Here is a 71059-nt window from a genome sequence, read left to right on the forward strand (position 1 = left end):
CATGGCCTACTCCTCCACTTTACCTAATTGTTCAAGTGTACATTTATACAAATATGCAAATTGTTAACCTTTATCCTTGTCAATATCAATTTTTTTTATCATCTTCTTAAGTCCAGTGCAGGAGTGCAATGGCACAATCTCGGCTCACCCTGCAAACTCCACCTCCAGGGTTCAAGCAATTCTCCTGCCTCAGCCTCCCGAGTAGCTGGGATTACAGGCATGCACCATCACCCCCAGCTAATTTTGTATTTTTAGTAGAGACGGGGTTTCTCCATGTTGGTCAGGCTGGTCTCGAACTCCCGACCACAGGTGATCCGCCCGCCTCGGCTTCCCAAAGTGCTGGGATTACAAGTGTGAGCCACCGTGCCTGGCCCATCCTCCACTCTTTTCAGTGAGGTTGTTTCATACCTGTATCATACCAGATAGGTTATGTTGTCACAATATGCATTCCATCTGGGATTTCCCCCAATCTCTGTTTTAATCACTTGCTATTCTCCCTGTTGGTGAGGGAGGGATTTGTACCCTAGGGTAATGAGGATGACCGAACACATAACACCCAACACAGAACAGATGATGTGAACAGCAGTCTATTAGTTACATATACTCACGGCCTGGAAAAGAACACTGCATACCACTCAGGGCCACACTCTGCATTCAGGAGTAGAATGAACAATCAAGCTGTGGGAGGCAGGCTCTGTGGTATCAAGAGGATGTGGTGCTCCTGGTTCCTGTGGAGGATGTAATTGGTTGTTTGAGTAATTCCAAGAGCTGGCAGGAAACTGAAACCCGCTCCTCAGGGATTGGCAGGAACTTTGCCTGGTCCATTTGACAAAGAGGGTTGTTTGGCTGGGGGAGCTTACACATGGGAGCAGAGTGGGGAGGAGAACTTAACACTAGGCATTTCAAGGCCCTCCCAGTTTTACCAGATGTCAAGACAACGCGTAATATTGAGCCTTAATTTTAGGCCTTACATCACAACCACAACCTCCAAAATGTTTTATGGGGTGTTTTGTTTTGTTTTTTAGACAGGGTCTCACTGTGTAGCCCTGACTAGAGTGTAGTGACATGATCACGGCTCACTACAGTCTCAATCTCTCGGGCTCATCTGATCCTCCCAGTTCAGCCTCCTGAGTAGCTGGGACTACAGGAACACACCACCATGCCCGGCTCATTTGTTGTATGTTTTGTAGAGACAGGGTTTCGCCATTTTGCCCAGGCTGGTCTTGAACTCCTGGGCTCAAGCGATTTGCCCACTTCAGTCTCCCAAAGTGCTGAGATTACAGGCATGAGCCACCACGCCCAGCCCAAAATGATTTTTTTTAAGGATGTGCATACTTTAAGGTTCACTTTGTGCTATAAAGTTCTGTAGGTTTTGACAACCGTATAATGTCATATATCCACTATTACAGTATCATATAGAATAGCTTCATCACCCTAAAATAATAATCCCCTGTGCTTCACCTATTTAACCCTTCACCTCTTTTTACTATCTCTATAGTTTGCCTTTTTCAGAATGTCATATAATTGGACTCATACAGTATATAGTCTTTTCAGACTGGCTTATTTCCCTTAGCAATGTGCATTTAAGGATCATCCATATCTTTTCTGACAGCCTCAGATGCTTTTGCAATAATCAAATATAAGATATAAAAACATTTAAGCAAGATTGGTCTCCACTTGAATATATTTTTTCAAACACTTGAAAATAGTTTATACTTTTTAAAGGAATCTTACAATAGTGTAGTTTTGTCAAATATTACATTAAATGTATATTTCTCTTTTTTGAGACGGAGTCTCACTCTGTAGTCAGGCTGGAGTGCAGTGGCATGATTTCGGCTCATTGCAACTTCTACTTCCCAGGTTCAAGTGATTCTCATGCCTCAGCCTCCCGAGTAGCTGGGACTACAGGCAAGAGCCACCACACCTGGCTAATGTTTTTGTATCTTTAGCAGAGATAGGGTTTCACCATCTTGGCCAGGATGGTCTTGATCTCTTGACGTCGTGATCTGCCTGCCTCGGCCTTCCAAAGTACTGGGATTATAGGTGTGAGCCACAGCACCCAGCCCATTAACTGTATATTTCAAGATAAAATACTCCAAAGAACTAAGCAATTATATAGCTTTGGTGGTTTCAGTAATTAATAATGTAAGAAAGAAAAGATAAAGACCTAATTATTTTTCTTTTTCTGTAAAGAACATTATTCCTTATGTAATGCTATGGTGTGAATGTTTGCATCCTGCCAAAATTCAGATGTTGAAACCTAACCCTCAATGATATTAACAGGTGGGACCTTTGGGAGGTGATTAGATCATGAGAACTTTGCTCTTGTGAATGGGATTTAATGGCCTTATTAAAATGGTCCCAGAGAGCTGCTTTTCCCTTCTGTTACATGAGGATAGCAAGAAGAAGGCACCATCTTTGAAGTAGAGAGCCCTTACCAGACACCAAGCCTGTCTGTGCCTTGATATTGATTCACAGCCTCTAGAACTGTGAGCTATACATTTCTATTGTTTATACATTATCCAGCCTAAGACCTTTTGTTATAGCAGCCCAAACAAATTAAGATGCATACATAATCAGTACATGGAATTACTAATTTAATTCTCTCAGTCTTTGTATCTGTTATTTCTCTTACACAGAGTAAAACAATTAAATTCAAATATATTATGAAATGTGTTGAGCTTTTAATTTCAGAAATTAAGTTGGTTTTGCAAGGGAATTTCGCTTTCTTTCTGTTAGGAATTTGTTCAGATATACTTTATTTTTTCTGAAATGGGTCTCGATTGCTTAACTAAGAAATTTTAACACAGAGGATCTTCTAGGTGCTTCATTGGATTACATACACTATAATTGGCCTTTACTAAAAACTTATTTTTTGGTCTGGAATTAAGACTTTATCATGTTTTTTACTTGCTTAGACTTCTATGTTCTTATTATTAATTCAACACAAACTCTCTACCAATTGTCTAAAATATTTCAAGACATTGAAATGCATACAGTGTATTATCAGTTTCATCTTGAACACAGCTATCCTGGAGCTTTCTTACCTGCTTCAGTTGTTTGCCTCCTACTCTCATCTCACAGTTATCATCCAACATTCTTCCTTCAACACCATCCTGGATGTGCCCTTTCTCCTTCTCTTGTGTTGGATTTATTGTTTTCTGTATGCCAAAGTTTTCTTTTTGTGTGTTTTTCTTTTTCTTTGTTTTTCCTCCCTAGTTTTAGGAGAAATGTGTCCCACAAGTAGTTTCATGAGAAAGGCTCAGGGAAGCACATTTTTCTGAGACTATATTTGTTGGAAATCTTTATTCTATTCTTACACTTTATAGTTTGGCTGGATATGTACAGGGTTTTAAGTTGGAAAACATTTCCGTCAGAATTTTGAAGGTATTGCCCCATCGTCTTCTAATTTCTCTTATTCTTTCTTTTCAAAGACAAGTTTACTAAAGTATAGTTTACATACAGTAAAATTCACCCAGCCGGGCGTGGTGGCTCATGCCTGTAATCCCAGCACTTTGGGAGGCCAAGGTGGGCAGATCACGAGGTCAGGAGTTCAAGACCAGCCTGGCCAACACAGTGAAATCTCGTCTCTACTAAAAATAGAAAAACTTAGCCCGGCATGGTGGCAGCCTCCCAGCTACTTGGGAGGCTGAGGCAGCAGAACTGCTTGAACCCAGGAGGCAGAGGTTGCAGTGAGCTGATATTGCGCATTGCACAGCCTGGGCGAGACTCTATCTCCAAAAAAAATGCGAGACTCCATCTCCAAAAAAAAAAAAAAAAATTAGTAAAATTCACCCTTTCTAGGTGTAGAGTTTTATATATAGATATATGTATGTATACATATGTGTGCATATATATGTGTGTGTATATATGTGTATATATGTGTGTGTGTATATATATATATTTTTTTCTTTAAGTAAAGACAGAGTCTCACCATGTTGCTCAGGCTTGTCTCGAACTCCTGAGCACAAGTAATCCTCCTGCCTTGGCCTCCCTGCTAGGATTACAGATGCAAGCCACCCTGCCTGGCCTAAGTATAGAGTTCTACAAGTTTTGAAAAATGTATATAGTTGTGGCCAGGTGCAGTGGCTCATGCCTGTAATCCCAGCACTTTTGGAGGCCAAGGCGGGCAGATCACCTGAGGTCAGGAGTTCGAGACCAGCCTGACCAACATGGAGAAACCCCCCTCTTCTACTAAAAATACAAAATTAGCCAGATGTGGTGGCACATGCCTGCAATCCCAGCTACTAGGGAGGCTGAGGCAGGAGAATCACTTGAACTCGGGAGGTGGAGGTTACAGTGAGCCAAGATTGCGCCATTGCACTCCAGCCTGGGCAACAAGAGCGAAACTCTATCTCCAAAAAAAAAAAGAAAAAGAAAGAAAAAAAAGAAAAGAAACTGTATATAGTTGTGTAAATACCACGATAAAGATATAAAATACCTCCATCACCCAAAAATATTCCCTTATGCCTTTTAACTTCTGTCCCTATAGTTTTGCCTTCTTCAGAATGTCATATAAAGCGAATTGTGGCCAGGTACAGTGGCTCATGCCTGTAATCCCAGCATTTTGGGAGGCCAAGGCAGGTGGTCCATTAGATGTCAAGAATGCAAGACCAGGCTGGGCGTGGTGGCTCGCACCTGTAATCCCAGCACTTTGGGAGGCCAAGGCAGGCAGATCAACGAAGGTCAGGAGTTGGAGACCAGCCTGGCCAACATGGCGAAATACTGTTTCTACTAAAAATACAAAAATTAGCCGGACCTGGTCGTGGGTGCCTGTAATCCTAGCTACTAGGGAGGCTGAGGCAGGAGAATTGCTTGAACCCAGGAGGCAGAAGTTGCAATGAGCGAGATCATACCATTGCACTCAAGCCTGGGCAACAGAGCGAGACTCCATCTCAAAAAAAAAAAAAAAAGAGTTCAAGACCAGCCTGGCCAATATGGTGAAATCCTGTCTCTACTAAAAATACAAAAATTAGGTGGGCGTGGAGCTGAGCACCTATAATCCTAGATGCTCCAGAGGCTGAGACAGGAGAATTGCTTGAACCCAGAAGGCAGAGGCTTCAGTGAGTCAAGACCTCGCCACTGCACTCTAGTCTGGGAGACAGAGCAAGACTCTGTCTGAAAAAGAAAAAAAGGACCTGTATAGTGTGTAGCCCTTTGTATCCAACTCCTTTCAGTTAGTATAATCCTTTTGTTTTGAGACTCATCCATATTGTGTTGCATGTATCAGTAGTTCATTTATCTTTATTGATGAATAGTATTCCATTGTATGCATATACCAAAACTTATTTGTCCATTCTCTACTTATAATGTTTAAGTTGTTTCCAGTTCTTGGAGCAGGAATAGTCTGCTATAAACATTCACACACAAAACTCTGTGTTTTCATTTTTCTTGAGTAAATATAGTTAAGACTGGGATTGCTGGGGTTGTATAGTAAATGTATTGTTCACTTTATAAGAAACAGCCACATTTAAATAATTTCTATTTCAATAGTTTTTGGGGTCTAGGTGGTTTCTGGTTACATGGATACGTTCTTTAGTGGTGATTTCTGAAACTTTAGCACACCCATCACCCAATCAGTGTACAGCGTACCCAATGTGTAGTCTTTTATACCTAATTTTCCTCCTGAACTTCCCTAATAAGTCCCCAAAGTCCATCACATCATTCTTATGCGTTTGCATCCTCATAGATTAGCTCCCACTTATAAGTGAGAACATATATTTGGTTTTTCCTTCCTGAGTTACTTCACTTAGAATAATGGCCACTAGCTCCATCCAAGTTGCTGCAAAAGACATTATTTCATTCCTTTTTATGACTGAGTAGTATTCCACTGTGTATATATAACACATTTTCTTTATCCATTCGTTCGTTGATGGGCACTTAGGTTGGTTGTCTTTGCAATTGAGAATTGTGAGAAACAGCCAAATTTTTTTTCAAAATGGCCGTATCATTTTTCATTTCTACCAGCAAAGAATTTCTCATTGGCACTTGATATTGTCATTGTTTATTTTTTATTTTAGCCATTCTAGGAGATGTGCAGTACTATTCCATTGTATTTCAATTTGCATTTCCCTAAGGATTAATGATGTTGAGCATCTTTGCATCTGTTTATTTGCCATGCATATTTATTATTTGATGAACTATCTTTTCAAATCTTTTGCCCATTTAAAAAAATTGGTTTTGGCCGGGCGCGGTGGCTCAAGCCTGTAATCCCAGAACTTTGGGAGGCCAAGACAGGCAGATCACGAGGTCAGGAGATCAAGACCATCCTGGCTAACACGATGAAACACCATCTCTACTAAAAATACAAAAAAAAAAAAATTAGCCGGGCGTGGTGATGGGTGCCTATAGTTCCAACTACTCAGGAGGCTGAGGCAGGAGAATGGCATGAACCTGGGAGGCAGAGCTTGCAGTGAGCCAAGATCAAGATCATGCCACTGCACTCCAACCTGGGCCACAGAGCGAGACTCTGTCTCAAAAAAAAAAAAAAAAAGTTTTTTGTTTGTTTTTTGTTTCCTTCCTTCTCTCTCTCTCTCTCTTTCTTTCTTTTGATAGAGTCTCGCTCTGTGCAGGGGCATGATCTCCGCTCACTGCAACCTCTGGCTCCCAGGTTCAAGCGATTCTTCAGCCTCAGTCTCCTGAGTAGCTGGGACTACAGGTGCATGCCACCACGCCCGGCTAATTTTTGTGTTTTTAGTAGAGGCGGGGCTTCACCATATCGGCCAGGCTGGTCTCGAACTTCTGACCTCATTATCCGCCTGCCTTGGCCTCCCAAAGTGTTGGGATTACAGGCGTGAGCCACCACGCCCGGCCAAAAAATTTGTGTTTTTTGTTTTTTGTGTTTTTTTGAGACAGAGTCTCGCTCTGTCGCCCAGGCTGGAGTGCAGTGGCCGGATCTCAGCTCACTGCAAGCTCCACCTCCTGGGTTCACGCCATTCTCCTGCCTCAGCCTCCCGAGTAGCTGGGACTACAGGCGCCCACCAACACGCCCGGCTAGTTTTTTGTATTTTTTTAATAGAGACGGGGTTTCACCGTGTTAGCCAGGATGGTCTTGATCTCCTGACCTCGTGATCCGCCCGTCTCAGCCTCCCAAAGTGCTGGGATTACAGGCTTGAGCCACCGCGCTCGGCCTAAAAATTGTTTTGTTTTAAAAAAAAATCTAGTTCTTTGGAATACAAGTCGCTTGTCATATATTTATATAAATACACATCATCTATGTTCAATACATATATGTATATAAATATATGTATTTATATATTTTCTCCAAACCTGTCTTTTATTTTCTTGTGTCTTTTGAAAAACAGAGGGTTTAGTTTTCATAAAGCCCAATGTATCACTTAAAAAAATAGATAATGCTTTTTATGTCATATCTAAGAAATCTTTGGCTAACCCAAAGTCACAAAGATTTTCTCCTGTTTTTCTCATAAGTTTTTAGAATTTTAGATTTTACATTTATATCATTGATCCATCCTGACTTAGTGGTACAAGTCAAGGTTTGAGAGTCTTTTAATTTTATTAAAAGCGTTCTTCCTGTTCACCTGCAGTTCCATTCAGAGATTCTACTTATTTATTTATTTAACTCTGCTAAGTCTCAGAACAGAGACTCTATTTTTATTTTATCTTTGCATATGGATGTCTAGTTGTTCCAGCACCATTTGTTGAAAAAATTATTCTTTCTTGATTGAATTACCTTGGCATCTTTGTCAAAAATCAATGACCATATATGTGTGAGCCTATATTTGGACTCTATTATGTTTCACTGATCTATTTATTTATTATTATACCAATACTCACTATCTTGACTACTGAAGCTTTATAGTAAAGCCTTGGTTGTTTTTATTTGTTTGTTTGTTTGAAGAGCTGTTTTACTACTTTCATTAATATGTGCCATAATTTATTTAACTCAACCTCAACCTCTAGTTAGGGGATTTAGTTGTTTCTGCTTTTCTTTTTGTTTTTTTCTTTTTTCTTTTTTTTTGAGATGGAGTTTTGCTCTTGTTGCCCAGGCTGGAGTGCAATGGTATGATCTTGGCTCACTGCAACCTCCACCTCCTGGGTTCAAGCAATTCTCCTGTCTCAGCCTCCTAAGTAGCTGGGATTACAGGTGCCCACCACTACGGCCAGCTAATTTTGGGTGTTTTTAGTAGAGAGGGAGTTTCACCACATTGGCCAGCCTGGACTCCTGACCTCAGGTTATCCACCCACCTCAGCCTCCCAAAGTGCTAGGATTACAAGTGTGAGCCACCATGCCTGGCCTTCAGTTTTCACTTTTGTTGCCCAGGCTGGAGTGCAATGGAGGTGTGATCTCAGCTCACTGCAGCTCTGCCTCCTGGGTTCAAGCAATTGTCCTGCTTCAGCCTCCCAAGTAGCTGGGATTACAGGTGCCTGCTAACATGCCCGGCTAATTTGTTGTATTTTTAGTAGAGATGTGGGTTTTCACCATGTTGGGTAGGCTGGTCTTCTAGTGATCTACCCACCTCAGCCTCCCAAAGTTCTGGGATTACAGGCATGAGCTATACCCTGGAATCTCACTCTGTCACCCAGGTTGGAGTGCAGTGGCATGCTCACGGCTGCAGCCTCAACCTCCTGGGCTCAAGCGATCCTCTCACCTCAGCCTCCCTGGTAGCTGGGGCTGCAGGTATGTGCTATGATGCCTGGCTAAATTTTGTATTTTTTGTGGAGATGGGGTTTCGTCATGTTCAGGCTGGTCTTGAACTTCTGGGTTCAAGCAATCTGTCCACCTTGGCCTCCCATAGTGCTGGGATTACAGGCATGAGCCACCACATCCTGTAATCCCAGCACAGTTGCTCTACTTTCTTGTATTATAAATAATACAGCAACACATTTCCATGGGTAAAACATCGTGTCTTTGTGATAGTGCACATGTTTAGAGTTGGGAATGCTGGTCCAATGTTTCCCAAAATTTCCTCCTAGTTATTAGGGCTAATTTCAGGTCCAGACCCACTTGCATCACCTGAATCATGTAATCAACCAAGTTGTGGGTGGCTGTGTTCTAAGGCACTATGTCTGATCTTAAATAGTATGCCTTAGCTGCTAGCTCTATGTTAAAGATTCCCTACTTTCTTGCCTCTTTGGTCAGTTCATGCAAGCTATAGAAGGGTACTTCCTTAATGAAACAAATATAAGATGCCCTTTTAGAGTTGAGAAAGTGTGTGTCACGTCATCAGGGATAGTCTGCCTGTTTGACAATTATTTTTGATCATTAGCAAACCAATGTTCAAACAAGTTTTGATTGGGAGTGAATTAATCACTTTGCTGATTAACCACTGAGGCAAGTTGTAAAACTATTCTCAGTCTGTTTGGGCTGCTGTAACAAAATACCATAAACTGGGTAGACTGTTCTGTTAGGCTATGCTTGCATTTCTATAAATAAATACCTGAGATTGGGTAATTTATAAAGAAAAGAGGCTTCATTAGCTCATAGTTCTGCAGGCTGTACAGGAAACATGGCAACGACATTTGCTTGGCTTCTGGGGAGGCCTCAAGGAGCTTTTACTCATGGTGGAAACCAAAGCGGGAGCAGGCATCTTTCATGGTAGGACAGGAGCACGTGAGAGTGGTGGAGGTGCCACATGCTTTCAAACGACCAGATCTCATGAGAATTCACTATCTAGAGGATGGTACCAAGCCATGAGGGGTCCACCCCTCATGACCCAAATACCTCCCATCCGGGTCCACTTCCACCATTGGGGATTACTGTTGAACATGAAATTTGGTGGAGACATATATTCAAATGATACTATATATTCATATATATATTCAAGCTATTTCAATTATATACAAAAGAAATGTATTTCTCACAGTTCTGGAGGCTGGGAAGTCCAAGTTCAAGGCATAGGCAGATTCAGTGTCTAGAGAGGGCCATTTCTGCTTCCAGGATGGTGCCTTGAATACTGCATCATTACAAATGCTGTGTCTTCACATGGTGGAAGCGATAGAAAGACAAAAGCGGACAAATGCTATTTCCTTATGTGATGGAAGGCTTAGGGCAAACAGGGCCACACTGGGTGTGAAGCCTGTTTTATAAAGTCCTTGTTTACATTCATGGGGACAGCCCTCATGACCTCACTACCTCCTAAAGGCCCCACCCCTCAATGCTAGAATAATGGGACATTAAGTTTCCACTTGAATTTTGGAGTGAGCTATTGTTAGAATATTTATCCCCATCAAAATGTAAGTTGAAATTTAATTGTCATTATAATGGTGTTAAGTGGGACCTTTAAGAGGTGATCCTGGCTGGGCAAGGTGGCTCACACTTGGAATCCCAGCACTTTGGGAGACTAAGGTGGGTGGATCACTTGAGGTCAGGAGTTCGAGACTAGCCTGACCAACATGGTGAAACCCCATCTCTGCAAAAAAAAAAAAAAAAAAAAATTGCTGGGTGTGGTGGCATGTGCTGTAGTACCAACTACTTGGGAGGCTGAGCCAGGAGAATTGCTTGAACTAGGCAGGTGGAGATTGCAGTGAGCCAAGATGACACCACTGCACTCCAGCCTCGGTGACAGAGCGAGACTCCATCTCAAAAACAAACAAAAAAGAAGGGGTGATCCTACCCTCATGAGTGGAATTAATAAGGGTGAATTCAGCCTCCTTTTGTCTCTCTTGCCCTTCTTTCTTCTGCCATATGAAGATGCAGTAAGAAGGTCCACACCAGCTGCCTGCACCTTGATCTTAGACTTCCAGTCTCTAAAACTGTAACAGTATAAATTCCTGTTCTTTGTAAAGTACCCAGTCTCAGGTATTCTGTTATAGCAGCAAAAAACAGACTAAGACAAAGGAACACAAACATACAAACCATAGCAAGCTCTAAGCTGTATTCAAATGATATTTGGGACCAGGCACAATGACTCACACCTGTAATCCCAGCACTTTGGGAGGCCGAGGCGGGCGGATCACCTGAAGTCGGGAGTTCGAGACCAGCCTGATCAACATGGAGAAACCCCATCTCTACTAAAAATACAAAATTAGCCGGGCGTGATGGTGTATGCCTGTAATTCTAGCTACTCGGGAGGCTGAGGCAGGAGAATCGCTTGAACCTGGGAGGCAGAGGTTGCAGGGTGAGCCGAGATCATGCCATTGCACTCTTGCCTGGGCAACAAGAGCAAAACTCCATCTCAAAACAAAACAAAACAAAAAAGATAATTGGTAAACGTCAGAAAGGGGCCTGCCATTCCTCTCATTCCTCCAGGGCTAGGCTTCTACAATGTGGGTGGCTTCTCCGGCATTAGGCTCCTGCCATGTGCACTGACCAGAGGCACCTCGTGACTACAAGCTTCCCAGAGAACCTTTTTGAGCAGCTTCACAGCAGAATGCTGTTGACAAGGCAGCTCCTTGGTGCCACTGGTGCTCCTTCTGGTGGTTTTCCAGGATGTCCCAGGGGCAAGACACATCATCTAGTGAGCTATGTTGCACTTTTCCTGACATCTAGATCTCAGCTCTGGGGATGAGGAAGACTCTTCTTTGGGTGCTCTATCTCAGCTCCAGGGGCAGTGGCTACTCCATTTCTGCTTTCTCTTTATTCTATAGAGTTCTCTTTAACTTTTAATACCCAGTCTCTCATTACCTGAATCCCTTAAACTTTTCATGTTCAAGTTACTCTGTTGTTTTTTTCTTGTCACTGAACTCTGATACGCTGTTTTTATTAGATGTTTAAATGTTTTTTATTTTACATTCTGCTGCTGACCAGAGAAATGTTTAAATTTTTATACACTACATGTTATTTATATGTATGTAGTGAATTACCGTGTTTTAGTCCAATAACTAAGGTGTTTTTTGTTGTTGGTTTTTTGTTTGTTTTTTGAGACAGAGTTTTGCTCTGTTACCCAGGCTGGAGTGCAGTGGCGCGATCTCATTTCACTACAACCTCTGCCTCCTGAGTTCAAGCAATTCTCATGCCTCAGTCTCCCGAGTAGCTGGGATTACAGCTGCTTGCCTTCACACCCAGCTAATTTTTGTATTTTTAGTAGAGATGGGGTTTCAGCATGTTGTCCTGGCTGGTCTCAAACTCCTGAGCTCAGGCAATCTGTCTGCCTTGGCCTCTCAAAGTGCTGGGACTACAGGCGTGAGCTACCATGGCTGGCCCAAGGTTTACCTATTGCAAAGAAATAAGAAAATCTTGGTTATTGGACTAACGCATGGTCGTTCACTACATACATCTAGTGCCTGTCTATGCTTGCATCGACAGATTTTCAACATTGGTCTGCACTCAAGACATTGAAAAATGCCAGAAGGCAGAATGTGATACTATCCTTAAAACTCCAGGTAGTTCATCTATTCGGACCCCAAGAGTTGTCTCTCTGACAAATATGAAATCTATTCAAATTTTAACTGTTCAAAAATGTTAAAACTTGAGGATTTTACTCCACAATATGTGCTCTTCTAGAACCTTTCCTGTGGTAGTGGGGGGATCAGAAAAGGGCAGATTTGATCTAATCACAGTTATTAGAAAATGGCTTGCTATTACCTTTTAGATGAGCTAACCCAATGCTAAAATTATTATTATTGAGACAGAATCTCACTCTGTCGCACAGGCTGGAGTGCAGTGGCAAGATCTCGGCTCACTGCAACCTCCGCCTCCCAGGTTCAAGCAGTTCTTCTGCCTCAGCCTCCTGAATAGATGGGACTATGGGGCGCGCCACCAAGCCCAGCTAATTTTTGTATTTTTTAGTAGAGATGGGGTTTCAACATATTGACCAGGGTGGTCTCGAACTCCTGACCTCATGATCTGCCTGCCTCAGCCTCCCAAAGTGCTGGGATTACAGGCGTGAGCCACCGCGCCTGGCCCAATGCTAAAATTATTATATGTATTAATGGTGTCTTAGATCTCTGTACTTTATGGCTTATAATTAGCATTGTGATTCCACATCTAGGCCATATCCTAGTATGGATTCTATTTAAGACAAATTTGCTGCAAAATAATATTTCATTGTACAATATCTTTATTAAAGGAATGCATTCCAGCAACACTGTCACCATCTTTATTACTAAAGAAATACATCCCTTTAACAAATAATCTGTATCTTAGTTTTTTCCTTTCCAAAATAAATGGTGTATATCAACTCTCGTACGATTCTAAAAGCATTGTGCTGTGCTGCCTCACAGGGGTATGTTCCCAGAGGTTTCTCTCTAGAGCAATCCTAATAGGACAATTGTTCTCTCTGAGGCTTCTTGCTTCCCATCTCTCCTCCCTTGGGGAACTGCTGCTTCTCTGTAGTTTGCTTCCCTGTGACACAGGGACCATAGTTTCTGCTCTAATTACACCTTTTCCACTCTGAGGTAGCTGAACCATATACTACATTGCCTCAGTCCTGTTCACCCATGGTGATTCTTTTCCATTTGCCACCTGGCCTCTTCTCTTCCTCCTCAGTCACTTTGTTTTTTTGGGTTTTTTTTTTCGGTTTTTTTTTTTTTTTTTTTTTTGAGAGACAGAGTCTTGCTCTGTCGCCCAGGCTGGAGTACAGTGACAGAATCTCAGCTCACTGCAACCTCTGCCTCCTGGGCTCAAGCAATTCTCCTGCCTCAGCCTCCCAAGTAGCTGAGATTACAGATGTGTGCCACTGCACCTGGCTAATTTTTATATTTTTAGTAGAGACGGGGTTTCGCATGTTGTCCAGGCTGGTCTCAAACTCCTGACCTCAGGTGATCCACCCACCTCAGACTCCCACAGTGTGTGGGATTACAGGTGTGAGCCACTGCGCCCAAAACGCTCCTCAGTCACTTCTAACAATTGTCCTCACTTGAGGAAGCTGGCCTTTCTCCTGTACCCTGTTTTACCAGTTGTCTTTTTAAAAAGTAACTTTCCTCCAAATAACTTACTAATTTTATTCATATAGCACTCCTCAGGAGCTCAAATAATTTTAATCATTTTTTAAGGCAAAGAAAATACTTTTTACATTTGCTAGGTGTTTATTTGCAGAGCTACATAAATGTAACACCATTAGAATGGGATTCTTCCTACTTTGGGAAACTACCAAAATAGTCACATACACTCTCACACACATATACGCCAAAGAAAATATATCCAAGAACGTGGTCACAGTTTTCAGCTTTTATCATTTAAAAAAAAATTTTTATATCCCAGCCCTCACATGTAAGACTGGTCAGTTTTTAGAATCCTCAGCCATATCAAGGATATAGAAGGGGTCCAGGATAGAGACCAATGAAGAAATTTCTTTGAAGAGAATTGTAAGTGCTCAATTCAGCCTTCTTGGACAAAGGAATTACTCCCTTCTACTTTGAAACCCAGTGAACGTCAAGGAAACCCTTCAGAGAACTTTGAAATGTGTTTTCTACAACCATTTAGTTGGGGAGCCCAGAGAGGGCTGCTGCCATGCGATCTCCCTGAACTTGTTTATTTTTTCAGGCCAGGGATGTGGGAATGTTTCCTGAGGACCAGATGTGTGACACTCAGGACACAGTCAGCATTAAATAGCCTCCAGAAGTAAAGAAAACCTCAGGACAGAGGCTGGATACTAGGGGCTAGGAAATAATTACAGACTTTTTTTTTTTTTTTTTTTTTTTTTGAGACAGGGACTCTCTTTGTCACCCAGGCTGGAGTGCAGTGGCACAATCAAGGCTCACTGTCGCCTTGACCTCCCAGACTCATGTGATCCTTCCACCTCAGCCCCCTGAGTAGCTGGGACTACAGGCACACACCACCATGCCCGGCTAACTTTTCTGTATTTTTAATAGAGAAGAGGTTTCACCAGGTTGCCCAGGCTGGTCTCAAACTCTTGGGCTCAAGCGAATGGCACCTCTGAGCCTCCCCAAGTGCTGAGACGACAGGTAGGAGCCTCCGAACCTGGCAGAAGACTATTTTAAATTGAGATGGGTCCATCAGATACCAGGGAACTACAGGAGAGGTAACCCAGCAGAGAACCTCCAAAGAGGTCATACAAATGCCTGAGAGAGAAAAAGTCGGTTTAATTATCTGCAGTGTCCAGGGATTATGAAGCCAGCCAGCCAAGGAAGAACCACCCCATCTCCTCACTCCTCACCTTTCATACCTCCAGTCTACACTTTAATCCCACTGAGGAGTTAACTTGCAGTTCACAGTTCCAGAAAAGTATAAGGAGAAAGCTGAAATCAGAGGCATCATGCCCTCTCCACTGCCAGCTTGCGGTTTAAAGCAGGCCCGAGCTGGAAGAAGTGAGTTAAGATTATGTTCTGATGATTACATAGGACTGCACATATTACTTATTGAAATAAAACTGTTTTCGCAACCAATCATGATGAAGATATTTTCTGTTATCTGTGAGTAATCTAAAAATGTATGGGTCAGGTCAAGTCTTCATCCTAGGGCACCAGGGTATACTCCCACCATATAAAGACACAAAAGTAAAAGCAATATTTTAATCTCAATCCAATCCACACATGATGCTTATTCTACATACTCATGTACATGAGAACCATTTTTTCACTGCAAATTTTCTTGTCAAAACATCCTTCTGCTTACAAGGAAGATTTTGCTTAAGTCCTTCCTTTTTTTTTTTTTTTTTTGAGATGGAGTCTCGCTCTGTCACCCAGGCTGGAGTGCAATGGCATTATCTCAGCTCACTGCAACCTCTGCCCCTCTAGGCTCAAGCGATTCTCTTGCCTCAGCCTCCTGAGTAGCTGGGATTATAGGCATGCACCACCACGCCTGGCCAGTCCTTCCATTCTTAGTTCCTGAGGTTATTCATAGTCTTCGCCCTGTGCTTCTCTTGTATTATGATCCAACTCCTTCGTTAAAAAACAAAACAAAAAAACACCTAAATATAATCCAAATGTGAAATAGCCTCTTTCTCCGAAACAAATTCTTCAGTAAAATAATTCTATAACATATTAGTTTGCTTTTGTTACATGAAGTTATGCCATTATAAAGGAAAGTTTCAATTACAGGCAAGGTTAAACTCTGCAAGCAACCCAAAACTCAAAAAGGGCTGAATAAGTCAATCAGGTAAAGACAAAAGAATGGCTCCTTATCATTCAGCTTTCTTAACCACCTTTCTAAAGGTTCCTCCATCCCCACTGTCTATTATGCTCATGGTATCCTTGTCTTTACACACTTATCACTATCTGTAACTGCCTATTATGTCACCTTCCACATACATACATATAGTACATGCATACATGATTGAAATGTCAGAGCAGGGTCTTTGTCTTGTTTTCCACTTAAAAGTTTCTGGGCATAGAATAGCTTTTGACACATAGTGGTCACTAAATAGGTATTTGCTTCATGAATGAAGGGCACCATTTAGTCAGTAAAAATAAAAGCGAACCACAGAATAGGTAAACTTCTGAGTGTCTAGTGTTGTCTTTAAACTAAGCTCCCCATTCCTCACTGCCCAGTCTCCCGACCTCTTGGCAAACTGGTTTTTCTTTGATGCTCTAACATGCGAGAGGTTTATGAAAAGTAAACACTAGCCTAAATTTTGCCAAATCCAGAATTTTAAAATATATCTTCATTCTCTTTGGCCTCAGCCACATGTGACCGATTGCCCCTCTCAAACAATCTCCTTTCTTGGTTTGTGTGACTACGTCCAATTCTAGTTCCCTGAGCTAATTCTGCAACCACTTAAGTCAACTGTCAACTTTAAGAGGGCAGGAACCACATCTGGTTTTGCTCCCACTGTATCTCTAACATGGCTTGGCACACAGTAGGTGCACCACACATACATATGTGAACAAATGAACTTCTCCCTCTCTCTACTTCTGTCTCCAATGGACAACTCCCCACATCTTACTTTGAGCCTCTAAATTATCTTTTGTTTTTGGAGTCTGTAAATTTACAAATGATTTCCATCAATACTAAATCAAGGATAGTTACTGAAGTTCATTGATGAACTCAAGTTCTCTTGCTTACTCTTGACTTCTAAATGCCTATCAAATCTCATTATTACCTCATTTCCATGCTTATATTTTTACCATTCTAACTCTTAAAATCAGTTTCCATTCACAATTGTTACTTCCAAATGTAGATATCCAGTCCTGACTTTCCAACTCAACTGCTTCCTAAACACTTCCCTCCCTCCTGGTGTCCCCACAGGCATGTCAATAAAACCCAACTTTACTATTTTCCCCTTATTACCTCTTTTGTATATTCCTTATCATTCTATATCTCAATGGAGCAACCACCTCCTCCCTTGCTTTTGTCCAGAAACCTAAGGCATCCCAAAACACCTGTCTCCCTGTTATTTTTGAGGCTAGCTGTATTAGACACAATGCTATTGTTACATATATGATCTCATGTAATCCTCACACACCTTATGAGATGTAGAAAATCATACAGAAAGAGGAGCTTGGAAGTTAGCTACTCACTTGCACATTCAAGTTTTAGCTGAGAGAACTCCCCAACAGCCCCACAGCCACTGCCTTAGTCTGAGTCATGATTTTCACATGAACTATTTAAGAATCTGTTACCTAGTTTGCAGCTTCAAGACTCATCACATGCACACTAACACTTTCCACATTCATCTTGCTAAACAACTATTCCTAACATGCTGCTTTAAATCCTCCATAATTTGTCAAGACAAATTCTTCATAATCTGATCGCTGCTTTTCCCTCAATTCTTTTCTTACCAACCCTACATCCACCTTCTTCTAATCTGACAACCAGGGTGTCTGCAGTTTCATAGCTATGCCCTCCTCTGACTGGTTACCCTTATGTCAGCTGTTTCATTGCTGGCAAAGCCACTTACCTCCTCTCTCATCACGATTTCTTCAAGTCTTCCCTGGTTCAGCTTAAATCTTAGCCTGGCTTCACCTATTAAGTGACAAACTCCTTTCCAATGCTCTCACAGCAACTGGTGCATTTATCCATCATTGTGTGTGTGTGTGTATATATATATATGAACAATATGTAATTATCTGTGTCTCAATTAGAGGTGAGGCCTCTGAAGAAATTGTACTTTCAACTTTGGCTCAATAGTTTACTGAATGAATCTGCCCGTTATTACTTTTTATTAAGTGCAGGGCAGTTACTGTGGGAGTTACAATTAAGGTATGGTTCCCAAAGGTTTTCAATGCCATAGACTCAACCTTTCTATTTATTTATTTATTTATTTTTTTGAGGCAGAGTTTCGCTTTTGTTGCCCAGGCTTAAGTGCAATGGCGTGATCTTGGCTCACCGCAAACTCCACGTCCCAGGTTCAAGCCATTCTCCTGCCTCAGCCTCCCGAGCAGCTGGGATTACGGCATGCACTACCACGCCCGGCTAATTTTTTGTATTTTTAGTAGAGACAGGTTTCTCCATGTTGGTCAGGCTGGTCTTGAACTCCTGACCTCAGGTGATCCACCCACCTTGGCCTCCCAAAGTGCTGGGATTACAGGCGTGAACTACCGCACACCACAGATTCAACCTATTAGCCTTTCTAATTTTGTAACTTTACAGAACATAACCAGTTACATGTGTAAACAGGTAGTCTGCTTTATTTGACAGTCGGGGGCAAATCAACCTGACTTTGTGAACTGAGATGGGAGGGAAGCAGGGGCTGGAGGGAGGCTTTTCAGGCAGAGGACAGAGTTGAAAAGCACATGGGGTACTTAGGAAAAATAAATTTAACATTTATTTAACATTAAATTTAATTTTTGCACACCGAAACGCAACACTGCAGAAAAAAGCATAATTTCTGCTGAAAAATTTGAAGTATAATGGGTATTTATACATAACTATAACTTAAGGCAGGACTAAGTGCTGTTAAAGACAAATATTGACAACAGGTGGGGTGTGGTGGCTCGTCCCAGTAATCCCAGCACTTTGAGAGGCGAAGATGAAAGGATCACTTGAACCCAGGAGTCCAAGACCAGCCTGGGCAACAGTTTAACTCCATCTCCAATGCAAAATCCACTGCTTATTTTGTTTCATTTGAAAATTTGGCAGCGATTCTCCTGCCTCAGCCTCCCAAGTAGCTGAGACTAAGGCACATACCACACCCAGCTAAGTTTTGTATTTTTGGTAGAGATGGGGTCTCACCATGTGGGCCAGGGTGGTCTCGATCTCTTGACCTCGTGACCCGCCCACCTCGGCCTCCCAAAGTGCCAGGATTACAGCTGTGAGCCACCACACCTGGCCTCAAGTGTTGTTTACATTGGGGTCAGGGTACTTTCACAGCTTGGGCAACAAGAGTGAAGGTACTTTCACCAGACTGAAAGTCTAGTCTATCTTCAATAGACTATCTTCACTTTAAAGTTTGGTGACGACAGCCAGGCGCAGTGGCTCACGCCTGTAATCCCAGGACTTCGGGAGGCCGAGGCCGGCGGATCACAAAGTCAAGTTTGAGACCAGCCTGGTCAACATGTTGAAACCCAGTCTCAACTAAGAACACAAAAAGAGGCCGGGCGCGGTGGCTCAAGCCTGTAATCCCAGCACTTTGGGAGGCCGAGACGGGCGGATCACGAGGTCAGGAGATCGAGACCATCCTGGCGAACACGGTGAAACCCCGTCTCTACTAAAAAATACAAAAAAACTAGCCGGGCGAGGCGGCGGGCGCCTGTAGTCCCAGCTACTCGGGAGGCTGAGGCAGGAGAATGGCGTAAACCCGGGGGGCGGAGCTTGCAGTGAGCTGAGATCCGGCCACTGCACTCCAGCCTGGGCGACAGAGCCAGACTCCGTCTCAAAAAAAAAAAAAAAAAAAAAAGAACACAAAAAGAATTAGCCGAGTGAAACTCCATCTCTACAAAAAACACAAAAATTAGCCAGGTATGGTGGTGTGCATCTGTAGTCCCAGCTACTCAGAAGGCTGAGGCAGGAGAACCACTTGACTTGAGCCCAGGAATTAAGAGGCTGCAGTGAGCTGGGATTGTGCCATTGCACTGTCTCTAAATAACAAAGGCAATGGCAACTGGACTCTAACCATACATGTTTTTTTTTTTTTCCCTCGAGAGAGTCTCGCTCTGTTGCCCAGGCTGGAGTGCAGTGGCACAATCACGGCTCACCGCAAGCTCCGCCTCCCGGGTTCACGCCATTCTCCTGCCTCAGCCTCCCGAGTAGCTGGGACTACAAGCACCTGCCACCACACCCAGCTAATTTTTTGTATTTTTAGTAGAGACGGGGTTTCACCGTGTTAGCCAGGATGGTCTCGATCTCCTGACCTCGTGATCCACCGGCCTCGGCCTCCCAAAGTGCTGGGATTACAGGTGTGAGCCATTGTGCCCAGCCCTAACCGTGCATCTTTAAAGTATAGTCTCACATCACGGGAAGAAGCCCAAGAGAGATTTAATCAGCAGGGTTTCTTTACCAGTGAATGTTCAGAAGCTGAGACCTGAAGGGTAAATTAGGAGTTAAAATACAGGATGAGAGTAGCAATTAGGTAGCACATTATAAAGCCATTCCAGGTTACACGTAAAACGGATACCCTTCCAAGGCCAGGTTAAGAATCTCAGATGTTCTAGTATTCATGTTCCCTTCAATTGCCCCTGCCCTCTCACTCAGCAGTTGGTTGACTTTGTCCCTTCATTTCTTAAAAAAACCCCAACCCTGTCAATAATCCACCAAAACTGTGAAGGCATGACAGCAAGTTTCAGCGCTTGCTTCAGCACAGAAATACCCAAGTTAATTTAGTTGAGGGCTAAAAAAATTCGACCAAGTAGTCCCACATCATTGCTTTTAGTCTACAAATCTCAGGGTTTTTACCTGATTTTCCTTTATTTCCTGCTCAATCTTTACTTGTACCCAGCCCTACCTTTTCTCAAACCTACTTATTCCTGAGTCACACCTAGCAGGCTTTTTTCACTTAGCTAGTCACCTTACACAGCCCACAAGCCAGGTGTGCCAAGTGAGCATTACAGATACTAGGATTAGATTATCTTTTGAAAAACAGAAGCCACCTAAACTCCTACCCGTATGTTTCCAGTGGTACTCCGAGGCTCTATGTGACTAATCATCATCCCCCTCAAGTCATGACAGTATAGCAAACAAACATGCTACTAAGGGTAATTTAAACAACATGCTCTTTCCAATTTACTCGAACGCCTTAAATACCCATCTATGCCACATGAGCTGTGCTATTTTAATCTGCTGTATTGTCTTCCAGTGCCCCCTGCTTCAAGGACTCCTGGAATTCTGCTCGTTAGTCATTGACTTAAACCGCGTTACAACCCCAGTCCAAAGGAAACATTCCAAAACAGTCACTTAACAAGTAAATCTGATATTAAGCTAGCCCAGTCCTTAAACCTACATTATTTCACTGATGCTACAAGTCTAACTGATTAAAAATTCCTCAGCACACACCAGATATGTATTTTTTAAAACCAGAACATTTATTGCATGACTAATCGTTGACATTCTTAAGATGAACTAGATGCTGCAACAGCTGCCCTCTTGGGTTTAGGTGTTGTTCCTTCACGGAATCCATGCCTGCACGATGTCAAAAACAAGAACAAGTTACTTCAGCAACATCGATGAATCGATTTTAATTTTTGTTAAACAGATTTCAATGCGCTTATCTCAGTTAAATGCTGAAATCAGTACTGCATTCATATGTTCAGACATTTATTTTTACAACATCACTGATAAGCTGCAATTCTTCACTTTGCTTAAAGATACCCATTTTCAGATATAGTTAATCACAATTGCAATTAAGGCTGAAAAACTTATTTGGCTATACTAGTCAAGGGCCAGTATGTTTGTTCTTACTTGGCAAGAGATCAAAGATTATTTGTGAAAATGGTTCCCTATGCTGAGAATAGATCACAACCGCTTTGACTAAGCAAGGAAAAAACAATGAGCATGTTTAATGGCAGACATTTTCTAAACCAAGAGCTTTGCATTTTAACTTACTAAACATCCATTATCTACTCTAAGAGAGGTCAACTATCCTACTTTTAAAAGCCTGGCTTCAGTTCAAGCTCCTAACTCCTATATCGTACTAACAGCCCATTCAACATTAAGCCCACAAAAACGTATGACTCTAAGTGCAAAGAAAGTTGCTTCAGCACATGAACACATCTATGGCTGTCCTTAAGGCAACAGCAGCAATCAGGGCTGTTTTCTATAGCACTCTTGCCCACAGCCACTATACTGAAGATTGAACAAAGCCTGACCCCCAGATCTTATTCACTAGTGTCTTGACAAATTTTGACACCAATTAAAGATAAACCTAATAAATATCAACTCTTTGGGACCCTGGCTCAAAAAATGCTCCTGACATTTAACTTATACTATTGTTTAGTGAAAAAACTAATAAAATCCAAAGTAACTGATCTCAAGGTTACAGTGGCAGAAGATAAAAGTTTTCAACATCTGGCCTGCGGCGGTAGCTCACACCTGTAATCCCAGCACTTTGGGTAGGCCCATGGCTTCAGCCCAGGAGTTCTGAGATCAGCCTAGGTCATGGCAAAATCCCATTCTCTACAATAAATACTAATTAAAAATTAGCTGGGCATGTGGCGGCGCACAGGCGGCTGAGGTGAGATCACCTGAGGCTGGGGAGACTGAGGCTGCAGTGAGCCGTGATCGTGCCACTGCACTCAAGCTTGGGCAACATAGTGAAGCCCTGTCTCAACAACCACCAAAAATAAAAATGCTTCCAACAACTCATCCCCAGTAACCATCAGGGTAGTGTTCTTTTTACAAGTAAACACGAGGGTTTCATTCAAGCCCATAGGACCAATTATGATCGAACATACAAACTGTACCTGAATCTGCGGTATACAATTTTTAGGTGCCTCATTCGACCAGTTCCGGTGGTATTTCGTCTTTTAGCCTTGGCACTCCAGTTATCTAAAACAAAGTTCAGAAAAGATTTCAAACGATTTTCCCCCACACACCTTGTAGGTATTGTTAACACACGAGTTTTATGCCACCTCATCCGCATACAGATGTACAAGTTTTAAGATAAGCACCAAATAAAGTTCAAACCTATGCCCCCACTTAAGTGCAATACAAACAAAAGCTAACACAGTTGGTCTGAAAAATGTTACTTACACTTTCTCTTGCGCTTGGCAGGGTAGCCACATTTGCCACAGGTCGACTTCTGAAGGTGGTAGGCCTTAGAGCCACAGCGGCGGCACAATGTGTGCGTCTTATTGCGACGCTTTCCAAATGATGACGTTCCCTTCGTCTGCACATTAAAGGAATAGATAACTATGAAACGGGGCAATTTCTAGATTTACTCGAGTTCTCCGGGAAACCAAGTACTGATAAAATCTAAAGACAATCATAAAGGTCGAACTGTGGGAGAAGACTCCACGAATTCCAAGTCAGAGACCACTACCAGCATTTCACGTTACCTAAAGCCCTCCACAAGAGTTGCAACGTTCTGAAATATACCTTATCTTTATAGACTCCGGCCAGATAGCATCACCAATGAATTATTTGTTACACACAGCCAAACATTCCCAAACTCCTTCCTTCAGCTCCCAAACAAAGCTAGAGCTATGAAAGGTCTCCAAAGGTTGTACCGAAGCAAGGGACACAATGCGGCTCTAGCTCCACAATTACGGCGGGATCGGTCCCCCAAGCACCAATTAGCAGCCATTCTTCTGGCTCTTGAGGGCCACTGCATGCCTCTTTTCTGCCCACCAGTTCCCCTTATCCGGAATCTTGCCCGCCCCCCAAGGACAGCAGGCAGGGAGGCACAAAGAACGAGGATGGAACGCGATTCACACAGACCCTGGTCACAACTCACCATCTCGCTTCTGCAGCCGAGACCAGAGAGACCGGAAGAGAAGGCACTTCCGCTATATCACGCTCAGAAGCTTCCGCCCAGGGAAGTACTTCCTGCGGAGCGCTGTGCAGCGTTCCCAAGCGTCCGTCGCCGTAGTGTCGGTGGGGTCAAGAGGAGGATGCGGTACCAGGCGCGGCCAATCGCGTCTTCAGTGCCGGAAAGGTGGGCGGGACTCCCAGTTGGCTGGCGACCGGTTGGCCGAGTCTTCGCCTGCCCCGCTTGGACCATGAGCGGCTTTTTGTGCCGCCGTTCCTGGTGCTACTGTTACTGCTGATCGGTTTCGCGCGTTAGCAGGCAGATCTGTTGCCATATCGTGGATTACTGTCGTCTGGGCACATGGAGAACCTGGAATGCGTGGCTAGCCCTGCCTGGGGGTACACGCACCGACTGAGCGTCCCCGGCGTGTAATGACCGTGTGCGTCTGGCATCAGCCCTATTCAGGAGAAAGCAACTTCTCCAGCCGCCTCCTCGTTCCGATCCCGGAAGCTCTTGGCCGAAGCTGACTCTCCCTTTGAGAGGTCGCGAGGAGTAGGGAGGCCTGGAGTTGGAGCTTAGGGTGTAAAGGGAAAGGCAAATAGTGATTTTTGTTATTGTTGTCGTTACTGTAGTAAATCAGAGGCAAATTATCTGATCCCATATTTCATTGTGCCGAGGAATCACACATGGAACTTGTTCAATGGTTTCCAGGGGCCTGGTCCCGTGGCTTAACGCCTGTAATCCCAGCACTTTGGGAGGCTGAGGCGGGCGGATCTCTTCAGCCCAGGCGTTGGAGACCAGCCTGGGCGACATAGGGAGACCCTGTCTCTACAAAAAATTAGCCAGGCGTGGTGGCGCGCGCCTGCCATCCCAGCTACTCAGAGGGTGGAGGTGGAGGTCGCAGTGAGCTGAGATGACGCCATTGCACTCCAGCTTAGGTGACTGAGTGAGACTGCCTCAAAAAAAAAAAAAGAAAGAAAGAAAAGAAAAGAAAACTAAACATAAAATGTTGCCGGAGCTGCTTTTCTTTCTTGAAGGTTCTAGGAGGGAGAATCTGTTTCCTTTCTCAGCTTCTAGAGACTGCCCAAACTCTGGTTTATTGCTCCCTTGCGTCTTCAAAACCTGTGATACTGTAGTTTCCCCCCTGTTTCTGTGGGGTTTAAGTTCCACCACCCTCAGTGGATGCCTGAAACCACAATACCAAACCCTATATATACTGTTTTTTTCGGTACATGTGTACCTGTGATGAAGTTAGATTTATGAATTAGGCACCATAAAAGATTAACAACTAATAGAGCAATCATAACAGTATACTGTAATAAAAGTTATGTGAGTGTGGTCGGTCTCTTTTTCTGGAAATACCTTATTGTCCTGTACTCACCTGTTTTTAAACCATGGTTGACCATGGGGTAACAAACCCTGAAATCCTGCAAAGGGAAACCTTGGATAAGTGGAGACTACTGTAGGCTTTCTCACATTGCATTACTGTTTATTCTGCATCCCTCTTATTCTTTTTCTTTTCCTTTTTTTTTTTTTTGTAGTAGAGACAAGATCTCACTATGTTGTCCAGGCTGGTCTTGAACTCCTGAACCTTCCTGTCTTGGTCTCCCAAAGGGCTTGGGTGCCCTGCCACCCCTCTCCTACTTTTAAGGCCGCCTGTGATTACATTGACTCCACCCAGATAACTTCCTTATCTCCAGTTTGGCTAATTAGCAACCATAATTCCCTCTGCAATTTTAATTGTCCTTTGCCACATAATCTAATTTATTCACAGGTTTAGGGGATTAGTACCTTGTTATCTTTGGAGACAGCCATTATTCTGCCTACCACAGAGGCTGTGAGAAATGAGGTCAGTGTAGAAAGGGTAGGACAGGTGTCAACCATTAAGGAACCAAGCAGTGTGACAGGCATTATGTCAGTCTCTTTACTCCAGACATTCCCAGAATTGAAGACAGGAGAGAGAATGACTTTTCCTCCTCTCTAGTGTGAGGTGGTTCTTTTTGGTGTATGTCAAATCATGTAAATTTTGCCCTGGTCAAGCAAACTCTTGGCTTTCTAGAGGTCTATGAAGGCTAGTCAGACCCTCCAACTTTCTATACAATTGCTAGGTTTAAGTCAGGACTAGAGACTATATCAACTTTTTTTTTTTTTTTTTTTTTTTTTTTTTTTTTTTTTTTTTTTTGCGACAGGATCTCACTGTGTCACCTGGGCTGGAGTGCAGTGGTGCCATCTCGACTCACTGCAACCTCTGCCCTCCCGGGTTCAAGCAATTCTTGTGCCTCAGCCTCCCAAGTAGCTGGGACTACAGGCACACGCCACCACACCGGGCTAATATTTTGTATTTTTAGTAGAGACGGGGTTTCACCATGTTGGCCAGGCTGGTCTCGAACTCCTGACCTCCAGTGATCAGCCCCCTACTCAGCCTCCCAAAGTTCTGGGATGACAGGTGTGAGCCACCATGCCCAGCCAGGACTAGATCAACGTCTGAAATGGTTGATCTAAGGCTGTTAGCCTAGGCATTCACCCCCTGACATTTTGCTTTTTGGCAATGACAGAAACTATATTAAGTCCTGCATCCATGGTTCTGATACAATCAAGTCTCTTGACCACCAGGACTCAGCACTGAGACCTGCCTCTTTTTATTTCCACAATACATGAAACTACTGTTGACTTTTGTCTTGAAAACATCACATAAATTCGTTAGCAGCAATTCAAGGGAGAATTTTCTATACATTCATATCTATGATAAAGTTTAATTTATGAATTAGTACAGTAAGATTAACAACTAATAATAAGGCCAGGTGCAGTGGCTCATGCCTGTAATCCCAGCACTTTGGGAGGCTGAGGCAGGCAGATCACCTGAAGTCGGGAGTTCGAGACTAGCCTAGCAAAAAAACAAAAAACAAAACAACAATAATAAAATAGAGCACATTTAAGACTTTTAGTCCTGTGTTATTCATTCCGATTTGAGGTCTATATTTTCAATTTTGTACCTCCTGGCTATATTTTATGTAATAAAGAACATCCTGGTTACACTCACCCTTCCCCCAACTCACTTCCTTTGCATTCTAAGGCTGTACTATGCAAATTTCTGTTATCAAGAAACAATTTTTTTTTTTTTTTTTGAGACGGAGTTTTGCTCTTGTTGCCCAGGCTGGAGTGCAATGGTGCGATCTCGGCTCACCACAACCTCCACCTCCCGGGTTCAAGCAATTCTCCTGCCTCAGCCTCCCAAGTAGCTGGGCTTACAGGCATGTGCCACCATGCCTGGCTAATTTTGTATTTTTATTAGAGATGGAGTTTCTCCATGTTGGTCAGACTGGTCTTGAACTCCCTACCGCAGGTGATCTGCCTGCCTCGGCCTCCCAAAGTGCTGGGATTACAGGCGTGAGCCACCATACCAGGCCATCAGAAAACAATTTAAACTAGACAGCCTGGCATGGTGGCTCACACTTGTAATCCCAGCACTCTTGGAGGCCAAGGTTGGAGGATCACTTGAGCTCAGGACAGCCTGGCTCAAGTGTCCTGAGACACTTAGGGAGACCCCATCTCTACAAATAATAAAAAAAAATATGGTTCACGCCTGTAATCCTAGCACTTTGGGAGGCTAAGATGGGAAGATTGCTTAAACCCAGGAGTTCGAGACCAGCCTGGACAATGTAGTGAAACCCTGTCTCTACAAAAAAATTTTTTTTTTTTTTTAAAAAGCTGAACAGATTGGCACAGGCCTGTATTCCCAGCTACTCAGGAGGCTGAGGTGGGAGGATTGCTTGAGTCTAGGAGTTTGAGGCTGCTGTGAGCTATGATTGCACCATTGCACTCCAGTCAGGGCAACAGAGTGAGACTCTGTTTCAAAACAAAACAAAACAAAAACTTCCAGAAGGAAGTTTAAATTTCAATGCTAAGTTTTCCACTTCAAGTGAACACTTTTTTCCCATCGGCTTTGAAATCTCAGAAAGGTTATTGTGAGAAAGGAGCATACTTAAGGTGGAGCATTGGAGAGGAGACTGGTGGTTTGAGAGACCTGTTATTAAAGTACCTTCCTGATCAAGTTGAACAACAACAACAAAAAATTGGCAATCTTTATGACAGTGTCAATCAAATTGTGGGCCTGAGGTGGGATGCATCACTTGAAAGCCATACTTTTGAAATACATATTTAAGAACTCTTACCTAGAGTATGATGGTGGTTACCAGAGGGAGGCTGGGAGTTGCGGGGAAGGGAAGGGTGCTGGTCAAGGGATACAAAGTCATAGACAGAAGGAATAAATTATAAGTATTGAAGGTGATGTATATGTTAATTTCAGTGAATCATTCCACACTGCATACATATAAAATTACTGAATATCCCATAATTATATATGATTATAATTGGTCAAAATAAATAAAAATTTTAAAACTCTTCAATTTTATAAAACTCTTACCTAATATTAATTTTTAATATCATATGAGGATTTTTTTTTTTTTTTTAAAGAGTCTAGGCTAGAGTTACTTACTACAACCTCGAACTTCTGGGCCAAAGCAGCTCTCCTGCTTCAGACTCCCATCCCGAGCAGCTGGGACTACAGATGTGCACAACCACGACCAGATAATTTTTACATATTTTGTAGAGACAGGGTCTTGCTGTGTTGCTCAGGTTGGTCTCAAACTCCTGGTCTCAAGTGATCTTCCTCAGACTCCCAAAGTGCTGGGATTACAGGCATGAGCCACCTCGTCCAGCCAGGATTTTAAAATACTTTTTTTTTTTTTTTTTGACACGTACCAGTCATCTTTTATTTGGAGGTTAATTCCCATTAGGACATGAAAGGATTCAGCAATGATCGAGATTGTGTTCCTCACGGAGGGGCTCAGGCCAAGGTCATGGGGTCAGGGGTTGGTGCATAGCGTGTCCTCTTCAGTGGTATTTGCGGAGCCGCTCGTGCTTGAGATGCTTGTAGGAAATGCTGTAGTTGAAGAGCACATAGCATGCCAGCACCATGGTAATCCCCGAGATGCTCCCCTTCTTCACGTTAATGTACTTGTTGTAGTACCGGTAGTAACCTCTTTGAAATGCTCCGAGAATGCCACTAGGGCTGAAGTCCCGCATCAAGATCCAGCTTGGCAGCTCCCCCAGTTTGACCTCCAGAAGTTTCTTGTCCTTCACTGGTACGACTGACACCATCTTGGAGTCCTGGTGTCCGCTGTCTAAAATACTTTTTTAACCTTGGAGATACCAGAATTGGATTACTCATTATCCTTGGTTCCTAATAGCATTGGTTCATGCATGTTCTGCTTTTATTTACATATTAGCTATTTACCTTTAACAATATAGTAGCCCTGATAAGCCCAACTCCTACATTGTAGGATATCCATGATCTCCTTCTCAATCCCATCCCATCCCCAAGCTTCCCTTATGTGAGATAACCATCATTCTGAATTTCATATTCATCATTCTTTGATTTTTGTGTTGTAAAATTTTAATGACTTCATGTGTACCCTTAAATGTAAGTGTGTGTTTATTTTGAACTTTTAAAAAAGGTGTCATATTATATATAATCCTTTGGGATTTGCAGTTTTTCCTCACTATTATTATGATTTCTCTATATTGTGGGTCACTGAAGTTCATTCTTTTTGAATGCCATGTAATATTATGTTATAAGAAATATCACAGTTTATTCATCCAGTATCCTGTTGCTAGTTATGCAGAGCAGATCGCTTTCAGGTTCTTGTGAACTATGAAGGAGTAAATAAAGACCAACCAGGTAATTTTCTTAAAATAAATATAATAAAAAATCAAAAATATAAAATATTAAATAGTAATGTTTAAGGTGGAAGTATAAATTTCCCTGTAATCATATTCTCAGAGATAACCAGTGTTAAAGTTTGGGATATCTCTTGACTGTCTTCTTTAAAATATAATGTATACCTGTATACACATATTGTATACATATACTGTATACACATTAACTTTTTTAAAACACAAACGAGATCTATAACTTGCTGTTTCCATAGCAATATATCATGGATATCATTACTTGTCAATATGTAGAGATGTACTTTATCCTTTTTAACAGTTCTTTAGTGTTTCACTGTCGACATGTCAATATTTATTCCCTAAACCTCAATTTTGGTTATTTTCAATTATCTACTATTGTAAACAATGTTATAATGCAGATTCTTGTACATACATCTTTGGGTATTTGCTTCATTATTTCCTTAAGATAATTTCCTAGAACTGGAATTACTGTGTTGAAGGATATGAAGTTTTATTTTTATCTGTCTTCAACTTTATTTATTTATTGCTGTATATTGCCAGATTGCCCACCAAATATTAATTAATAATTTACAATCTTGGCATCATAGTATAGTTCTATGAACAGGGAATACCTAGTCCAACCTGAAGTTCAAGAGCGACTTCTTGGAGGAGGTGACCCTGGATCTGAGTCATGGTGAGAATTTATCAAGCCTTCAAAAGAGCAGATAAATAATCCACAAGGACCCCGGATCAGAGAGTGCTCTGAGCTGGGTTGCCCCACTGTGCTTGTATCTGCACTCTCCAACACTAGGCATCATTGACATGTTAAAGCTTAGCCAAATAAAATTGTTCTTTGTCATTCTGTTTTCAACTTTTACTTATTCATTAGGATGATGTCATAATCCATTTCCTGGTTTAGAGGAAACAGGAACAATGGCTACTGAGAGTTCTCCCTCAGAGATCATAGAAAGAGAACGAAAAAAGTTGCTTGAAATCCTCCAACATGATCCTGATTCTATCTTAGACACGTTAACTTCTCGGAGGCTGATTTCTGAGGAAGAGTATGAGACTCTGGAGAATGTTACAGATCTCCTGAAGAAGAGTCGGAAGCTGTTAATTTTGGTACAGAAAAAGGGAGAGGCGACCTGTCAGCATTTTCTCAAGTGTTTATTTAGTACTTTTCCACAGTCCGCTGCCATTTGCGGCTTAAGGCACGGTAAGTTGACTTTGTATACTTTCCGGGGTGAGAGGGAGGGGGCAGACTTTCTGAAAAAGAAAGAAAGAAAAAAAAGAAAATTGTTGCCTTTTATTTTTGTTAGTCTTTTTCCAGAGATAATTTTCACTGAAATATGAAATAGGGAAAAACTGGAATTTAAAAAGTTTCTGAAATTTAACATCTTATTGGTTTACGGAATCGATAATTTGTTTTTCAGACTGTACTCAAAACTTGCAGTTGTTTGAATGCTAACGTAAACTGCTCATTATACTGACCGTAACATGCTGAACTCTCACAGTTGGAAGGAAAATACTGTTAATAACAACACAATCCAGGGTTTGTTTTTCAAGTAGGTGAATTCATGGATATTTACAGTGCCAAGACCACAAGCTGTATCTTTCACTTAGTATAGCCATTTTGAAAATACAAGGAAAATAATTTTTAACACATAGATGGCAGATCAGTAGTTTCATTTTTTTGGTGGTAAGAATGCCAGCAGCAGCCGTTTTCCGGAGCAGTTCCAGTGCTAATTCTTAAATGGTTCAAAGATAACTAGTAGTCCACGAAAAAGCAATTCTTCCAGTTGCTTAGCAATTCTGTAAATTACTATTAGGACTAGGTGTAGCTCCTTTGCTAGGAATCTAAAAAAACATTCAAAATTATTTTAAGGGATGTTAGAGGTAGAGGCTCAGTTAAAAAGGTGAATGTTAATGATAGCTAATTTAGGACAAGATTTATATGCTTAGAAATTTTTTTTTATTATTTCTAAAGCACACTATTCCAAATTAGAGCCGTTTGTTTACTGATTAGAAAGTATTTGTGATCAGATTTCATTAGCAGTGGCCCCAGGAGACGTGAGTCTGTTGTGAGTCACAGTAAGTCCACAAGTAAACACTGTTCATATGATTCAAATTTTTTGTTTTACTCACTTACCCTGGAAGGTTGCTGGGAAGGACTCAAACTTTAAGCAAGACAGTGGTGTGATCTGATTTTTTATTTTTTAGTGGAAAAAAGAAAGTTCTGAAAGTTGATATGTTGACATGCAAGTTATATAGGAGGTGTTAGGTATTTCTGTCCTCCAGTGAAATAAGAGGCGGCTGGGCAATCCCAGCACTTTGGGAGGCCGGGACAGGTGGATCACCTGAGGTCAGGAGTTTGAGACCAGCCTGATCAACAAAGTGAAACCCCGTCTCTACTAAAAATACAAAAATTAGCTGGGCACGATGGTGCATGCCTGTAATCCTAGCTACTTGGGAGACTGAGGCAGGAGAATCACCTAAACCCAGGAGGTGGACGTTGCAGTGAGCCGAGATCGTGCCATTGCAGTCCAGCCTGGGCAACAAGAGCGAAACTCTGTCTCAAAAAAAAAAAAAAAAAAAAAAAAGAAAAAGAAAAAGAAGAGGGATGATGCTTTGAGGCCTCAGGAACTCCAGCTATTATACAGTTTCTTTTTCTTAATTGGGAAAAACAATTCTTTTTCTTTTCTTTGCAGAAGTTTTAAAATATGAGAATATAGTACCTCCTCAATCTATGGAGGCAAGCAAGAATTCAGAAGATGCTTTTTCTCCTGGAATAAAAGAGCCTGAGACCCCTGAGATCACAGTGTTCTTCAGTGAGAAGGAACACTTGGATTTGGAAACCTCTGAGTTTTTCAGGGACAAGAAAACTAGTCATAGGGAAACAGCTTTGTCTGCCAGAAAGAATGAGAAGGAATATGACACGCCAGAAGTCACATTATCATATTCAGTTGAGAAAGTTGGATATGAAGTTCCAGCAACTATTACATATATAAAGGATGGACAGAGATATGAGGAACTAGATGATTCTTTATACTTAGGAAAAGAGGAATATCTAGGATCTGTTGACTTCCCTGAAGATGCAGAAGCCACTGTGGAAGAGGAGGTTTATGATGACCCAGAGCACGTTGGATATGATGAAGAGGACTTTGAGAATTCAGAAACCACAGAGTTCTCCGGTGAAGAACCAAGTTATGAGGAATCAGAAACCAACCTTTCATTGGAGGAGGAACAGGAGAAAAGTATAGAAGGTATGGAAATACCTTGCATAGTTAGTTAGGCAACAACTTAATAAGTTAATAAGCTTGCCATGACGTAATGGGGATAGGAGGATGACAAAGGCACAGATGTCAGCAGAAAATCAACTACCAAGAAATTCCTTGTGCCTCTCTGATCTGGAATCTCCTTGAGGTAGGTGTTGACTTAAAGGAGCTCCCAGGACCTACGAAATGATGGACAGCATACACGAAAGTAAATATTGATTGTCAGTTTGTAAATTTCTGTAGTTCGTATAAGGAGCTGCCAATCATTAATTTCCCATAATACGTACAAGGAGTTACTAATCATTAATTTCAGGCTAACCTATTCCTCAGGTTAAATCACTTTGGTTATTTTAATGCCTTTGTGACCAGAGAGATGTGGGGATTATGGGTTTGACTATTTAAGTGAAAACAGTCAGTAAATGGCTAAGATCCCAAAATATTGTTACTTGGCTTGGTCCAGTCCACATAATGCCATCTTGATGAGAATTATATTTGTATCTTGAATCTGAATATTTCCTTATTTAAAAAAGAATGTCTTTGAGACACAGTCTCACTCAGGCTGGAGTGCAGTGGCATGATCACGACTCACCACAGCCTCTAACTCCCAGGCTCAGGTGATCCTCCCACCTCAGCCTCCTGAGTAGCTAGCATTACAGGTACCCGCCACAATGCCTGGCTAATTTTGTATTTTGTAAAGATGAGATTTTGCCATGTTGCTCAAGCTGGTCTCGATCTCCTGGACTCAAGTGATCGGCCCAGCTTGGCCACCCAAAATGCCGGGATTACAGGTGTGAGGCACTGCACCTGGCCAAATCTGAATATTTCTTAATGAAAATTCAAAATGAGAAGTGTTTCATTGGAGTGATATTGCCTGGGAAAATAAACATCACTAAGTTCTGAGTAGAGGATGAAAATGTAACTACCATCTCACATTCATTTCAAATCTTGGGGACTCGTCATCCACTTATGGGTAGGAAGAGAGTCATTTCTTCCTCATCACACCTTATATTAGTTTGTGAGGGATGCTGTAACAAAATACCACAAAATTGGTGCTTAAACAATAAACACAAATTTCTTGTGGAGGCTAGAAATCTGAAATCAAAGTACTGACAGGGTTGGTTCCTTCTTTTTTTTTTTTTTTTTGAGACAGAGCGAGACTCTGTCACCCAGGCTGGAGTGCAATGGTGCGACCTTGCTCACTGTACCCTCTGCCTCCCGGGTTCAAGCGATTCACCTGCCTCAGCTCCCCAAGTAGCTGGGATTACAGGTGCGTGCCACCACACCTGGCTAATATTTGTAGTTTTAGTAGAGACGGGGTTTCACCATGTTGGCCAGGCTGGTCTCAAACTCCTAACCTCAAGTAATCCACCCACCTCGGCCTCCCAAAATGCCGGGATTACAGGCATGAACTGCCACGCCTGGACAAGGGTTGGTTCCTTCTGAAGGATGTGATCTGAAGGATCCTAGCTTTCCTGGTGGTTTGCTGGAAATTGTTGACACTCTTTGGCTTGTGCAAGCATCCCTCTGATATGTCTTTACCTTCAAATAGCCTTGTCCCTGAGTGTGCATCCCTTTGGCCAAAATAAAAGACACGAGTAATACTGGATTAGGGCCCACCCTAATAACATTATTAAAACTAATTACATCTGCAGTGGCCCTATTTCCGAATAACATCACATTCTGAAGTACTGGGGGTTAGGATTTCAACATACGAATTTTGTGAGGGACATAATTCAACCCATGCTTCTTACCCCACCCCCAAATAACTTCTTAATACATGATTATTTTGGGGCCCCATTCTTAATTTTTATTTATTTATTTATTTTAGTTGGCGCATAGGGTTGAATTAATTAATTAATTCATTGCATAGTGTCATCATTATTCTGCAAAAATCCCGTTTATCTATTCTGTTTTTTTCTGCATTTCTCATTTAGTTTCTTCCATAGGTAACATTCTAATATTGCAGTGTGTCTCTTACATATTGTTTTATTTTCATGAAAATTTTTTTTCTGTATCAGGTACTGACTGGATTTCAACAGGCTGCCCAGGCTGGTCTTGAACTCTTGGCCTCAATAATGCTACATAACAAATCATCTCAAAATTCAGTCACTTCAAACACTGAGAGCTTATTATTGTTCACATGTCTGTGGTTGGCTAGGCAGTTCTCTGGTCTTCCCTGGGTTCACTCATGCATGTGTGATGAGGTAGTTGAAGGCTGGTCTCTCATCTTCTAGCAGGCTACTCTGGGATTGTTCTCAGAATAGATGCAGTATATATATATATATATATATATATATATATTTTTTTTTTTTTTTTTTTTGAGATGGAGGCTCATTCTGTTGCCCAGGCTGGAGTGCAGTGGCATGATCTTGGCTCACTGCAACCTCTGCCTACCAGGTTCAAGCGATTCTCCTGCCTCAGCCTCCTGAGTAGCAGGGATTACAGGGGCCCACTACCATGCCTGGCTAATTTTTGTACTTTTAGTAGAGATGGGGTTTCACCATGTTGACCAGGCTGGTCTTGAACTCTTGACCTCAGGTGATCCGCCCATCTCGGTCTCCCAAAGTGCTGGAATGATGGGCATGAGCCACTGTGCATGGCCAAATATATTCTTATGATGAGGGTAAAGGAGAGAGAAGGGGAGAGAGAGCAAGGTGGAGGGAGGGAGACAGAGAAGTAGTGAAGGCTTTCTGAGTCTTAGCTTGAGAACGATCATCATGCCATCTGTATTAGTTTCCTAGGGCTGCTGTAACAAAGTACCACAAATGATTGGCTTTAGAACAACAAAAGTTTATTGTCTCACAGTTCAGAAGGCCAGAAGCCTAATGTCAAGGTATCAGCAGGGTCATCCTCCCTCCGGAGGTGCTAAGAAAGGATTTGTCTCAGGCTTCTTGCCTAGCTCCTGGTAGCTTCGTGCATTCCTTGACTTATAGATGACCATTTTCTCCCTGTGTCTCTTCACATCATCTATCCTCTGTGCATGTCTCTGTGTCTAAATTTTTCTTTTTTATTAAGACACCAATTATATTGATTTAGGCCTCCCCACCCCCAAGACCTTATTTTAACTTAATTACCTCTGTAAAGATATAGATGCTGTTTATAAAATTATGCCACATTCTGCAGTACTGGGGGACTTCATATCTTTTTGAGGGGGACAAAATTCAACCCATAACACCATTACTTCTGCCACATTCTGTTGACCAAAGCAAGTCTAAAAGCCAACCCAGGTTTAGGGTTGGGGGAAAACAAGTTCTACTTCTTGCAAAGTAAGATAGCAAAGAACCCATAACACCATTACTTCTGCCACATTCTGTTGATCAAAGCAAGTCTCAAAGCCAAATCAGGTTTAGGGTTGGGGGAAAACAAATTCTACTTCTTGCAAAGTAAGATAGCAAAGACTATGGATACCAGAAAGCCATTAATTGGGGACATTATTACAATCAACCAAACATCTTTAGCAAAACAGATCAAGAGAAGTCTTAATAATAATATAGTTATGATCTGTAATGTAAGTCTAATGGCCGCCCATCCACTCTAGTTGACTGGAGGCATGTGGCTATTCTTTGTTTCTTTCTCAAGTAATATTTGTCTGTGCAGCTGAGAACTGAAAAAAAAAGTTCTAACTCAAAGGGAGGTCTTCATGCTTTTTGTCATGCAAAATTTTATGTAAAAAATATCACAGTGTCAAAGTCTCAGAAAGACTTAAACTATTGCCTTGTGTGCTCTGCGCTATAGAAGGTCAACTTGTTTAGACAGTATCAATTGACTCTCTTCCCCCTCCAGCTTGTAGTTGGGTTCAACCATTGGGTGGAACCAATATGTCTCCCTTTCCCTGTGGCCTTTCTTTTTTCCTGAAGATCTAGGTTTTCATTTTATATTATTTTCCTTTAGCCTGAAAAATTTATTTATTATTTCTCTTAGTATAAGTCTGCTGGTGGTAGATTCTCTTAGTTTTTGTTTATTGAAAGATGTTTTTGTTTTGCCTTCATTCCAGAAGGTTGCTTTTGCTGGATATAGGATTCTACAACATTTGCCTTTAACGTGTTATGGATGCCATTTCTCTGTCTTTTTTTTTTTTTTTTTTTTTTTTTTTTTGAGACGGAGTCTCATTCTGTCACCCAGGCTGGAATGCGGTGGCATGATCTTGGCTCACTGCAAGCTCCGCCTCCCAGGTTCACGCCATTCTCCTGCCTCAGCCTCCCAAGTAGCTGGAAGTACAGGCGCCTGCCACCATGCCCAGCTGCTTCTTCGTACTTTTTAGTAGAGACAGGGTTTCACCGTGTTAGCCAGGATGGCCTCGATCTCCTGACTTTGTGATCCACCCGCCTCAGCCTCCCAAAGTGCTGGGATTACAGGCGTCAGCCACCGCGCCCAGCCTTCTCTGTCTTCTAGCTTCCATTGTTTCTGATGCCAAATCTTCAGTCATTTTATAAGTGCTAAGTCATTTATCTCTGGTTGTTTTCAAGATTTTTTTCTTAATTTTTTTTTGAGCAGTTGACTCTGATGTATCTAGGTGTGATTTTTTTTTCTCTTAGTGTTTGCAGAGTTTCCTGAATCTATAAAAAAACTTTTAATCAAATTTGGAAACTTTTCAGCTGTTATTTACCAAGATTTTTTTCTTTCTCACTTTTTCTCTTCTCTCTTTCTGAGACTTCAAGTACCTGAATTTTAGAGTTTTAAAAGTATTGTTCTACAGGTTCCAGAGACTCTGCTCATTTTTCTTTAATATTTTTTCTCCCTGTTCTTCAGGTTGGATATTTACTTTCTTCTGTCATCTCCAGTTTGTTGTTAGCCCAAGTAGTGATTTTAAACAAATTCATATATTGTGATTTTTAATTCCAGAATTTCCTGTTTAAAAGTAGTTTCTATTTTTTTTCCTGAGAAATCCTGTTTAGTCATTCATTGTGGACTTAATTTTAATTTTTTTTTGGGGGGCGGGGACAGAGTCTTGCTCTGTTGCTCAGGCTACAGTGCAGTGGTGCAATCTTGGCTCACTGCAGCCTCAACCTCCCAGGCTGAGGATCAAGCCATCCTCCCATCTCAGCCTCTCAGGTAGCTAGGGCTACAGGCACAGAAAATCATGGCTGGTTAATTTTGTATTTTTTGTAGAGACAGGGTTTTCACAATGTTGCCCAGGCTGGTTTTGAATTTCTGGGCTGAAATGATCCTCCTGCCTCAGCCTCCCATGGTTTTGGAATTACAGGCATGAGCCACCGTGCCTGACTGTAAAATTCTTATATGCTAAATGTAACATCTGGGTCATTTTGGAGTCAGTGTCCATTGAGTATGAGTTACATTTCCTACTTCTTCCTATGTCTGTTAGCTTTGGATTGTGTTCTATCCATTGTATATAATAGGTCATACTCTAGATTGTTATATTTCTCCCAAGAGTCTGAATAGTATTTTGGTCTGTTTTTGTCTCCAATTAACCTGACTGCACTTAAATTAAAAATTTAGACTCCTTTTCCATGGGTGGCAGCTGAAATCTCTGTTTATTTCTTTTTGCCTTAGCGGAGTTATTTTTATGAATTTTTAATTTATAAAACAGATTAGTTTCCTGATACTTTTTTCACCTAGCTCTGTGCTTAATTAGATACATCTCTGTTTTGTGTATACATCTACTCTGTTGCTTTGATCTGCTCCATAGTGACACTGTTATTACCTTGTGGACACACCTGGCTTGGATACTGTGGGTACTGATGTCTTTCGTTTTTTTGAGATGACAGGCTGGAGTGTAGGGGCACAATCTCAGCTCACTGCAACCCTGCAACCTCCATCTCCTGGGTTCAAGCGATTCTCCTGCCTCAGCCTCCCGAGTAGCTGGGACTACAGGCACCTGCCACCACACCTGGCTAATTTTCATATTTTTAATAGAGTCGGGTTGTCACTATGTTGGCCAGGCTGGTCTCAAACTCCTGACCTCAAGTGTTCTGTCCACCTCAGCCTCCCAAAGTGCTGGGATTATAGGTGTGAGCCACTGCACCCAGCCATGGGTACCAATTTCTGGCTGAAGAAGTAGAGAATTGCTTTCCTAAGGGAAAGTATGAGACAGGAAAAAGCAGAACTTAAAAGCTGTCCTGCAGCCTACTCTCTCACTGCTTCCTCTGTGAACTCTTCATGCTAGATTCAACTTCCCCCTCACCTTTTTGCCCCAACACATATACCAGTTCAAGCAACTTTGAGAGTACTCAAAGGCTTCTTATAGTTACTTTTATTAATTCCTAAAATCCATGCTTTTCTCTTCTGTTGTTTCTTCAAGGCTATTTTTAAGGGTAATTTTACATTTTTACACTAGCTGGCCATCTGTCAGGAGTTGGAAATCCAATCTGATCTTCTCTCTCTGTTATGCACTATCTCTGTATTTAAAAGAAGTAGGTAGGCCAGCCAGAGTGGCTCGTGCCTACAATCCCAACATTTTGGGAGGCTGAGGCGGGCAGATTAGTTGAGCCCAGGAGTTGAGACCAGCCTGGGCAAAATGGTGAAACCCTGTCTCTACAAAATGAAGAAATGAAAAGTTAGGTGGGGTTGATGGTGTGCACTTGTGGTCCCAGCTACTCTGAAGGCTGAGGCAGGAGGATCACCTGAGCCCAGGAAGTTGAGACTGCAGTGAGGAGAGATTGCACCACTGCACTCCAGCCTAGGTAACAGTACAAGACCCTGTCTCCAAAAAAAAAAAAAAAAAAAAAAAAAGGTAGAAGATAGTTTGGAAAATGGGAGATCAGGAAAAATTAGGGGTATAGCATGTAAACTCTGAGAAAAACTTTGAAGGAAATAAAATCTTCAGTTCCTGTAAACTTCAGCAAGAGATAAATTTAAGAAAGAACCAGTATCTGCCAGGTGCGGTGGCTCACGTCCGTAATCCCAGGACATTGGGAGGCCGAGGCAGGCAAATCAAGAGGTCAGGAGATCGAGACCATCCTAACTAACATAGTGAAACCTCATCTCTATTAAAAATACAAAAAATTAGCCAGGTGTGGTGGCACCCATATATATGGTCCCAGCTACTCGGGAGGCTGAGGCAGGAGAATCGCTTGAACCCAGGTGGTTCAGGGTTTCACCATTTTGCCCAGGCTGGTCTCAACTCCTGGGCTCAACTAATCTGCCCACCTCAGCCTCCCAAAATGTTGGGATTGTAGGCATGAGCCACTCTGGCTGAGGTGGAGGTTTCAGTGAGCTGAGATCAAGCCACTGCACTCCAGCCTGGGTGACACAGCAAGACTCCGTCTCAAAAAAAAAGGAAAAAGCCAGGCACAGTGGCTCCCGCCTGTAATCCTAGCACTTGGGGAGGCTGAGGCAGGTGGATTGCCTGAGCTCAGGAGTTAGAGACCAGCCTGGGCAACATGGTGAACTGTCTCTACTAAAATACAAAAAAAAAAAAATTAGCTGGGCGTGACGGCGGACGCCTATAGTCCCAGCTACTAGGGAGGGTGAGACAGGAGAATCACTTGAACTTGAGAGGCGGAAGTTGCAGTGAGCCAAGATTGAGCCACTGCACTCCAGCCTGGCGACAGAGCGAGACTCTGACTCAAAAGACAACAACAACAACAACAACAACAACAAAAAAAAAAACCAGTATCAACCTAGAGTATTTCTCATAGATGTATATAATTTAACCTTAACAAGATTTTTTGCATTGCTGCATGTAAATGTTAGCACATTTTTTAAAAATAAAAAACCTAAATGATCATCCATAGGCAATTGTTAAATAGTTACATCCATCCAAACCATGGAGTACCATGAAATAGCTAAAGTGAGTTAGGTAGATCAGTATGTATGCTGACTTGAAATAATTTGCAAGTAATACCACTAAGTGAAAAGAAGCTGAAGAATTATTTATTTCGTATAATATCATTTATGCAAAAAAAAAAAAAAATAGCATGGGCTGGGTACGGTGGCTCACGCCTGTAGTCCCAGCATTTTGAGAGGCTGAGGCAGGTGGATTACTTGAGGTTAGGAGTTGGAGATCAGCCTGGCCAACATGTTGAAACTCCATCTCTACAAAAATACAAAAATTAGCTGGGTGTGGTGGCGCACGTCTGTAATCCCAGCTACTCGGGAGGCTGAGGCTGGGAGAATTACTTGAATCTGGGAGGTGGATGTTGCAGTGAGCTGAGATGGCTCCATTGCACTCCAGCCTGGGTGACAGTTTTCTTTCAAACTCTGTCTCAAAGCAAAAAATGATGCAGATTATTTATTTAATTTTAAAAGTCACGCTAAGCACAGTGACTCATGCCTGTAATCCCAGCACTTTGGGAGGTTCATTTGAGACCAGGAGTTCAAGATCAGCATGGGCGATATAGCAAGGTCCCATCTCTATTAAAAAAATAAAAAGTAGCCAGGCATGGTGGTAGGTGACTGCAGTCTCAGTTACTTGGGAAGCTGAGATGGTAGGACCCCTTGAGCCCAGGATGATGATCATGCCCCTGGGTTCCAGCATAGATGACAGAGTGAGACTGTCTCAAAAAAAGAAGTCGATGGGGGAAATTGAGATTCTGAACATGGCATTCACTATTATCTTCTCTCCTACAGAAAGAAAAAAGGTGTTTAAAGACATCCTGTTATGTTTGAACATGGATAGAAGCAGAAAGGTTCTGCCAGATTTTGTTACACAATTCTCCTTAGATCGAGGACGTAAGTGGACCCCGGAGAGTCCAGCAGACTTAGCCTGGAATTTCCTGATGAAAGTTCAGGCACTAGACGTGACAGCTAGGGATTCAATCCTCAGGCACAAGGTTCTGGATGAAGATAGCAAGGAGGATTTGCTGCCTGGAGTGGAGAATTTGGAAATTCGAGACATACAAACGATTAATCCCCTTGATGTCCTTTGTGCCGCCATGCTGTGTTCAGATAGCTCTTTGCAACGCCAAGTCATGTCAAACATGTATCAGTGCCAGTTTGCTCTTCCCCTGCTACTGCCAGATGCAGAAAACAACAAAAGTATCTTAATGCTGGGGGCCATGAAGGACATTGTGAAGAAGCAGTCCACACAGTTTTCAGGAGGGCCTACAGGGGAGACAGAAAAGTTTCTGACTCTCATGAAGATGCCTGTCATCTCTTTTGTGCGTCTAAGATACTGTAGCTTCTCTAAGTCCAGAATCCTCAACACACTTCTCAGCCCTGCCCAGTTGAAATCACACAAAATCTTTCTTCATCAAGATTTGCCTCTTTTGGTGCTTCCCCGGCAAATCTCTGATGGCCTGGTTGAGATAACGTGGTGTTTTCCTGATAACGATGATAGAAAGGAAAACCCCTGTTTTTTCCAAAAGCCTGTTGCTCTGGCTAATCTCCGTGGAAATCTAGAAAGCTTTTGGACTCAGTTTGGTTTTTTGATGGAAGTTTCTTCAGCTGTGTTTTTTTTCACTGACTGTCTAGGTGAGAAGGAATGGGACTTGCTAATGTTTTTAGGAGAAGCTGCCATTGAAAGATGTTACTTTGTTCTCAGTCCCCAAGCCAGGGAGAGTGAAGAGGCTCAAATTTTTCAGAGGATGCTGAACTTGAAGCCAGCACAGCTACTGTTTTGGGAAGGGGGAGATGCTGGGAACAGAAGGAAGAACATGGAGGGCCTTCAAGCTGCCCTCCAGGAAGTGATGTTCTCTTCTTCCCTCAGATGTGTGTCTGTGGAGGATATGGCCGCCCTGGCCAGGGAGCTGGGGATTCAGGTAGATGAAGACTTTGAAAACACTCAGAGAATTCAAGTTCCCTCAGGAGAAGACATGGCTGGAACAGCTGAAGATGAGGGTCAGCAAAGACGCAGTCAGCAAAAAAGCTCATCTAAAAGCCAAGCTCTAATGCCAATACAAGAGCCTGGAACTCAATGTGAGCTCAGCCAGAATCTTCAGAATCTCTATGGTACCCCAATATTCAGGCCTCTTCTAGAGAACTCCTGGCCCTTTCCAACCAGAATTGGAGGTAACTTTAACCATGTTTCCTTGAAAGCCCCCTGGGTTATGGGCCACCCCTTTGGGTCAGAGCAGAGACCTAAGTGGTTCTGTCCTTTGCCCTTTCAGAATGCAAGGGCCCGGGGCCGAGGTAAAAGTTTTGGTATTCAATCCTTCCATCCCCAGGTATTTTATTCAGGTGAAAGATTCTTGAAATTTTCCAGAGTTGCTCGGGGAGGTCACTTGAATGAAACATTTGGGAGACCGCCAAGACCCATTTGTCAGCATGTACAGGCCTGCCCTGAGAGACCACAAACGATGGGAACTCTTGAAAGGTCTGGGACAGTAGTCTCCCAGGTAGGTCACTCTTATTCCCTGGGTTCACAGCCAGCAAGAGCAGTAAGGAAGCCATGGCCTCAGCAAGCTTGTACCAGGGGAACAGAATTAACTGAAGCAACTGGAAAACTGATAAGAACATCCCATATTGGAAAGCCTCATCCTCAGTCCTTTCAACCAGCAGGAGCCACACAAAAACTAAGACCTGCTTCTCAGCAAGGAGCCCAGATGAAGATGCAGGTTAGGGCTTCAAATCCAGCTCTCCAAATAGGGTCCTATCCCATATCCAAGAGCTCTCAGTTCAAATCCGATCAGTCCAACCCATCCACAGTCAAACACTCCCAGCCTAAACCGTTCCATTCTGTGCCCTCTCAACCTACACTTTCTCAGAAAAAATCCTGTCAGTCCCAGCCCTCCCAAACTAAACCTTCTCCATGCAAGCCCACTCAACCTAAGCCAAGCCAGCCCCAGCCTCCCAAGTCTAAGCCTTCTCAGCCCAGACCCACTCAACCTAAGTCATCTTCAACCAATCCTTCACAAGCTAAGGCACACCACTCAAAAGCAGGGCCAAAGAGGGGAGGGAAGCATTAAAGAACTAAGTCCAGAGATCTATAAAGCATATCCTTTACCCAGGCCATCCCAATCATATAGTAAGCAGAAGAGTTGCCATGAAGGTGAAAGACTACTGTCACTAGCATGTAAAACAAAGAAAGATATACATGACCGAATTGGATATCTTTTTGTTTGTTTGTTTGTTTGAGACAGAGTTTTGCTCTTGTTGCCCAGGCTGGAGTGTAATGGCACGATCTCGGCTCACTGCAACCTCCGCCTCCCAGGTTAAAGAGATTCTCCTGCCTCAGCCTCTCGAGTAGCTGGGATTACAGGCATGAACCACCACACCCAGCTAATTTTGTATTTTTGGTAGAGGCAGGGTTTCTCCATGTTGGTCAGGCTGGTCTTGAACTCCCGACCTCAGGTGATCCACCCACCTAGGCCTCTCAAAGTGTTGGGATTACAGGTGTGAGTCACCGCTCCCAGCCCGAATTGGGTATCTTTAAGATATCTGTGAGAGTTGTATTCATAACCAAGAAGAAAAATATGAAAATAAGACTAGAGTCAAGCAGTAGATAATTGAATCCAATCTTGAGTATTATTAGATAATGTATAGCTTGCACCCAGGGAATGGGATTCTATGAGACAGCCCCACTTGGAGAAGAATGGGGTTAGGGTCTCTAATTGCAAAGTAACTGTAAAACAGGACGAAAGTTGCCTCTGTGTCTGAAAAAGTGTCTTAGTTGTTGGCTGCTCCAGAAATGTCTTTGTCAAAAGTTTCTGGTTCAATATCAGCCAGTGAGCAGATAACCCTGCTTATTTGGTGTGATTAAATCAACTAGCTTCTGCTAATAGCCCCAATTTGCTTGAATGGTAAAACTCTCTCATTTGACCCTTATAGGTAGAAATAATGAATTAACAACCAATAAAATTAATTATTTGGCATTAACTTTGGAAAAGATCTATGTTTGTTTCATATTTGATACCATTTGGCTCTGTCTGCACCCAAGTCTTATCTCGAATTGTAATCCCCATGTGTTGAGGGAGGGACAAGGGACCAGGTGGGAGGTGATTGGATTATGGGGCAAGTTTCCTCCGTGCTGTTCTTGTGATAGTGAGTGAATTCTCATGAGATCTGATGGTTTATTTTTATTTTTTTGAGATGGAATCTCACTCTGTCACTGAGGCTGGAGTGCAGTGATGTGAACTTGGCTCATTGCAACCTCTGCCTCCCAAGTTCAAGCAATTTTCCTGCGTCATCCTCCCAAGTAGCTGGGATTACAGGTGCCTGCCACCACACTTAGCTAATTTTTGTATTTAGTAGAGATGTGGTTTCACCATGTTGGCCAGGCTGGTCTCAGACTCCTGATCGCAAATGATTCACCTGTCTTGGCCTCCCATACTGCTGGGATCACAGGCGTGAGCCACCACGTCCAGCAGAGATCTGATGGTTTAAAAGTGTGCCACCTACCCCCTTGTTCTCTCTGTCTTCTGTCGCCATGTAAGCTACCTTGCTTCCTCTTCACCTTTCATCATGATTGTAAGTTTCCTGAGGCCTCCCCAGCCATGCAGAACTGTGAGTCAATAACCTCTTTCCTTTATAAATCACCCAGTCTCAGGTAGTTCTTTCTTTTTTTTAGACGGAGTCTCGCTCTGTCACCCAGGCTGGAGTGCAGTGGTGTGATTTTGGCTCACTGCAACCTCCGCCTCCTGGGTTCAAGCGATTCTCCTGCCTCAGCCTCCCAAGTAACTGGGACTATAGGTGCCCACCACCACGCCCAGCTAATTTTTGTATTCTTAGTAGAGACAGGGTTTCGCCATATTGGCCAGGCTGGTCTCAAACTCCTGACCTTGTGATCTGCTTGCCTCAGTCTCCCAAAGTGTTGGGATTACAGGCATGAGCCACCACGCATGGCCTCAGGTAGTTCTTTATAGCGGTGTGAAAACAGGCTAATACAATATTTTAACTATTTGTAACAGTTAAGAAAATTGAACTTATTAGAGACTCTGGTATTAATATACTAATACTTCATGATTAAAATTTAAAATGTTATTGAGTTTTCAATTTTAGAGTTGTAATTTTCTTAAGTTAAAAGATAAGTTTACAAAAGTTTACAAAAACATTGAAATGTCAAAGAGAACTTAAGATTCACAGAATTTATATTTTTATTAGCTTCATATTATTCTAAACATTTGGGTAAATTCTGCTTGTTAGAGGCATTAAGGAAAAATAGTGTATTAAATTTAAAATATTTAAGTGACATTTAGTTAACTAGGTTTGTAAATGACATCAAGTATGGATAAAAGGACACTTTAAAAATGGGTGTTAAAATTCACTAGATTAAGAATAAAATAATACCGTTTATAAATTGAACTTAGCCTCAGTTTGTGAATTGGTAACTTTAGTAAAATTTCTTAATTTAAAGCACTACAGTAGCCCCCAAATAGTCTTTTATGTGTAAAAAAAGTACCTTCAAGTACATCAAAAAAGAAAAAGTCATATTGACAAATGAATGAGAGCTGGTCTTTGAAAAGGAATAATTAATCCTTGAGAACATTATCCTATCACAATATATTTCCTTTGTACATGTATTAAACAATCAATATTGAGTGTTTTTTTTTGATGGAGTCTCACTCTATTGCCAAGGCTTGGAGTGCAGTCTCAGCTCACTGCAACCTCCTCCTCCCGGGTTCAAGTGATTCTCCTGCCTCAGCCTCCCGAGTAGCTGGGATTACAGGCATGCACCACCAAGCCCAGCTAATTTTTGTGTTTTTCGGTAGAGATAGGGTTTCACCATGTTGACTGGGCTGGTCTTGAACTCCTGACCTCAAGTGATCTGCCTGCCTTGGCCTCCCAAAGTGCTGGAATTACACGGTGTGAGCCACCGTGCCTGGCCCTAAAGGAAGTATTTCTAAAGGACTGAACAAGATAAAGGAAAAGAAAATGCAAAGGAGAGTGCAGTACCTTGGATCCGGTAAAAGCACTCTATAGAAGAGAAGAAAGTACCTTCCCCAATCAGAAGAGCTGTTTGGAAATGGCCTTGGGTCTAGTTCGTTGAGGGATACAGCAGGCTACAGTGAGTGACCTGAAGGAAATAAATATCTCCTCCCTACCTCTGGTCTGCTGCTGGTGCATCCCCTTGGCCAAACCCAGTCAGAAGCCAGAGGGTAAGGTAGCCCGTCCAGGCAGCCCATGTAGTCCAGCCTTTTAGGATTTAGAGCAGAATGGACAGTGGATTTGCAGGGGCAAGCAGGAGACATCCAGCAGATTCCTCTCTTTCCATCCCATTCTTCTTTCTTTTTCTTTTTTTTGTTTCTTCCGTCTCTAACATTTATTTATTGAGCATCTATTATGTGCGAGGCTGTGGAATGTTTACAGGTAGCCAATTACATTTTTGAGTTTGTACTAGGGTTGAATGTGTCAAAGTCAAACATAGTGTTAGGAGTAGGCAGTATAGATAGCATGAAATGTTGGTTTTTTCAGGTGTATTAAGAAAGTCTGGGCCAGGAGCGGTGGCTCATGCCTGTAATCCCAGCACTTTGGAAGGCCGAGGTAGGCAGATCACAAGGTCAGGAGACCAGCCTGGCTAACATAATGAAACCCCGTCTCTACTAAAAATACAAAAATTAGCTGGACATGGTGGCAGGTACCTGTAATCCCAGCTACTCAGAGGCTGAGGCAGGAGAATTGCTTGAACCTGGGGAGGCGGAGGTTGCAGTGAGCCAAGATCACACCATTGCACTCCAGCCTGAGCGATAGGGTGAGACTCCATCTCACAAAAAAAAAAAAAAAAAAAAAAAAAAAAAAAGCCTGAATTCAGCACGTGAAACAACATTTTAAGAGTACCGCTGCATAAAGCACAAGTCCAATTGTACTCAGTCAAACATGGAAAAACTCAAAACTTGTTTATAAGCCAGGAGCAGTGGCTCACACCTGTAATCCCAGCACTCTGGGAGGCTGAGGCAGGTGGATCACCTGAGGTCAGGAGTTCAAGGCCAGTCTGGCCAACATGGTGAAACCCCGTCTCTACTAAAAATACGAAAATTAGCCAGACATGGTGGTACATGCCTGTAATCCCAGCTACTTGGGAGGCTGAGGCAGGAGAATTGCTTGAACTCAGGAGACGGAGGTTGCAGTGAACCAGGATGGTGCCACTGCACTGCAGCTTGGGGCGATAGAGCAAGACTCCATCTCAAAACAACAACAACAACAACAAAACACAAAAACTTGTTTATATATGTATACATTATATATATATTATTTACTACATTGAAAGCATTCAAGTTTGTACTTGACTGTTTTTGTAAGCAGATGTCACTCAATGATTTACCACTTTCGACACCTGAAAATCCTATCTTCTTCTTTCTGTATTGCCCACCCTGGTCTCGAACTCATGGGCTTAAGTGATCCTCCCAGCTTGGCCTCCCAAAGTCCTGGGATTACAGGCATGAGCCACCCTGCTGGGCCTGAAAATTCTGTCTCAAACGTCTTAAATTCATTTATATTTTGTACAAGAAAGTAAATAAAAGTTGTCTTTTTAACATTAAAAAAATTGTGTTCTTTGTTGAGATGCTTGAAAGGCATGCATACCAATGTGATACAAAGACTGGGTGTTGGGCAAAGTTGTGCATTTAATGAATCAAATTAGCTTCATAAACCTAGGTTTTGCCTGTTTCACTTGATCTCCTACATTTTCTTAGGTATTTGAATTTTTCATGGTCTCTTCTTGTGATTAAGGTGTTTGCTATATAGGATTCACAGAACCAAAATATTTGGTGGGGAAGATAAACATCATTCTGATTGCCAGTGGTTCAGTCTGACTTAATAAGTGCCTTTAAGTGCTAATTAGCTAAGGACATCTTAGCCTTTACTCTAACAAATACCAGTGCCTTTAAGTGCTAATTAGCTACTAGTATTTATTAGAGTAAAGGCTAAAATGCTGTAGTAAAAATAAGGCAAAAGTATAATGGCTTAAATACTATGGGAACTTATTTCTCTCTCATGTAACACTTCAGCCTGTCTAGTTTGATGGAGCAACTTTTCTTAGTAGGGTTAATCAATAACTAAATTCCTTCTGGTTTGTTATTCTTCCATTTCCTTGGGCATCATCCTGTTCTGTATGAATGAAGCTGGTCTTTCTCATTTCTTTGATTCAGTTTACAAAACAATGAGAAAAGGCAAAGTTCAGAGGGACCAACTTGACTTTAAGTTAGAGATGACTTGGAAATGTTAGATGTTTTACAATCAGCTCCCATTGGCTCAGACTTGGTCATGGCCATATGTAGCTGCAAGGGAGGTTGGGAAATGCAGTTACTAGTGGCATGACTGTGCATCCAGGAATAAGAGGAGGAGAAACAGTCAATCACAATATTGTAGAATATCAAAAACACCAGGTTGGGCATAGTGGCTTACACCTGTGATCCCAGCACTTTGGGAGGCCGAGATGGGAGGACTACTTGAGCCCAGGAATTTGAGACTAGCCTGGGCAACATAGTGAGGCCTCATCTCTACCAAAAGTAAAGAAGATTAGCTGGGCGTGTTGGCATGTGCCTGTGCTCCTAACTGCTTGAGAGGCTGAGGTAGGAGGATCCCTTGAGCCAGGGAGGTTGAGGATGCAGGGAGCCCAGATCGTGCCACTACACTCCACTGTGGGCAACAGAGTGGGATCTTGTCTCAAAAAAAGAAAAGAAAAGAAAAGAAAGAGGCCCAGGTAAAGTCAACAGATAGTACCCCAAAACAAACATTGATCACAATTTACTACTTATAGACGATACATTATTTTAGTGATGGGGAGTGGTAGCAATGGTCTAAATTGAAGAGCAAATTTTGAATGATGTTTCAATGACAAAAAATTTTTAGATTGTACACTCGTTTGATAAAGGAATGTTGCTATTGTGATCTGGGTATGGCTACTCCTTACCCTAAAGCACACATGAAAGCTGTGAAAGTTATCAGAATCAAAATGGAGTCACTAACGTTAAGAAAACCCTGAAAAAGGGAGCGAGGGAAAGCCATAAAGAGAGAGTTCTCGGCTGGGCGTGGTGGCTCATGCCTGTATTCTCAGCACTTTGGGAGGCCAAGGCGGGTGGATCACCTGAGGTCTGGAGTTTGAGACCAGTCTGGCCAAACTGGTGAAACCCTGTGTCAACTAAAAATACAAAAATTAACCAGGCATGGTGACGCGTGCCTATAATCCCAGCTACTCAGCAGGCTGAGGCAGGAGAATCCCTTGAATCTGGGAGGCGGAGGTTGCAGTGAGCTGAGATCGCGCCACTACATTCCAGCCTGGGTGACACAGCGAGACTCAGTCTCAAAAAAAAAAAAAAAAAAAAAAAAAAGAGATAGTTCTCAACCGGGCATGGTGACTCAGGCCTGTAATCTCAGCACTTTGGGAGGCCAAGGCAGGTGGATCACTTGAGGCCAGGAGTTCAAACTCAGCCTGGTTAACATGGCGAAAACCTGTGTCTACGAAAAAAGAGAGAGAGAGAGAGAAGTCTCATGTATTATGCCTAATAACAAAAAAGACTACAAAAAACATAATCTTGCACAAAGACCATCTCAACCTTATACAAAAAAAATACTACTACAAGGACATCTGCCTAGCAACTGTCTATCTGACCTTGGACTGCTGTCACCCTTGTTACTGATCTTTGTAGCCAAAGGTAATTATCTCAAAACAATTATATAATCCTCCTCATTCTTTCCTTTAAAAACCTTTGTCTTCCTTTTCCTCCCCAAATACATAGTTTACCAAGACATGCCTGTTCCCATTGCACACTGTATTCCCAGATTAACATTTTCCATTAGAGAGCCTCTCTGCTTATAACTGAGGTTGACAAGGCCATAAAGATTTATCTTCTTCATGTTTTTAAAAAAATTTATTCACCAAAAACCTTGCAAGGCCATAAAGATTTCTGTTATTCCATAAACTAGACTGTAGACTGTCTTGACTTTTCTTTTTTCTTTCTTTTTTTTTTTTTTTGAGACAAAGTCTTGCTCTGTCGCCCAGGCTGGAGTGCAGTGGCGTGATCTCGGCTCACTGCAACCTCCGGGACTCACTGCAACCTCCGCCTCCTGGGTTTAAGCGATTCTCCTGCCTCAGCCTCCAGAGTAGCTGGGATTACAGGCACCCACCACTGCACCCAGCTAACTTTTTTGTATTTTTAGTAGAGATGGGGTTTCACCATGTTGGTTAGTTGGTCTCGAACTCCTGACCTCATGATTCACCCGCCTCAGCCTCCCAAAGTGCTGGGATTACAGGTGTGAGCCACTGCTCCTGGCCTTGTCTTTTCCTTCTTTCATTTTGTCTTTTTTTTTTTTGAGATAGAGCCTTGCCCTGACACCCAGGCTGGAGTGCAGTGGGCCATCTCAGCTCACTGCAACCTCTGCCTCCCAGGTTTAAGATATTCTCCTGCTTCAGCCTTCCGAGTAGCTGGGATATTACAGGTACGTGCCACCACACCCAGCTAATTTTTGTATATTTAGTAGAGACAGGGTTTCAGCATGTTGGCCTGGCTGGTCTCGAATTCCTGACCTCAGGTGATCTGCCCTCTTAGACCGAGCCCGGCCTAGATTGTATTTTCTTTCTTTTTTTTTTTTTTTTTGAGACAGAGTCTAGCTCTCTCACCCAGGCTCTGGAGTGCAGTGGCATGATTTTGGCTCACTGCAAGCTCCACCTCCCAGGTTCACGCCATTCTCCTACCTCAGCCTCCTGAGTAGCTGGGACTACAGGTGACCGCCACCACACTTGGCTAATTTTTTTTGTACTTTTAGTAGAGATGGGGTTTCACTATGTTAGCCAGGATGGTCTTGATCTCCTGATCTTGTGATCCACCCGCCTCGGCCTCCCAAAGTACTGGGATTACAGGTGCAAGCCACTGTGCCTGGCCCCTACATTGTCTTTTCTAATCTAAGGTGTCAGTATTCTTCATACCCTCCTGGCCCGGCTCAGTGACTCACACCTGTAATCCCAGCACTTTGGGAGGCCGAGGCAGGCAGATTACCTGAGGTCAGGAGTTTGAGACCAGCTTGGGCAACATGGTGAAATCTCATCTCTACTAAAAACACAAAAATCAGCCGGCTGTGGTGGCATGCGCCTGTAATCTCAGCCACTTGGGGAGGCTGAGGCAGGAGAATTGCTTGAACCCAGGAGGTGGAGGTTGCACCGTGGCTGAGATTGGGCCACTGTACTCCAGCCTGGGTGATAGAGCCAGATTTCGTCTCAAAAAAAAAAATCTAAAGCAGTGGTTTTAACATTTGAGTGTGTGTAAAAATTGTATAGGGTAGATGTTAAAATTGCATATTGCAGAGCTTCACCCAGAGATTCTGGTTCACTAGGTCTGGGGTGGGCCTGAGAAATCTGCCTTTTTTTTTTCATTTCATTTTTAAAATTTTCATTTTTTTGTGTGTGGATACCGGGTCTCACTGTGTTGCCCAGGCTGGTCTCAAACTTTTGGACTCAAGCAATCCTTCTGCCTTGGCCTCCCAAAGTGCTGGGATTACAGGAGTGAGCCACTGTGCTTGACCTGAGAAATCTGCCTCTTAACAGGAACCCCTGCTGAGGCAGATCACAGGGGTTTACTGTTAAAAACCCAGATATAGCCTGGGCGAAAAGCCTGTTTTCAGGTGCTCAGAGAAAGATATTTCCATCTAGGCCAAGAATCCTGGCTGGGGTGGTTTTTTTTCGTTACTCTTATTAAACTCATTATTCATCTCCTGCTGGAAAATTGGGCACAAAAGCTGGTGGAATGTGTTGCTGGAAGTCAGGGACCCTGAACAGAGGGACCAGCTGGAGCCTCAGCAGAGGAACATAAATTGTGAAGATTTCATGGACATTTTTCACTTCCCTAATACTACTCTTATAATTTCTTATGCCTGTCTTACTTTAATCTCTTAATCCTGTTATATTCCTAAACTGAGGATGTATGTCACCTCAGGATCACCGTGATGATTGTGTTAACAGTACAAATTGATTATAAAACCTGTGTGTTTGAACAATATGAAATCAGTGCACCTTGAAAAAGAACAGAAAAACAGTGATTTTTAGGGAACAAGGGAAGACAACCATAAGGTCTGATTGCCTGTGGGGTCGGGCAAAAAGAGCCATATTTTTCTTCTTGTAGAGAGCCTATAAATGGACGTGCAAGTAGGAGAGATATTGCTAAATTATTTTCCTAGCAAGGAATATTAATATTAAGACCCTAGGAAAAAAATTGCATTCCTGGGGGAGGTCTATAAATGGCAGCTCTGGGAGTCTTGTGAGTTTGGCCCCAATCTGATAAAAAGCCTGAGTCTCCATTGTCTTCTTGAAAGCGCCCCATCCAGGGCTTCCACAGCACCCCTTGGGGCTCCTCTTCCCCATCCAGACCTCACCCAGACTGTGGAATTGACCTTACTGACTTCTTAATGTGCATTACAGGCTGTCCTTGCTCAAGCCACTCTTGCCACTCTGTCCCCAAGGCCCAGGTTACTGTTGTGTTGGGATGATATCTCAAGTATTGGTTGACATATTTTTGTTTTTGCCTTTTTTTTTCTTTTGTTTTTGAGACTGAGTCTCGCTCTGTCATCCAGGCTGGAGTGCAGTGGCAAGATCTCTGCTCACTGCAAGCTCTGCCTCCCAGGTTCATGCCATTCTCCTGCCTCAGCCTCTTGAGTAGCTGGGACTACAGGTGCCCGCCATGACACCTGGCTAATTTTTTGTATTTTTAGTAGAGAACTTAGCTAGGAAGGTCTCGATCTCCTGACCTTGTGATCCGCCCACCTCGGCCTCCCAAAGTGCTGGAATTACAGGCGTGAGCCACCGCGCCTAGCATATTTTTGTATGAATAGTATTTCCTGCTCTCTTACTCCATCCCTTCATTGAATTCAACTATGGGAGATAGGACAGATATTAAAGGCATGCAGTAGTCAAACCTATCTTCGGATTTTATTCTTTTTCCTGATACCCAGGAGTAGGGGTGGAGATTACCAAGGACAGGGACTAGGCCTGTCTTATGAGTTTGAGATAATGACTGAAATACGCCCTGGTCTCCTGCAGTACCCTCAGGCTTATTAGGGTGAGGAAAAAAATCGCTTCCTGGTAAATTTGAGGTCAGACCAGTTCTGTGCTCTCGAACCCTGTTTTCTGTTGTTTAAGATGTTTCTCAAGACAATACGTGTACAACTGAACATAGACCCTTAGCAGGAGTTTTTGATTTTGCTCTTTGCCTTGGGATCTTTGCTTTGCCCTTTGCCTTGTGATCTTCATTGGCCTCAGAAGCATGTGATTTTTGTTCTCCTTTTTGCCCTTTGAAGCATGTGATCTTTGTGACCTACACCCTGTTCGTACACCTCCTTCCCTGTTGAAGTCCTTTAACAAAAACCTGCTGGTTTTGCAGCTCAGGTGGGCATTATGGTCCTACTGATATGTGATGTCACCCCTGGAGGCCCAGCTCTAAAATTCCTTTCTTTGAACTCTTTCTCTTTATTTCTCAGACTGGCTGACACTTAGGGAAAATAGAAAGAACCTATGTTGAAATATTGGGGGCGGGTTCCCCCGATAGAAATGAGATGAGAATGAGGTAAAAATTTATAGCCCTTTAAGATTAGGGCTGTTCTACTTATAAGTTTCTATATCTAGCACTTTTAATTTTGTCTGCAAATTTTGTACCTGATTAAATGTAAGTGACCTCCTTATATTTTTCATAATGTGCTTCTTTCTCCTTGCTCCATGGCTAGGACTTGATTTTTTTTCCTTAAGTCTCAATCCTTCCTTCTTCTTGCCCAGTGTCACTGGGGGATATGATATCATTCTTTCAGCATTGAGAGAATCACTTTACTAGGGTAACACACAGTATAATTTTTGGCCTGGAGCTCGATTTGATACTGCCATATCTTTAGGCCTCATGGACTAGATGAATTTTTCAGGGACGGTCGAGGCAGAGAGAGTGGAGAATAGATCAAGATATTGAGATACACTTGTAATCCCAGTGCTTTGGGAAGCCGTGAGCGGATCATCTGAGGTGAGTTCAAGACCAGCCTGGTCAACAGGTGAAATGCTGTCTCTACTAAAAATACATAAATTAGCTGGGCGTGGTGGTGCATGCCTGTAATCTCAGATACTCAGTAGGCTGAGGCAGAAGAATTGCTTGAACCTGGGAGGTGGAGTTTGCAGTGAGCCGTGATCATGCCACTGCACTCCAGTCTGGGCGTAAAGAACAAGACTCCATCTCAAGAAATTAAAAAAAAAAAATTTTTTTTTAAGATATTGAAATACTGAGATGCTGTGAGTTCTCCTGAAGAGGCTCGGCTCCCTAGTCCCTGTCCTTGGTAATCTCCACCCCCACTCCTGGGTATCAGGATAAAGAATAAAACAGGTTTGACTACTGCATGCCTTTAATACCTGTCCTATCTCCCACAATTGAATTCAATGAAGGGATGGAGGAAGAGAGCAGGAAATACTATTAATACAAAAATATGTCAACCAATCCTTGAGATATCATCCCAACACAACAGTAACCTGGGCCTTGGGGACAGAGTGGCAAGAGTGGCTTGAGCAAGGGCAGCCTGTAATGCACATTAAGAAGTCAGTAATGTCAATTCCCCAGTCTGGGTGAGGTCTGGATGGGGAAGAGGAGCCCCAAGGGGTGCTGTGGAAGCCCTGAATGGGGCGCTTTCAAGAAGACAATGGAGACTCAGGCTTTTTATCAGATTAGGGCCAATTTCCTTACTTTTGAACAAAACCTACTTCAGGTTCTTTTAAGATAAGGAATGAGAAAATGTTTCAGAAACTAAGAGACAGCACCACCAAAGGAGTATTCTGCTGCCTCTTTCCTCTGCCTAAACTATGTTTTAAATTATTCAGATGTCAAAAATACAGTTGCAGTCCAGGGTTGCCTGATGAGAGTGTTGCTTCGTTCTCCCTTCACAATAGCTGTTATGGTGAGGAGTGTGCTTGGCCGGCTGACCCCCGTGACACCTTGGGGATCCACTCTGCAGCTTTGCTGAGGCCACACTCTCATAAGCTGCTTCCAGCCAGTGACTGGGCGTGGTGGTGTAATAGAGCTGGGCCAGTCTTTACCATGTGGGACTCCTCTACCAGTCAATCTTTGACCTGGGGCTCTTTGTTGGCCTGGTTGAGACTTTCTCTGAGCTGTGCCGTTGTCAGAAGCTCATCCATTCCTCCATCCCCTCTCTTTCTCTTTATAGGTATCAGCCCCGCATGGCAGTGTGAGGCTCTCCCTGCCTACTCAGGCTCTATCCTCCCTTCATGCTTCAAAGACTTTTCTTACACTTCTAATTCCATCTCACCATCTGCTTCCCAGCGGACCAGAACTGGCACAGGATCTTTGTGAAAAGTGTTCATTCTTTTTTCAAATGTCCGAGCGGTTTCACATACTTACCCCACCCTCCTTTTTGTGAGAAAGCAGACCCAGGGATTTTTGTCTATAACTATTGAGATGGGATTTTTCCCTTGACCTTGACCCCCTTTGTGGGAAGGAACTGGAGTGTCTCGTTTCACTCAGCCTGCAGTCCATGGACGGCTAAATGTTAACAGTTCAGTGAAGGGTCAGGGTGACAGCCTCCTGCACCTGCCCTATTTTGACACCCAAGTTCTTGTTCTGCGTCCAGGAAGGATCAAGTCACAGGAACTGTTTGAAAGATGATGAATGCGGAAGACTTTATTGAGCAGTAGAAGTGGCTATCATGGAAGGGGAGCTGAAAAGAGGATGGTGCAGGAAGAAGGTGATCTTTCCCTAAAACTCAGCCATCTCTGACTGGGCTCCCCTCCAAAATCACACCATCAGAAGTTAGCCACATTTTTCCATAGTCTCTCAGGCTTCATTGTTTCTCTGCTCGTCTCTCAACCGTTTGCGTCCCCAAGCCACAGCAGCTTGTATCCCTGAGGCTCAACCACTTGTGTTGCTCTTTCTTTCCTTCTTTTTTTCTGCCAGCTGGTCTGGATTTTACAGGCACAGGATAGTGGAAGGGGCTGTCGAGGCGTGTAAACCAGAGCAACTCCATCTTGAATGCAGCTAGGTAAAATGGGTTGAGACCTACTGCGTTGCATTCCCAGATGGTTAAGGCATTTTAAGTCACAAGATGAGATAGAAGGTTGGCACAAGATACAGGTTATAACGACCTTGCTAATAAAACAGTTTGCAGTAAAGAAGCCAATCAAAACCCATCAAAACCAAGATGGTGACAAGAGTGACCTCTGGTCTTCCTCACTGCTACAATCCCACTAGTGCTATGACAGTTTATAAATGTCATGGCAATGTCAGGAAGTTATCCTATGTGGTCTATAAAAAGGAGGCATGAATAGTCCACCTCTTGGCATATAATCAAGAAATAACCATAAAAATGGGCAACCAGCCTCCCTCAGGGATGCTCTGTCTACTGAGTACCGATTCTTTTATTCCTCTACTTTCGTAATAAACTTGCTCTCATCTCACTCTATGGACTCGCCCTGAATTCTTTCTTATGTAGGATCCAAGAACCCTCTCTTGGGGTCTGGATCAGGACCACTTTCCTGTAACAGAGTGGGCCCAAAAGGCAATCATTTGGGCCGAAAAACAGGGTCAGCTGTTTTCACTTAAGGCCAGAGTTCCAGGCTTGAGGGAGGCTTTTAGTTGGGAGCCCAGCAATTCTGTATCATTGTGAGAGTCTACTTCAAAGAGTAAAACGATTTGACTCTGTTTAAATTTTTCTTTTTTTTTTGAGACGAGTCTCACTCTGTCACCCAGGCTGGAGTGCATTGGTGCTATGTCGGCTCACTGCAACCTCCGCCTCCTGGATTCAAGCAATTCTCCTGCTTCAGCCTCCCGAGTAGCCAGGATTACAGGTGCTCACCACCACACCCAGCTAATTTTTCATTTTTAGTAGAGATGGGGTTTCACCATGTTGCCCACGTTGGTTTACGAACTCCAGGGCTCAGAGAATCCTCCCGCTTCAGTCTCTGAATGTGCTGGGATTACAGTTGTGAGCCACCGCACCTGACCTAACTCTTTTTTTATTAACTCTCTTGGGGTGGAAATCATTGACAGAAATTATTAAATCCAATCTAAAGTAAGTAAATTGATTTGGAGTGGGCGAATGAAAAAAGTTTCTCTCTTTTGGTGGTGAAGCTGCCTTTGCAAAAATTGTAGTAGAAAGGGAAACCTGACATAACTGACTCCGTCTTGCTTCTACCAGGCTAAATTTTCTTTTCTTTTCTTTTTTTGAGACAGTTTTGCTTTGTCACCCAGGCTGGAGTGTGGTGGTGGAATCTTTGCTCACTGCAACTTCTGCCTCCTGGGTTCAAGTGATTCTCATGCCTCAGCCTCCCAAGTAGCGGGGATTACAGGCATGTGATACCACACCCGGGCACTAATTTTTGTATATTTTGTAGAGATGGGGTTTCACTATGTTACCTAAGCTGGTCTCAAACTCCTGGCCTCAGGCAATCCTCCCTCCTTGGCCTCCCAAAGTGCTGGGATTACAGGCGTGAACCACCACACCTGGTCTACCATTCTATCTTTAAATAAAACAATAACAAAACTTCTCTATTGCTTCCAGTGGTTTTTCTCTGAAAGTGTTTGTCAAATTTCAGTGTGCACATGAAATCCCAAGAGACCTTGTTAAAATGCAGATTAAGATTCATTAGGCAGAGAAGCGTGAGGAGCTGGGATTCAGCTGAATGTTCATGCTGATGCTGGCGGCTCACAGACCACTCTTTGAGGAACAAAGTGCTGGAGCAGTGGTCCTCAACCTTCACTGCATTATGGGAATCACCTACAGAGCATTAAAAAATACTGGTGTTTGAGTGCCACTCAGAGATTCTGAGGTCTTTGATATGGGCTGTGGGCTTGGTCTCAGAATTTTTTTAAAACCTCCTCAGGTTATGTAATATGTAGCCAATATTAAAAACTCCTCCTAGCGGCTGGGTGTGGTGGCTCACGCCTGTAATCCCAGAACTTTGGGAAGGCGAGGTGGGCTAATCACCTGAGGTCAGGAGTTCGAGACCAACCTGGTCAACATGGGGAAACTCCATCTCTACTAAAAATACAAAAATTAGCCAGATATGGTGGCACATGCCTGTAATCCCAGCTACCCCAGAGGCTGAGGCAGGAGAATCACTTGAACTCGGAAGGCAGAGGTTGCAGGGAACCTAGTTTGCGTCATTGCACTCCAGTCTGGGTGACAGAATGAGACTCTGTCTCGGAAAAAAAAAAGAAAAAAAAAAGCTCCTCCTAGCTATAGGGGCATCCTACACCACATATTTCTACACAGTTTGAATTTTTTTCTGAATATTATGTTGCCTTCGATTTTAAGAAAAGGAAGATGAATTGGAAGAATGAGGAGAAGGAAAAGGAAATAATTAAAGAAGAAAGGGAATGAGGAAGAAGGGAAAAGAAGAAAGGGAGAAAAACCTTTCCTGGCCCTATAGATACAGTCCTTTCCTTCTCAATCAAATTTCATAAATGTCCACTTCCACACTTCCCATTCACACCTCAGCCCTTCTCAGCCTGGCTTCTGTGTCCTTTTCTTCCTTAAATGTACTGACAATGACCACAATGCAAGGAGACACATCTGTTACTATCTTACTGATTTTTCTGACTTCTTTGATACAGCTGGCTAATGTTTTAGGAGCCCCTAGGAAGCAAAAGCATTGTCCATTATTTTTCTCTTTATATGAGAATAGTACATTATAAAGTGATTATTGTCACCAAGCAAAAAACAGTGTTTAATGATGGATGGGAACAGATAAAATGCGCAATGCATGCACAAAGTTCTAGTTAAAAAGAAAAATCTCTTCATGTCCACAACTGTGATTGTTTTTTACTGTTTACTATTGCTACTGATAACCAAAATGAGTGACCAAGGCAAGGATCTCAATCAATTGAAGTTTATTAAGCCAGCTTTATGGTGTGCCTGAGAAAAGTACAAGCTACAGACACATCTGTGACTGTTTTTTCCAGAGATTTTCGGGAGATTTAGTATTTCTACATTTATACAGGAGGAGAAAGCACCTAGGAAGAGGGGCAGGTAGGCGGTAAGGCAAATGGCTACATTCTTGTGAGACTTTAGCTAGTGCCCAATAAATCTACACTTTATCTATGATAAGGTGAATGTCTGAATTAAAAAAAGGGAGTAAGCCCAGAATCAATTACGCAGACCAATCTGGGTGAGTGGAGGAATGGTTGATCTCTTCTTGTCTTTGTTCCACATCTGAAAAGATAGGTTTGTAATTGACATTATCAGTGTAGAATTGAACAGACTTTAGTTTTAGGAGCTAGACTTAGATTGCAGATGGAAAGTTACAGTTGGCTGTCCTTGTTTATGGGAGGCCAGAAAAGAATTTACTTATGAATGATCTGTGGGGGCTGTCATTTCCAGATGCCTGGGTTTTTTACCTTTCTACAGGAATCTGGCAAATGCACAGTGCTAGTAACAGCCACTCATTTGGAAGAGGGTGTTGCATGACTCAGCCTCCAGGCTTTACTTTCCTTTTGGCATAAGGAACGTGAATCTCCTGAGATTTTTTATTTTCCTTTATACTGCTGTTACAGCCTGATGGATTCTTCTTGCCTGCTGCCTGAAAAAAACAAATGCACTGAGAACAGCAGGTTTTGCAGCAAAGAAAGAGTTTAATTATGGCAGGGCCAGCCAAGCTTGAGGATGGGAGAAATTTCTCAAATCTACCTCCCCAAGAATTCAGAGGCTGGGGGGTGGGATTCATTTTTTTTTTTGGTCTGTTTTTGAGATAGGGTGTTGCTCTGTCTCCCAGGCTGGAGTGCAGTCATGGTACAATCGTGGCTCACTTGCCCTCCAGGGCACAAGCTATCCTCCTACCTCAGCCTCCTGAATAGCTGGGACTACAGGTGTGTGGCATCACACCCAGCTAAGTTTTGTATTTTTGTATACAGATGGAGTTTCACTGTGTTTCCCAGGCTGGTCTCAAACTCCTGGGCTCAAGCTATCCACCCACTTTGGCCTCCCAAAGTACTGGGATTACAGGTGTGAGCCACCACACCTGGAAGAGGCTAGAGTTTTTAAGGGTACTTTGGTGGGCAGGGGTCTGGTGAACTGAAACAATTGACTGCTGGGGATGAAATCACAGACAATCTAAACTGTCTTCATGCCACTGATACAGGTCATGGGAGGGGGTCTCAGGGCCAGATGATGTCTTCTTGGTCTGCTAAAATGATAAATTGGAAAAATATCTCAAAGACCATTTCTTTAGGTTTTATAATAGTGATGTTATCTATAGGAGTAGTGGGGGAAGTTACAAATATTGCAGTCTCTGGTTACATGACTCTGGGGCAGTAAGCAACTTATAAAAGAGCAAGCTAGAGGCCGGGCACAGAGACTCACACCTGTAATCCCCGCATTTTGGGAGGCTGAGGTGAGAGAAGAGAGATAGACCCTCTCATATTGTTTTATATTGTTTTATACTCAGAAAAGGAAAGAGAAGCAAAACTAAAGGCAGGTAGCCCGCGCCTAGAAACCAGACTCAAAACCAAGGAACCAGAACCAAAACCAGGCCTGGGCCTGCCTGACCTAAGCCTGTTAGTTAAAATTCCACCCCTGACCTAGCAACTGATGTTATCTATAGATTGCAGACATTGTATGGAAGGACATTATGAAACCTCCCGTTCTGTTTTGTTTCACTCTGACCACCAGTGCATGCAGTCCCTGTTACGTACTCCCTGCTTGCTCAAATTGATCACGACCCTCTCACACGGACCCCCTTAGAGTTGTGAGCCCTTAAATGCCTGCAATCCCAGCACTTTGGGAGGCCGAGGCAGGTGGATCACGAGGTCAGGAGATCGAGATCATCCTGGCTAACATGGTGAAACCCCATCTCTACTAAAAATACAAAAAATTAGCCGAGCATGGTGGCAGGCGTCTGTAGTCCCAGCTACTTGGGAGGTTAAGGCAGGAGAATGGCGTGAACCCAGGAGGTGGAGCTTGCAGTGAGCTGAGATGGCGCCACCGCACTCCAGCCTGGGCGACAGAGCGAGACTCCATTTAAAAAAAAAAAAAAAAAAAAAGAGTTGTGAGCCCTTAAAAGGGAGAGGAATTGCTCACTCAGGGAGCTCGGCTCTCGAGACAGGAGTCCTGAGGATGTTCCTGGTGGAATAAACCTCTTCCTTCTTTAACTTGGTGTCTGAGGAGTTTTGTCTGCGGCTTGTCCTGCTACATTTCTTGGTTCCCTGACCGGGAAGCGAGGTGATTGGCAGAAGGTGGAGGCAGCTCCTTAGGTGGCTTAAGCCTGCTCTGTGGAACATCCTGCCGGGGACTCCGACCAGCCCCAAGTGACACGGATCCTGAGAGCACTGCTGGGTAGACATTTGCCCTGGTGGGATGCCTCGCCAAAGCAGTGTGTGGCAGGCCCCCGTGGAGGATCAACACAGTGGCTGAACACCAGGAAGGAACAGGCACTTGGAGTCTGGACGTCTCAAACTTGGTAAGACTAGTCTTTGGAAGTTGCCCACTCCATTTGAGTGGAAGGGTGGCCTGATCACCCACAGCATGCCTTTATCGGCACTTTGGTTTTGGTTTTGGTTGTGACTTGGTTTAAGTTGCTTAACAGGACTGGTCTTGGGAACTTGCCTACTCCATTTGAGTGGAAGTGTGGCCTGATCACCCACGGTGTGCCTGTACTGGCACTTTGGTTTTTGTTTTTGACTTGGCTTGGATTGCCTGATACTTTGGTTTCGGTTTTGACCTGGCTTGGATTTCTGGATACTCTGATTTTGGTTTTGATTTTGGTTTGGTGTAAACTGCAAAAGCGTGTGTGTGCCCTTTTAACCCGTTCTTTGTTTTGTGCTGTGCGTGTGGTGTGAGCATGGTGTTTTGTCTCAAAGAAGCATGGGTCAGGCACAAATAAGCCCACCCTACTAGGAACCATGTTAAAAATTTCAAAAAAGGAAAAAAGGGGGGGGAGGAATTTATATAAAAAGAATATTATATGGTAAATTCTTGTCCTGAAATAAATTAACTGGTTGTTTAAAGAAAGAAATATTTGTAATAAGTCAGAAAGTTAAAGCATGCCAAAGAATTGTCTACAAAAGTTGTGAAAGAGAAAAATGTTAGAAAAGAAGAATTTATGCAAGAAATGTTGTATAATTTAAAAGTAATTAGGCCTCCTGAATGTAAAACTATTGAAGAGACAGTTCATGTGGAAGGTGTATAAGGAAAGTAAAGTATACCTTTGGTAAAAGGATTATAAGGAGGCATAAGAATATAGATTTTTTTACCTACATTAAAAGGTTAAAAAAATTGTTTTAAAGGTTAGACAAGTTTTAAAACGTTAATTGTGTGTAAATTCTGTGTGTAAACATATTAGATAAAGTTAAAGAGGTATCGTCCAGTTTTTCTGTAAACTGGACATTAAAATAAAAGCATAGCAGGTTTTTCTTAAAGCACCAACCTGCTCTTTAGCAAAAATTATAAAAAGCTACAAAGAGTCTATAAAATCTTACCTTATGGTCAAACATTAAAAATTAGATAAATATGTCTATGTTTTATTAAAATTAGGTTTAACATTAATAACCCACTAATATAAAGGTAAAATTTAGCTTATCTGATATAAAAATCATACAGGAAGCATTGTTAAATATAAAATAGTATTTGGCTTTCTTTGGTTTAAAAACTAATAAAAATAGGTGCTAAAGGAAATTTCTTGGTAAAAAGGCACTACAGACTGTAAAGTCCATTGCCAAGGTCCCCACATTTAAAACAAAACGTCAATTTCTTAGAAATTATACACTTGGTTTATCTTCCACTTTCCTTTCCCTCAAAAACTAAAAGTCTTTTAGCACATGTACCACCGCTAGAATTTCCGGTAAACCAGTGCCAGCCTGAAGATCACGTTCTCATTAAAAGGTGGAAAGAAGAAAAACTTGAGCCAGCCTGGGAAAGACCGTACCTTGTGCTGCTAACCATCAAGACTGCTGTTCATACAGCAAAAAAGGATAGACTCACATCCAAGTCAAGAAAGTGCCACCCCTCCAGAGTCGTGGGCCATAGTCCCAGGGGAAAACTCTACCGAACTAAAGATGAGAAAAATTTAACTCTTTTCATCTATTCTATTACTCTTTCTTCTTTCCTCATTCTGTTGCTGACCATCTAGTTATTAACATAACCAAGTCAATTTTGCCTCAAACTATTGCATTTAATTCTTGCTTTGTTATATATACCCTGTGGAGACTTGCCAAGTCAAAGACAACTTTCTACTTCAGAAAAGTACTTCTGTCCCTCCTGACTCTCCTCAGACTAAGCATTAGTAAGCTAGGACCATTTAATCCAGGGAGATTTCGATAAAGACCCCAGTGCCAACCAGGAGTCTTGCCCCCCAGTGTAGAGCTTTTATGCTGTAGTTGGTCCAACATTCTGTGGACCACTAAAGAGCAAGGATGGACTGCCCCAACTGATTTTTGTAATTTCTTAAAATCATACATTCATTTTACTAGAGGATCATAGAAGTCGAAGACTTAAAACAAACTTTAGCAATTAACACAGGATACCAAGATGCAAACGCCTGGTTAAAATGGATCAAATATTCCATCTGCAAGTTAAACAAAAGCAATTGTTATGCTTGTGCACATGGCAAGTCAGAGGCTCAGATTGTCCCCTTAGTGGAAACTAAGGTGGTCCTCCGGTCGACCAGGCATAGGCTGCATGGTAGCTGTTTTCCAGGATTCTACAGTCTAGAGTAGTAAGTCATGTCAAGCTCTCTCTGCTATATCCCGAAGTCCAGCACCCTGTGGGTCAGCCCCTGAGGGCCATCCAGCTTCCATCTCCCAACACTAAGTTCATTTTGTGTCTCTCACGACAGAGAGGAAACTTAGCATTCCTTGGAGACCTGAAGAGATGTGATGAGTTTAAGAATTTTCAAGAGCTTATCAATTAGTTAGTCCTTGTTCATCCCCGAGCTGATGTGTGGTGGTATTGTGGTGGACCATTACTGGGCACTCTGCTGAATAACTGGAGTGGCATTTGTGCTTTAGTCTATTTGGCTATCCCTTTTACCCTGGCATTTCATCAACCAGAGGAAAAAAAATATGGCAGTTAGAGTCTTAACCCAGACTGTGGGGCCCTGGCCAAGGCCAGTGGCCTATCTCTCAAAACAACTAGACAGAGTTTCCAAAGGCTAGCCCACATGTCTAAGGACCCTAGCAGCAGCAGCCCTATTAGCACAAGAAGCAGATAAGCTAACTCTTAGGCAAAACCTAAACATAAAGTCCCCCCATGCTGTGGTGACTTTAATAAATAACAAAGGACATCGTTGGCCAACAAATGCTAGACTAACTAGATACCAAAGCTCACTCTGTGAAAATCCCTGCATAACCATTGAAGTTTACAGCACCCTAAATCCCGCCACCTTGCTCCCGGTATCAGAAAGCTTAGTTAAACATAACTATGTAGAGGTATTGGACTCAGTTCATTCTAGTGGGCCCAACCTCCGAGACCATCCTTAAATATCAGTAGACTGGGAGCTGTATGTGGATGGGAGCAGCTTCGCCAAACCCTGCAAAGTGACTCTGAAAAAGACAACAAGCCCTGCTCCAGTCATATCCGGAAACTGACTGGTCCACGCATGGCCGAAGCATGAGGAGACTCATCACAGGACTCATTTTCCTTAAAATTTGGACTTGTATAGTAAGAACTTCAACTGACTTTCTTCAGACTGAGGGCTGTTCCCAGTGTACACATCAAGTCACTGAGGTGGACAAAAGGTTGATACGGTCGTATTATTTTACGGTTATTATAAGTGTACTGGAATTCTAAAACAAAACAAAACAAAAAAAACTTGCTTGTATAATATTATTATATACAAGATATGTAGCCCAGGAAGTGACCAACCTAATGTGTGTTATGACCCATCTAAGCCTCCCATGGCCACACTTTTTAAAATAAGATTAAAAACTGAAGACTGGTGGGGGCTCATAAACGATATGAATAAAGTGTTAGCCAAAACAGAAAGAAAAAGAGGTGCCCAAACGAGTCACCTTGAAATTTGATGCCTGTGCTGTCATTAATAGTAATAAGTTAAAAATAAGATGCATTTCTCTTAAGTAAAAAAGAGGCTATATAGCAGAAAATAAGTACATTTATCATAAATTAAGACTGTGTAAAAATAAATGTAGATACTGGTCTTGTGTCATTTAAGCTACTTAGATAAGAAATAAAAAAATCCTGTCCACCTTCAGCAAAGGAAAATTGGTCCTTCCTGTACCAGTGGTCATTACCCTTAGAACTGGTAATAACGCCCTTAATCCTTGCTAGAAAAAAAGAGAACATATAACCCTAAAAATTGATGGAGCTGGACTGGATCTTCAAGTAAATGTCGTGGTTTGAGAAAAAGTTTTTAAATGCTCTCCTGAGCCAGTATTTCAAACCTTCTATGATGAACTGAATGTACCAGTACCAGAAATTCCAGGAAAAACAAGAAGTTTGTTTTTGCAATTAGCCGAGCATATAGCTCAGTCTCTCAATGTCACTTCATGTTATGTATCAGCACAAGTGCACTATATGAATCATTATCAATATATTACACAGGAAGACATAAGTAGTGAAAATAAGAGTGAGAACTCCCACTAATAAAAAGTGAGAGCCTCAAAGGGGGGAAATGAGAGAAGAGAGATAGACCCTGTCATATTGTTTTATATTGTTTTATACTCAGAAAAGGAAAGAGAAGAAAAACGAAAGGCAGGTAGTCTGGCGCCTAGGAACTAGACCTGAAACTAGGCCTGGGCCTGCCTGACCTAAGCCTGTTAGTTAAAATTCCACCCCTGACCTAGCAACTGATGTTATCTATAGATTGCAGACATTGTATGGAAGGACATTATGAAACCTCCCGTTCTGTTTTGTTTCACTCTGACCACCGGTGCATGCAGCCCCTGTCACGTACCCGCTGCTTGCTCAAATTGATCACGACCCTCTTACACGGACCCCCTTAGAGTTGTGAGCCCTTAAAAGGGACAGGAATTGCTCACTCGGGGAGCTCGGCTCTTGAGACAGGAGTCCTGCTGATGCTTCGGGAGGAATAAACCTCTTCCTTCTTTAACTTGGTGTCTGAGGAGTTTTGTCTGCAGCTTGTCCTGCTACAGAGGCGGGAGGATCACCTAGGTTCAGGAGTTTGAGACCAGTTTGGCCAACATGGTGAAACCCCGTCTCTACTAAAAATACAAAAATTAGGTGGGCGTGGTGATGGGCACCAGCTACCATGGAGGCTGAGTCAGGAGAATGGTGTGAACCGGGGAGGTAGAGGCTGCAGTGAGTCAAGATGTTGCCACTGCACTCCAGCCTGGTGACAGAGCGAGACTGTCTAAAAAAAGAAGCAAACTAGGCAGTGGCAGGTCATTATTTAACTATGCTTATTCTTTAGCAAAGGTCAGGCCCCTTACATAATTCTAACCTGAGACCTATTGTTAGTTTTCACAAATATGGTTGCAATTTTTGAAAACGATGGGGATCAGTTCAAGGAAAGGACTGTTATGTCCTCAGCACAAGAATGAGCAAAAGTGGCCAGGCATAGTGGGTCACACCTGTAATCCCAGCACTTTGGGAGGCCAAGATAGGCACATTGTTTGAGGCCAGGAGTTCGAGACCAGCCTGGGCAACATGGTGAAATCCCATCTCTACCAAAAAATTAGCCAGATATGGTGGCACATGCCTGTAATCCCAGCTACTCGCAAGGCTGAGGCATGAGAATCACTTGAATCCTGAGGGCGGAGGTTGCAGTGAGTCATGATCACCCCACTGCACTCAAGCCTGGGTGACAAAGCCAGTCCCTATCTCAAACAAAAACAAGAAAACAAGAAGATAGAATGAAGTCATATGTTTATATGCTGAAAAGAAGAAGCTAGAAAGGGAGAGCAAGGGAAAGTGTAAGACAGAATGTCATAATTGGTAGAGTAACATCTCAGAAGAGGTGGTAGGAATAGAATTGACAGCCTATTGAAAAAAATGAACTTAGAAAAGGAAGGGGAATTTGCCTTCTGACACTGAAAGGAGGAGGAGATGGATGATAGACTTACAAGAGAGTTTGAGGGTTGGGGGGAAGGAAAGTGATGGAGTTGCCTCCTGCAGGTCTTTGCCTCCTGTTTTTCTCAGGGAAGTAAGAGGAGAGGTTATTTGCTAAAAATGAATGGGTCAAAGATGAATAATGGCTATTGAACATTTACTATGTGCCACGGAGGGCTTTGCATACAAAATCATGCACAATCCTTTCAATAGCCCTATTACAATTCTGCTATACAGATGGGCACATTGATGCTCCACTGGATTCTCCTGTGCTCAGTCTCTAAGCACCTATTCTGAGGTTCCTTCTCTATTTCTCCACTTCTTCAGTGATATCTGCCGGTCCCCTGACTGTAAATATTATTTACAAGACTCACCTCCAGATCTACATTTCTAGTCCTGACTTGTACTGCAAATTCCACCCAACAGTTTATCTTGCATTTCTAAAAAAGGCTCTTGATAGTAATCTCAAAACTACCATGGACAAAATAGAACTCTTCCTAACCCTGCACCCCAGCCTCCCTACAACCTGTCAAAATAATGCTAAAAATTCAGAAATTACCTTGAAAGTGCATCTTCCCTTTCCTTTCCCACTCACTTCAACCCCATCCAAAATCATCAAGAAATTTTGTCAATTTGATTTCCCTAGTATTTTGAGACCATCCACTTCTCTAATATCTCCACCACCACCACTAGTCCAGTCCACCAGCTCTTCATATGTGGACCACGGCAACAGTGTACTAACTGCCATCCCTGCTTTCACTACTGCCTCCCTGCAACCCATTCTCTGCATTTCAACCAGAGTGAGGGATGTGTGTATATACGGGGAAATTTAAAAACATACACATAATATAAAAAATTAGCCATAAGTCGTGGCATGTTCCTGTAGTCCCAGCTACTTGGGAGGTTGAGTGGGGAGGATTGCTTGAGCCTAGGAGTTTGAGGCTGCTGTGAGCTATGATTGCACCACTGCATTCCAGTCAGGGCAAGAGTGAGACCCTGTCTTAGAAAAACATGACAGAGGCTGCGTGCAGTGGCTCACGCCTGTAATCCCAGCACTGTGGGAGGTCAAAGCTGGCAGATCATGAGGTCAAGAGATTGAGACCATCCTGGCTAACATGATGAAATCCCGTCTGTACTAAAAATACAAAAATTAGGTGGGCATGGTGGCGTGTGCCTGTAGTCCCAGCTACTTGGGAGGCTAAGGCAAGAAAATCACTTGAACCTGGGAGGCGGTGGTTGCAGGGAGATGAGATCACTCCACTGCACTCCAGTCTGATAACAGAGTGAGACTCTGTCTCAAAAAAAAAAAAAAAAAAAAAAAAGAAAAGCAAAATGGGACAGAACAAAACAAAACCAACAACTACCACCACCACTACCACCAACAAAAACACAAAAAACCCCATACACATAAATAGAATAGTATATCACATTTCTTTATCCTATCACAGCAGCTCCAAAAGCTATCAATAATTTCCCCATCTTTATCTATTTTCCCACTAACACATTTTCTTTTAAGTATTTTAAACCAAATCCAAGATATATCATTTCGACCATAAATGTTTCAGTAGATATCTCTAACGGGGAAGAAATTTAAAGAGTAAAACCAGTATGCAATAATTACACCTAAAAATGATCAATTATTTCTCAATATATGCTTTGTTATTTAATTATCATTAAATTAAACACATTGCATTTGGTTGATATGCCTCTCTAGCTTTTCTTTTGTGTTTTGTAAGACTATACTAGTATACCTATTTTATTCATTTGTTTTTTGAAAATAAAAAAGTTATTTATCCTGGGGAATACTCCATTTTCTGTATCTCGCTAATTGATTCCTTTTAGTGTTGTTAAACGTGTTCTTCTAACCTCCAAATTTCCTGTAAACTGGTAGGCAGAGCTTGAGGCTTAATGAGATCCAGGTTCAATTCATTTGGCAAGAATACCTCATAGGTTGTACTGTGCTTTTCCTGTTGCATGACATTAGGCAGCACAAGTCATGTTAAGATTGATTAGTATTTTCAAGTCAAAATAATTTCCAAAAAGTTTTAAATCATATCACTTATATATTCCTTGATTAAAACTATCTAGTGGCAACTAATTGCACTTAGAATGAAATCCAAATTCTACAATTTAATTTGCAAAACACTAAACGGGCTGGGTGCAGTGGCTCATGCCTGTAATTCCAGCACTTTGGGAGGCTGAGGACGGTGGATGGCTTGAGTCCAAGAGTTTGAGACAAGCCTTGATAACATGGCGAAACCCCGTCTCTACAGAAAGTAAAAAAAATTAGCTGGGCATGGTGGCATGTGCCTGGAGTCCCAGCTACCTGGGAGGCTGAGGTGGGAAGATCGCTTGAGCTCAGGAGGTCAAGGCTGCTGTGAGTCATGATTGCACCACCGCACTCCAGCCTGGGTGACAGAGCAAGACCCTGTCTCAAACAAACAAACAAACAAACAAAAAACCCAAGAAAACAAAATCAGCCCCCACCCACCAAACCAAAAACAAACAAAGCACTACATGACCTGGACTGAATGTGTCTCCAAGCAGCATCTCATACCACTCATCCCTTTATTCATAAAATCTAGCCACACTGCATTCACAGTCTTCTCTAAATAACACTTCCATCTCAAATGTTCTCCCCGCTGGGTGCTGTGGCGCATGCCTGTAATTCCAGCACTTTGGGAGGCCAAGGCGGGTGGATCACCTGAGGTCAAGAGTTCGAGACCAGCCTGGCCAACATGGTTAAACCCCATCTCCACTAAAAATACAGAATTAACTGGGCATGGTGGCACGAACCTGTAATCCCAGCTACTCAGGAGGCTGAGGCAGGAGAATTGCTTGAACCTGGGAGGCAGAGGTTGCAGTGAGCTGAGATCACGCCACTGCACTCCAGCTGAACAAGGGTGAAACTCCGTCTCTGTAATGCCAGCACTTTGGAAGGCCAAGGCAGGTGGATCATGAGGTCAGGAGTTCGAGACCAGCCTGACCAACATGGTGAAACCCTGTTTCTAATACAAAAATTAGCCAGGTGTGGTGGTGCATGCCTGTAATCCCACTACTCAGGAAGCTGAGGCAGGAGAATCGCTTGAACCTGGGAGGCAGAGGTTGCAGTGAGCCAAGAGGGTGCCACGGCACTCCAGCCTGGGTGACAAAGTTTACTTTGTTTTCAAAAAACAAACAAACAAACAACTCCATCTCAAAAATAAAAAAATAAAGCAAAATGCTCTTCTGCTCCTATTTTGTCATGATCTGCTCCTCCTTGTCATTAATATTCAGATAGCATATTTCAGATTCATTTCTTTTGTCATTCAGATTTCCCTGACCACTCCCTTTAGAGTATCTACCCTGTCATTCTCTATTACATCACCTTATGCTAATTCTCTGCATATAACTTTCTACGTTTGCTTTTTTTTGGGTTTATTTATATGCTTGTAGTTTTCTTTTCCCAACTTCTCAAATTATAAGTTTCATGGGTCCTTAAGTAGTACCCAACATGAAAATATTTATATCCTGTTTTACTCCATGTTCATTATTTCAATCAAACCTGAATCTTGTCTCTAGATGAATTGGCACTACATTCAGATTCTTTTATAACTTGTTCAAATGTTTAGGGTCTTTTCATTTATAGTCTTATTACTCAAAATGTGG

At 42.6% G+C, this 71059-nt stretch overlaps 3 protein-coding genes, 1 long non-coding RNA gene and 1 other non-coding gene across 6 annotated transcripts; 1 reads left to right on the plus strand and 4 right to left on the minus strand.

Moving 5' to 3' along the window:
- Positions 1-274: 274 nt before the first annotated feature.
- LOC116274886 lies at positions 275-18117 on the minus strand. Its single transcript, XR_004183697.1, has 3 exons — positions 15018-18117; positions 9823-9937; positions 275-728 (listed from the first exon to the last, which is right to left on the minus strand). It is a non-coding gene; the product is annotated as an uncharacterized LOC116274886 (long non-coding RNA).
- A 3118-nt stretch (positions 18118-21235) lies between these two features.
- RPL37 (ribosomal protein L37) lies at positions 21236-23758 on the minus strand. Its single transcript, XM_003899614.3, has 4 exons — positions 23628-23758; positions 22925-23060; positions 22636-22720; positions 21236-21355 (listed from the first exon to the last, which is right to left on the minus strand). Exons 1-4 carry the CDS (start codon positions 23628-23630, stop codon positions 21286-21288), a joined length of 294 nt encoding a protein of 97 aa, XP_003899663.1. The 5' UTR covers positions 23631-23758; the 3' UTR covers positions 21236-21285.
- LOC116275150 lies at positions 21438-21517 on the minus strand. Its single transcript, XR_004184107.1, has one exon. It is a non-coding gene; the product is annotated as a small nucleolar RNA SNORD72 (small nucleolar RNA).
- A 4637-nt stretch (positions 23759-28395) lies between the features above and the next one.
- LOC101015700 (ATP synthase subunit f, mitochondrial) lies at positions 28396-28821 on the minus strand. The gene has a single exon (XM_003899615.5). It carries the CDS (start codon positions 28800-28802, stop codon positions 28536-28538), a length of 267 nt encoding a protein of 88 aa, XP_003899664.1. The 5' UTR covers positions 28803-28821; the 3' UTR covers positions 28396-28535.
- Positions 28822-29523: 702 nt separating this feature from the next.
- Positions 29524-44365, plus strand: CARD6 (caspase recruitment domain family member 6). Of its 2 annotated transcripts, XM_003899613.4 has the most exons (3): positions 29530-30591; positions 32084-32638; positions 41180-44365. In XM_003899613.4, exons 1-3 carry the CDS (start codon positions 30309-30311, stop codon positions 43453-43455), a joined length of 3114 nt encoding a protein of 1037 aa, XP_003899662.2. In that variant the 5' UTR covers positions 29530-30308; the 3' UTR covers positions 43456-44365. The 2 variants fall into 2 exon arrangements, with proteins under 2 accessions (XP_021795026.2, XP_003899662.2); XM_021939334.2 differs by lacking the exon at positions 32084-32638 and having other exon boundaries at positions 29524-30591.
- The last annotated feature ends 26694 nt before the right edge of the window (positions 44366-71059 follow it).

The sequence above is a fragment of the Papio anubis genome, chromosome 5 (genome assembly GCF_008728515.1).
Source record: "Papio anubis isolate 15944 chromosome 5, Panubis1.0, whole genome shotgun sequence".
NCBI classification, from domain to species: domain Eukaryota; kingdom Metazoa; phylum Chordata; class Mammalia; order Primates; family Cercopithecidae; genus Papio; species Papio anubis.

What these genes read in the sequence shown, in the direction of transcription:
- RPL37 (XM_003899614.3), bottom strand. An exon ending in TGCCAAGCGCAAGAGAAAGT is followed by an intron (nt 22,721 to 22,924) that starts GTAAGTAACATT and finishes ACTTTGTTTTAG; the next exon opens with ATAACTGGAGTGCCAAGGCT. An exon ending in ATTGTATACCGCAGATTCAG is followed by an intron (nt 21,356 to 22,635) that starts GTACAGTTTGTA and finishes GACATCGTGCAG; the next exon opens with GCATGGATTCCGTGAAGGAA.
- LOC101015700 (XM_003899615.5), bottom strand. Translation starts at nt 28,802, where the DNA reads ATGGTGTCAGTCGTACCAGTGAAGGACAAGAAACTTCTGGAGGTCAAA.
- CARD6 (XM_003899613.4), top strand. Translation starts at nt 30,309, where the DNA reads ATGGCTACTGAGAGTTCTCCCTCAGAGATCATAGAAAGAGAACGAAAA. An exon ending in CATTTGCGGCTTAAGGCACG is followed by an intron (nt 30,592 to 32,083) that starts GTAAGTTGACTT and finishes TTTTCTTTGCAG; the next exon opens with AAGTTTTAAAATATGAGAAT. An exon ending in ACAGGAGAAAAGTATAGAAG is followed by an intron (nt 32,639 to 41,179) that starts GTATGGAAATAC and finishes TCTCTCCTACAG; the next exon opens with AAAGAAAAAAGGTGTTTAAA.